The 72,089-nt window shown below is 42.6% G+C and overlaps 1 protein-coding gene across 5 annotated transcripts; it reads left to right on the top strand.

The window, feature by feature from the left end:
• Positions 1-24,686: 24,686 nt before the first annotated feature.
• Positions 24,687-60,263, top strand: LOC107383080 (enhancer of polycomb homolog 1). 5 transcript variants are annotated; one of them, XM_015955505.3, is made up of 15 exons: positions 24,687-24,915; positions 25,851-25,956; positions 38,686-38,845; positions 39,212-39,357; positions 39,699-39,905; positions 40,010-40,158; positions 42,049-42,202; positions 43,419-43,577; positions 43,655-43,744; positions 43,898-44,046; positions 49,010-49,407; positions 57,768-57,886; positions 58,126-58,267; positions 59,017-59,407; positions 59,976-60,263. In XM_015955505.3, exons 3-15 carry the CDS (start codon positions 38,746-38,748, stop codon positions 60,046-60,048), a joined length of 2,277 nt encoding a protein of 758 aa, XP_015810991.3. In that variant the 5' UTR covers positions 24,687-24,915; positions 25,851-25,956; positions 38,686-38,745; the 3' UTR covers positions 60,049-60,263. The 5 variants fall into 5 exon arrangements, with proteins under 5 accessions (XP_015810991.3, XP_054606992.2, XP_070409493.1 ...); XM_054751017.2 differs by lacking the exons at positions 24,687-24,915; positions 25,851-25,956 and adding an exon at positions 27,834-27,853; XM_070553392.1 differs by lacking the exons at positions 24,687-24,915; positions 25,851-25,956 and adding an exon at positions 27,875-27,974.
• Positions 60,264-72,089: the final 11,826 nt, after the last annotated feature.

Raw genomic sequence — 72,089 nt, 5'->3', positions numbered from 1 at the left:
ATACAGGCCATTAATTAAATCTGAGAAAGGTTTTCATCAATAACCATCCATCCAGCAGGACCACATTATCTGCGAAAAGCAGAGACCCAATCCTCAGGCCACCAAAATGGATCCCCTCAACACCATGGCTCCACCCAGAAATCCCTTCCATAAACGTCATGAACCGAATCGGAGCAACCTTGGCGGAGTCCAACTCTCACCGGGAACGAGCTTGACGTACTTATGACTTACAATGAAACTTTGTAATAATTCTAAACAACTAGTCTGAAAATATTCCTGTTAAAAAGCCACAGAATGTTAATTTTTACATTTAAACGTTTTTGCATTTTTATGTAAATACCATAGATTAAGTGATATTTGTTTTAGAAACCTTTGATCATCTTTTCGTCCGGTTCTTGGCGGGTGCAGACGCTTTTCTTCTCCTCTCCTCCATATCTTATCCTCAAGGCCCTTTGTCTGTCTGTGTGTGCTGGGTGCACGGCTGCTTTTGTATTTTTTCTGGAAACTGAAATTCACTAAAATGGACCTCGTCAGTTGGTCTCTCAACGCAGTTGATAAAAAAAATGTCAGCGATGAGAACGGGAGAAGGGGCTCCCGGATGCCCCTCCGGGACAGACCAGCTGTCTGTGGAGGACTCTGAAGACGTGTGGATATTTGTGGTGTTGGTGTCAGGTTTCCGGCTCATTAGTCTTGGAGGCTACCTGGCTTACCGGAAAATTAACGAGCTGTCGAGGAATATTGGCCTGATCCCTGAGCTCAGAGATGGATTGCACCGCGCTGTGAATTCACAGACTCACATAATTGTCGAGATGAATCGTAAGCTTGGATCTTTGGTCGAGATTCATTCATTGGCACAGAAGATAGATGCCATCAAGGAGAGAGTGGACGAATCAGCACGGATTGGGATAGTTTAATGTCCATTATTGGGATTTTGAGAGGTTGAGGACCAACAAACTGTAAGACAAGAGAGGAAAGTATTTCTGTCTGGCCCCAAAACAATTTCTAATCGGAATCTGGCGTCCTTGAGCCTGCAAGGCTACAACGAAAACTCCCCCCTCAGAAGATATGTGGAATGTGTCGTCGCTATGGCAACTCAACTCTGTCTCCTATCCCAGCCTGGGCGGGACTGCGGGAAGGCCGCTGAAGCGTCCAGGGTCACTGCAACCCTCCAAACCTCAATGCTCCTCCCCCTATCCACACTGAGGTTACATGCGCTGCTTATCGTGGCTGCAGGAACTGAAGTGGGGATAGTCCCAACCCACCACCCCACCTAGTGGACACTTGTGTTGTGTTGTCTGAAGTCTGTTGCATTTCTGTCTGAGGTGTTTTTTTTTGTTTTGTTTTTTTTGCATAGCAAAGCTGCCCTCCCGGTGGAGGGTAACTCTGAAGTGCCTTTTTTTTTCCCTCCACCTGAACCAATCCTCATCTCTATTAAGGTAGCGCAACTCAGGGTTGCGAATGACCACAGTCAGTGCTGGACTGACCATAGGGCATAGCGGGCAACTGCCCGCTGGGCCGACCCTTTCATCTTTTATGGGCCGGTGTCTGTTTTTTTTTTTAATTTATTTATTTTTTCCTGGCCTCTAGTTGTTGCGGACAACTTGTCCGCGCCGCCCCACGCGATGCCTCGTAAAAGTTGGTGGATTGACCAATTGGTAATAATACACTCTGGGCTGGACCAATAGCCAGAGGTCTGATGCACCCGCCAGTTGTTTGTGAATCTCAGTAAACAGACAGACGAGCTTAACAAAATGGAGAACAAAAAACGGAAAGGAGGAGCGGAGAAAATTCGACTAAAAAAGAAACTGGCCCTTCAGGCTGATGCTGGCACATGTGTTAAAATCTCACAGTTGTTTGGTAGTGAAGGTTCAAGTAAAATCAATTTAGGAAGTGATGGAGCCTCAGCCCAGCGACAGGTTGGAGAAGAAAAGAGGGAGGAGGAGGAGAAACCCGAGCCGGTGTTGTGCCATAAATTGACTCGCTGCCAAAAAATGATTAGCCACCGCGGGATCGCGCACGGTTAGGTAATTGCATTTCTAGACAAAATTCCCCAGGATTTCGCCCTAAAACTCAGCATATCTAAATATGGACATTCAGAAAGCAAAGATAACCTCTTCCGGTACTTAAATAGATGTTTATCGCGGATATTAGTGTGGCAGTGTTTGTGGCAGCCTGCGCGGGCGCTCGAGGACGTGCTTGTGGAAAGAGGGAGGAAGATGTGGCAGTGTGAGCATCCACAATATCCCGATTGATGATGCGCCCTGGCTACTTGGCCAAAAAGATGTCCTTTTGGCTGACTGGTTAGAGCGTATGACTCTCACTCGGGAGTCTGGGGATCGAATCCCGCCCGGGCACTCCTTTCTGCACCTTGCCACATTAGTTTTTCCAGTTCGGAAGTTGTTTTAAGTGTTGCTATTTATCTTAAACGTTCACAATGAGGATATATTAATCCTTTTTGCAATATTTGCGATTGAAAGATGGTTTGTGCCACAAACTTTGTGGTAAGAACTGGCTTTCTTTATGTTACAGCCTTGATACTAAAAAAATAAATAAACAATGTAAAATGGTACCCTGTATTGAATGTAAACGTTGTATAAATGGAAATAAACAATTCTCCAGCGATTTAATTTTTTCCCCTTCCTTTCTTTAGTCCACTTGACATGGAGCCACGGTTAACTAGTTTGGGGCACATTTTTACTTGAAAAAAAGTATTTAAAATGATCAAGCTTTGGCTTTAATGACACTGTGTAGGTTGCTATCTATACATTACGTTGCTCTATTTAAAAGTAACAAGATAAAAGCACTTCAGCACATAAAATTAAGATTGTCACTTGCCAAATAGACTACACCCTCCCGTTTACCTATAAGAAATGCCTCAAAATATCTTTAAATTCTTTATTGATGATTTAATTGTAGACAACTAAAATGGCATTTTACTTGCCAAAAAGTGATTGAATCACTAAGATTTTCATGGAGGCTAAAATTGACCAAATAAGGGTTTTATGTATTATCTGTTGATGTTACTGTACTCATACTGCCTATTGTGTCATCAAAAACACCCCAAAAATGGAACACAAAAAAAAAAAAAGAAAGAAAAGAAGATAATTTCCCTTGCCAAAAATTGATTACAGTGTCCTGGTCACCTGTAAAGGGTTACATTTACCTAAATATTACTTTATTTATTATTTCTTGATGTTATTAGTGCCATCACAGGATGCTGGGTGTCTTCCACATTCATAAACACAGAGTCCTGGTCACCCATAAAGGCTTAAATTGGCATAAATATTACTTCATTTATTATGATGCTGGGTGTGTTCCACAATCATATTCGAATAAACGTGAAAATATTCTGTCCGAATATCTGTTTCTTGTTATAAATATAACAGCTAGAAGGATTTACAGTTAAAATAGGAGAAACACGTGACTCCCCAGGAAGGGTCGTAACACCACTTGCCTCATGCACAAAAGTGAACAAAACAAAGCAGCATGGAGACACGCCATCTCCAACCACCTCTCAGGCAGCAGCCTGCACTCCCAAGTTCTACACGTCACCAGAACATAACCAACCGCAACACAATAAAAGCAGTGTTATACAAAATGGAAGGCCTGTAGTGTTTATTCTCTTACAGTAACGACTTATCAATTTTTTGGAGGAATTTATTTGAGAATTTTTTGGTTTTTATTAATTGTGCAATAGAAAAGTAATCGCTAGATTAATCATCTAAATAGTCATTAGAATAGTCGACTATTCGATAAAATAATCGTCAGAATAATCATTTTAAAAATAATCAGTTACCCCCAACCCTACTTTTTAGAATACCAGGATAGGAAGGATGGTGTAGGTTTACGTTTATTAGATTGATACATAAATATTACCAATAAGAAAGTGTACGTTGGTGTGTGTCAGAAACAGCGTAAGGCTTAATGTCTTTTCCAAAAAAAAACAGGTGATGGGCCGGTCTCCAGTCAAAATGCCCGGGCTGAATTTTTGTCCCAGTCCAGCCCTGACCACAGTCACCAGTTCTTGTTGTGTCTTGCCCATGTATGTCTGATCACTGAATTGTGTGTACTGAAACTCTAATTTCCCTCTGGGATTAATAAAGTATCTTTGATTTGATTTGATTTGATGACTTTGTTCATTTTACATCATTTCAGACATTTTTTTTCTCTAAAGCACATTTCTGTACTTTCAATCACCAAAAGGAGCTAAATAAATAAACGCTCCTTACTTCAGCTATCAGTCATCGCTGTCTGCACCACTTCTCATTGGTGTCAGTGACCTGTTGTGGGATATTTACACAAAAGGAATTTTCCAAAATTTATTTAAGCCTCAGACGTAGACGAACTGCTGACATTAATTTACTTCCAAATGCCAGTGCTAAAAATGTAGCTGATTTTTGGGATGGAGCTCTTAAATTTGAAGTCTGGGTGTGCCGAAGTGTGGAGCTGTGAGTAATCAGAGAGAAAAGAGTAAAGACTCAGGGGATAAACTTTAACAAATAAAATTACTCCCACACATTCTGCAAAGGGTCTTTATTGTTTTGGACAGGGTCTTTTGTCTAGAAAAGGTGCATTGGAGTGGGATTTCTTCCTCTGTTTGCCTGCTTGGATGATCACCCCAATCAAAGTATTCACCACGAGCAGAATGGTCTGCAATAAGCTGCAGTGCACAAACAGGAATCCCTACTTTTTTTTTTTTGTAGCCCAATTTTAGCACGTTCCCAACCCCCAACAGTGTTCTCATGAAATTATATCTGAAGATGTTTTGCAACCATCTGGAGAAGGGGGATAAAAAGCACAAACAGAAAACAGTGCTTGTTTGGATCGCGGTACATTTTGTACTGTGAGTCTGTAACATCCCTCCACGCCGCTCTGCTGCTGCTCACGTGTGCTGGTGTATTGCAGCAACTCACACACCATGACATCTCAGCACATGTCTTCTCCGTCAGTCGGGTTTGTCACGCTTCAAAATCTAAGTCTGCCAGTTGCACTTGCAAGCACTTTGAGTCTTTCCCTGTTTTGTTCTTTGCCTGTAACATCTTATTATAAACATTCGGCGTGATCCGGTCGTGCTGTTTGCACTCAGCGATTTAAGATATGTTTGTCAAGTTTCGGTGTTGGTAGGACCCAAAATGCAGGAACCCAAGATGACACGAGGCAGGAGATGATATAAAGTAAAATCCTTTTATTAGGATGAATGAAACAAAAATAAATCCAAGTGGGCTGGAGCCAAAAAACCAATATTTATCCAAAAAGGGCTGAGCAGGAGATCAAAAACACTCGAGACTAAGAGACACTGGAAGCCAGGAAAACACTAGAGACAACACAAGAAGACTGACAGAATTACCACAATGGACCAACGCCAAACAGAGACAAGACAGGACTTAAATGCACAGGGAGAACAATTAAGGAAACAGGAAGCAGGTGTGTGGAGTGAGGGCTGGAGGAAAGGCAGGTGACACAGATGATCTAAATGGGGGAAACAGAACCAATAGAGGGCAGATAAACCTAAACATAAAATTAAACCTAAGACTGAGGGAAGGACTCACACAAATACATACACAAACTCATACACACATACAATGAACTGGGGCAGGACATGCACACACACACTGACACAAATAAACTCACACACATATACACTAAGCTGGGGAACAAGAGGCTGGAGCTACAACTGGAGGGGCAGAGGATAACTAAATGAACACCGGTCCTGAGGGAATGATAAGAAGGCCTACAAACAGAAGACACATAATAGAGACGCAGACAAAAGACACATGAGGGCGCTATGAGACACAGAAGGGAATCTAGAGAGGGATGGAGAACACCAGGAGGCACATGAAGGAAGGGGCAGACGAAGACCATGACAATGTTTGTATTTCCCTATAAAAATACAGGATCAGAGGGAATCTCAATGGTTTGATTTTACTCATAAGTGGCATGAACTAAAATCATGCTCGGAAGGTTTACAACTTAGACTTAATTAAATGGTTATTTGTAAAGAAATTTCCAGTTTGAAACATAAAACAAATACAAATAAATGTCACTAATTAGAAAAATGTATTTTGGATCCCTTCGTTGTTGACTGACTATCCAAACGGCCACACATTTTCCAAACCATCTCTTAACTGTCATTATGTACTGTGAATACTGTCAGCTTTCAATACATTTAATTTTATTGAGTTCTAATTAAATTATAGACATTTTTTATGTTTACCAATGTTAATTAGTTAATTACTGGTCTTGATTCGGAAAAGGGTAGAATGCCTTCTCTGGGTCAGGGATGAGGTCCTGCCCCAAGTGGAGGAGTTTAAGTATCTCGGGGTCATGTTCACGAGTGCGGGGAAACTGGAGCATGAGATTGATAGACAGATTGGTGCTGCGTCTGCAGTGATGCGGGTGTTGTACCGGTCTGTCGTGGTGAAGAGAGAGCTGATGCAGAAGTCGAAGCTCTCAATTTATCGGTCGGTCTACGTTCCTACCCTCACCTATGGTCGTGAGCTTTGGGTAGAGACCGAAAGAACGAGATCGCGGATACAAGTGGCTGAAATGAGTTTTCTCCGCAGAGTGGCTGGGCTCTCCCTTAGAGATAGGGTGAGAAGCTCTGTCATTCGGGAGGGACTCGGAGTAGACCTGCTGCTCCTTCACATCGAGAGGAGCCAGTTGAGGTGGCTCGGGCATATGGTCAGGATGCCTCCTGGATGCCTCCCTGGTGAGGTTTTCCGGGCACGTCCAGCCAGGAGGAGACCTAAAGGTAGACCCAGGACACGGTGGGGGGGCTATGTCTCTCACCTGGCCAGGGAACGCCTTGGGATTTCCCTGGAAGAGCTGGCCCAAGTAGCTGGGGGAGGGATGTCTGGGCCTCTTGACTTAGGCTACTGCCCCCGCGACCTGACTCTGGATAAGCGAAAGAAAATGGATGGATGGATGGATGGATGGATGGATGGATGGATGGATGGATGGATGGATGGATGGATGGATGGATGGATGGATGGATGGATGGAATTAGTTCAGGTGGCCATCTTGAATTTTGTTATCTCCAACAGCTAATACCATTTATTTTGCAAAACTCTTGCAAAGTGTGCAGAACTTGGCGAGTGTGTTGTGGGAAAAAAGCTAATTATAACTCTACATCTGTGCAATTGACTGAATTACAACCATTTTGTTGTTTGCTAAAATATTTGGCAGCCATCTTGGATTGGATTAACTCCAAAAGCTAATAAGATGGATATGCATCCAAAGTAGGGGCAGATTTAGCAATTTGGGGGCCCAAGGCAAACACAGACAATAGGGATTCCAAAGAAGTCTTTGGGAGTATTTCAGGAAAATCCATTTTATGGTTTGTGGGACATTTTGCTAACAGGGGGCCAGGATTGACATTTGGAGGATTTTACAAGAACATATTTTGTGCTATCATTTGGGATTTAGCATATGTACGGGAGACGACACTCAACTACTAACACACCAAAGTATGGCAGAAAATATAAGAAATTAGCTGAGTTGCAGCCATTTTTTGTGTTTGCTAACGTGTTAACATCTTCAATCAGTTTTAAATGCATATCCAATCGTTAATGCTGTTCGTTTTAAACAAAGGCATACATTCTGCTAGTGCTTGGAGAATGTTTTTTGAATTACTCTCAGCTACCACAACACCAAATTTTAGCACACTATCTGTGACTTTGGCTCAGTTATTTGTGTTTTTTAATGCTGATTAGATGCGATGGCCATCTTAAATTTGGCTCATTTGACTCCCAAAGTTAATTACTTGCACATGAATAATGATTATATTCTAATAATTCATGTTATAATCAGCTGAAAAGCCTTGCCCACCTTCAATCTGTTATAGTTTCTGGTTTCCATACAGAAACAGCTCTTCTTAGGGTCTCTAATGACGTTCTGACTCACAGTGATGCAGGGGACTGTTCTGTTCTGGTCCTGCTGGACCTGACTGCAGCCTTTGACACTGTTGACCATCACCTGCTACTGGAGAGGCTGGGAGACTGGGTAGGCCTATGAGGAACTGCTCTGGAGTGGTTCAATTCAATTCAATTCAATTTAAGTTTATTTATAAAGCGCAAATCACAACAAGAGTCGTCTCAAGGTACTTCACACAGCAAACATTCCAATACAGTTCAGTTCATTAAGCCAATCAGTAAAAGGTTTCCTATAAAAGGAACCCAGCAGGTCGCATCGAGTCACTGACTAGTGTCAGAGTCTTTACAGCAATCCTCATAGAGGAAAACTCCCTTTTAACAGGAAGAAACCTCCAGAGGATCCAGGCTCAGTATAAGCAGCCATTAGATTGCTCTCCTCTCATCTGTCTGAGTGTTCCTCCTCTGTGGCCGTCTCCAAGTTTAGGTCCTCCACCACCTCCCTCATCCATGGTGTCCCACAAGGTTCTGTTTTGGGGCCTCTACTCTTCCTCCTCTATCTGCGTCCTCTGCAGCACATCCTGAGCCCCTTTAAAGGAATCTCCTACCATCTTTATGCAGATGACATCCAACTGTACATCTCTTTTAAGCCCCATGAGATGTCTAAGCTGCAGCTGTTACACACCTGCTTAGACTCTATCAAAACCTGGATGGCTGGGAGTTTTCTTCAGCTGAATGAAGATAAGACTGAGATCCTCATCTGTGCCCCAGGCAAGCTGGTTCCTAAAGTCAGAGACTCTCTTGGTCAGCTTGCTTCTCACACCAAACCTTCTGTCAGGAATCTTGGTGTGACCTTTGACCCAGCTCTCACCCTGGATTCTCATGTCAGTTCTCTTGTTCGCTCTTCCTTCTTCCATCTCAGGAACGTTGCTAAGCTGAGTCCCATTCTGTCCCGCTCTGAACTTGAGACAGTTCTCCACACCTTCATCTCCTCACACTTAGACTACTGTAACTCTCTTTTCACGTGTCTGAGCAGAACCTCCCTGAACCGTCTACAGGTGGTTCAGAATGCCTGTGCTCGGCTTCTGACCAAGTCCTCCAAACACACCCACATCACCCCGCTTCTCCTCCAGCTTCACTGGCTGCCAGTCAACTTCAGGGTTCATTTCAAGATCCTGGTTCTGGTCTATAGGGCCTTACATGGCCAAGCACCATCTTACATTGGTGATCTTCTCAGTCCCTACACCCCCAGCAGATCCTTTTCAGGTTTATCTCTTGTTCTTCTTTCTCATTTTTGAGTTTATTTTTTTTTTACTTTTGTTTTTCAATTATGACTTCCTTTTTTTTTTTTGTTCTTGTGAAGTTCCTTGTGATTTTTATCTTGAGAGGCACTGTATAAAAAAATATTTCTCACAGTGATTGGCTTTTTTTCGTTTTATCCTTCGAAGAATTTTATGCCGTTTAACAAACAACGTCAAGGTGCATGACCGCCACCTAGGGGAGACCAGGGATGGTCGGATCACTTTTTGTTTGAGCAAATGTAACTCAGTGGTTCTTTATGGTAGAGAGCTTGAGTTTTAGCATGAGGTACCCATGTTTGTCTGCTACAGATTACATGCATTTGGACTTCTACCACATGATCACAGATTAGTTCAATTACTGTTAAATACAAAAAGGTATGTTGTTACAACCTACCCCAGTACCGGGGTAAGTTGTAACACTGCCTGGGGATTGATGTAGCAGTTAAAATATAAAAGATCCACACTAATAATGTACAGAAACACTTTGATTCATGGGCTTCATGAGCCCAAAATGTACAGTGCTGACATCTGATCCACTCTTCCCTTGACCGGAGTTATCAAAGTTCTCCAAACACACAATGCAGACGTATCATCATCTGATGAGTCTGCATTTTTTGTGTCATCAGACTTAGGCCTTTTGATTGTTGTTTTCTTCTTCTGCAGGGATACCGCTGGCAGTTTTATGCGTCCACTGCCTAGGCACGATGTAAAACTGAGACCAGTTTAAAATTACAGCATGGTAGGGGAAGGTTGTGACACCTTTTCAGATCTGTTACAACCCACCCCATGCCAGGTTACCATTAAACAGCTAACCATTTTTAGCTAGCACTTGTGCTCGATATCTAATCAAAGAAGATAAACTACTGCTTGAGTTTATATAAGTCAAACAATTGTATGTATGACATAGTGGACACTTAGAAAAAAATATTTGTGATGAACATTTTTACTTTCTGACCTGAAAATTTGTTTTATTTTTCCAGAACAGACTGTTTTCAACTTAGAGACACGTGGCTTTGCCAGTGTGGCCAAGTGCAGGTGGGCATAAACTGAAATGATGACATCAACGTAACTCATTTCTGACTGGTTAAACGGAGAGTGCTAGAACCATCCCCGGTCTCCCTACTGGAGTGGAGTGTGGACCGGGAAACCAAACACCACCAAGTATGAAATCCACAAAGATTTAAAGAAGTAAACAACATACTTTTTATTAATACCAACAGCTACAACATCTACATTACAAAACAACAATAATAATAGTAATAATCATGATCATAATTGGCTTCTTTTTGGTTCAATTTTGAATTTTTTTAACTGCTCCAGTCAGTGATGGTGCACACCAGTTTTCATCAGTACTCAGCTCACCTGTTTCTCATTGGTAATCACCTTCTGCAGTTTAAGAGTTCCCTTGGTTCGTGCACAACTTGTTAGATTATCCTGTTGCAAACCTGTTTAGTCCTGCTTTGTTCCTCTTTTAGGTCTCTTGAGCATTCTTGGTTTTTAGATCATAAAAATATTTTATGCAGTGGCGGCACCAGGGGGGCACTAGGGGGGAGCTATGGCTACCCCTGGATTAGTCATTGCACCCCCATAGCACCCCCAAGTAAATATTAGATTGTTTTTTTTTTTTACAATTTAATTTTAATGTGTGGATGTGATAATATTTAACATACAAAACAAAAATAATCAGTAAATTATCATATACATAGTAAAAACTTAAACCAAAACAGGAAATTGATGTTAACCTTTGACCTCATTTTCCACCTGCGAACGAGTGAAAGGTAGAGCTAGTGGTAAAATGGATCGGTTTGTTACCCAAACTTCCACAGGTTCAGTCAGAAACGAATGAATCTTTGGAAGTGATCTCAGACCCACAAAAACCTACGGATCTGGATGAAGAGAGTCAAACCTCAACCGCCACAGCAGTCGAGGGTTTTGCCGCTGGAAATGCTAACGCTAACGTTAGCTAACCTTGCAACACTATAGACGGTTTTCTGTGTGGCTGTATGTGTTTATGATTTCATGGAAAATCAGCGATTGTTCATATGTTTATGATGTATATTAACTCATTCACTGCCAGCCATTTCCTGATCACTAACGGCCTTCGTTGCCAGCGTTTCTCACCGTTTTTACTGTTTTTTTTTTTTGGAGTCACAGAACGTTGCACGCAAGGATGATGTCGACGCCAAAACAACCAAAACAAAGAGGAGACTCACCTCTTACATCAGGAAGAAGCCGCGTGTTTCGAGCGTTATCCGTTCTTTCATAATCCGTTGTCGAATTGTGATCGGCAGACGCTTTTCCGGTACCCGCCTCACTTTTTTTACAGGAACGGCCCAAAATGATCTCCAAACACATGGATGTGTTGCTTCCTGATCATGTGATCTGTGACGTATGCGGATGAAGATCGGCTTCAGGGCTGAGATGTTTGTTCTCTCAGCGCGGGGGCTCGTTCCGACGCCCACACAGTAAAAAAATGCAAATGACGACTTTAGTCGTCATTGGCAGTGAATGAGTTAATGATTGTTTCCGGTGTTGTTGAGGTTTTGAGCACGCATGTGTATCTGCTAGTGTTGAAGGTGTTTTAGAGAACAATAGGTACGCATGACCACTTCCTTCATAGCATCCTCAATAAAAAGACTAGCTCCTTCATAGCACCTGCAGAAAACATTTCTGGAGCCGCCACTGGTTTCACATGTGTTAAACTGTATAATGGTACATGAGGTAAACTGGGTAAAGACACACTGGTTGTATGAGTTCAGCTCTTTGTGTCCTGGGTTTTCACCTGCACCTTGGATCCTGTGAAAACCAAAACAATGACATCATCTTTTAGTTGCAGGCAGTTTTTACTAAACTGATGGCATATTCATCATTAGGAATTTGGTTAATAAAACTACAAAACTGGTTTTAACCAGCTTTCAAGCCTTTCCCTAGTGAGGAGGCAGGGAAAAAACTCAAACGCAGTGTTGCTGTTTGTTTGGTCATATCTACACAGGCAAAGGGCAAAGCTTTAGCTAAATGGAACAAGCTATCACAGTGATGTGTGTTTTTCCTGTTTGTTGCCAGCTTTGGGTAGCTGTGGTCCCGTGGAGAGTACCGTGTTTATGGACCAGATGTTACAACCCATATTAAATTGATCCCTGCCTCCAATTCTGGCAGTGAAATAGAGGTTTGAGTTGCTTCAGAAAAAAAAAGTCCAAAACAGAGATTTAAAGGTCAGAATCAACAGCACAGCACCCAGAGTCAAGAAGATGCAGACACACACACCTTTTGTGGTAACCAGCTAGAGCGTTTGTGCAGTAATTCAAACCACAGCTTTCGGTCTCAGTACGAGTAAACCAAGTGGACGGTTATTCTGTAGGCCTTTAATCTTGTGTGTTAAACATCCAATCACAGGACTGTGATGTGTCCTGACCTCGTTTCAGTCCATGCAGTTTGTTGAGGAGACTTGGGGCAGACTCGCTGATAACATGATTCGAGCCTGAGCCAAGCTCTTCCCTACTGACCCCCCACCCCCACATACACACACACACACACACACACACACACACCCGCACCCAGTTCTGTGGAAAGGAGCAAGCTGACTGGGTTTATCGGAAACTAGACTGCACGCCTGACGTCTCAGAAACCAGAGCAAGGAATCTAAAAAGAACTGCATGTGTGAAAAGGAAGGACAGAAGAGGGTTTGAAGTGATGCAGAAGCGTTAAACCACAAAGATTGCACTTGGAGAAAAGGGGCCTGCAAGGTGGAGAATGTGAGTCTTCCTGTTAAGAAGTTGGTCTTTTATTCGAGAAAGTAATAAAAAAAAAGAAACAGCCCGGAAGAGTGAGAAAAAATTATGATGCATGAAGGTGGGAGGGGTAGAATAAAAAGTGATTGTTGGTTCTGATCGGGGTGGTTGTTGCTGCTGGGTCTGAAAGTGTGTTTGTGTGTAAACACAGAGAGAGCTTGTTCTCCTCGGATCTGCCAGAATCTCGGGTGTTTTGACAAAGACTTGTCCTAAACAAACGCTAAATAAGTTTGATATATTATTATTATTATTATTATTATTATTATTATTATTATTATTATTATTATTATTATTATTATTAAGAACTATTTCTATTTGGCCTAAGCTGTTCTTCCCTCTGTTGGATTACATTTTTTCCTTTTTGGGTGTGGAATAAACTTTTCCCTCCTTCGGGAAGGAATTAAAAGTAATTTGTGGGGGCCTCCTTTCCTTCTCTGGCACAGCAAAACGTGAGTTTGCTGGTCGCTTCATTCCACAGGTTGTCACATCATCGTTCACCTGATCAGAGGGGAAGCTGACAAGGGTCTGTTCTGAGCGTGACGAGCTCATGCGGTGTGTTCTGACACAGCAAGAGTCTTCCTACAGCAAAATAAAGGTGATTTGACAAGAATTAGAAGCCTAGATTGCACAAGGTAAAATATTTCTCCACAGAAAAAGGGTGTCTGTCAGGAGGGGTCAAAGGTCAAGCCCACCACACTGTATCGTGAGCCAGGGCCTTGAGATTTAACAGCTAGAGTTAGCCCGGTGGCTTGGCTCACGACACAGTTGACATGCAGAGGGAATATAGATGCATTATTAATCCATTTCTGTCTGGGCAAATGCCCACCCAAGACTAAAAATGGATGAGTGAGATGCGGGTGTCGCTTCTCTCTGAATGGTACTTATTTATCTATTTGGAGGGAATGGAAGGCCTATCAGGAAGATTGAATCAAATGAGCAACAGAAAGAGTTGTTAGATGGGAAGAAAAGAGCAAAGAGGGGAAAGGGGACGACGTGTTTAACCACTGATTACTCAAATAAATTCATCCCTGGCTGTTTTCTGCTGGTTTCCCATCTGAGCCATCCCTCTGTGGTTTACACAGACAACAGATGGAGATTCAAATGATCTGAACTGCCACCAAAGAAGTCAGAGATTTGAATAAAGTCAAGCAGGTGCTAAAGTATAAAGATTATGCTGAGATTTCATGGCAAAACCAAAAATTACATCGAATACTTGTCCTCAATTGCCTGAAAAACTTTGAAACATCAAGTAAAAATTGAAAAGTGAAGCCAAAATATCACGTTGTGTTTTTGGAAAAGGAAAATATTCATTCTGGATCACCCCTCCCGGATGACCGAGCTTCTCACCCTATCTCTAACGGAGAACCCAGTCACCCTGGGAAGAAAGTTATTTCAATCAATCAATCAAAGCTTTATTTATAAAGCGCCTTCCGCAACCCTGTCAGGAAGCCCAAGGCGCTGAACATGGTACAGTAGAAGGTAAATATATTGAATAAATCAAAAATAAAAGCAATTCAAATTACAAAAAAAGGTGAAACATTCTGGTACAGGACAACTGTGTAAAACAATGGATAGAGTGAACCAATGAAAACTGTGAAATAAATTCAACATAAAACATTTCAGCCGCTTGTATCTGAGATCTCATTGTTTCGGTCACTACCCAAAGCTTGTGACCATAGGTGAGGGTAGGAACGTAGATCGACCGGTAAATCAAGAGCTTCTCCTTCCAGCTCAGCTCTCTCTTCACCATGACAGACCGGTACAACGCCCACATCACTGCAGACGCAGCACCCCAGACCCCCAAGAAGGCCTTCTACCCTTTTCTGATTCAAGATCATCTATTTTACTAAATCTAATCTATACAGAACCACAAAATCTTGAAATACTCTTCATCTCTTTCAAATCTCCAGAAAACATGCTGTAACAGAAATGTACTCACCTATGGTGTTTGTTTACTGTAAAGTAGGGAAATAACTGTTGCACTTTTGGCCACAGCGGGAGTCAAATTACCTCAAGGCCATTCTACCTTAAGAAAAACTTCACAGGAATCTTTTGGTCATGGAATGAAGTAAGAAACCCCATGTTGTACACTACAATTATAATTTATAATAGAAAACAAAGCAGGTCTGATCTGTTAGCTCAATACATAATTTTGTTTTGGGGGACCCTTTTTATTTTCTGATTTGGTACTAAAGTGGTTATTTACAAGAGCCGAGTAATGCAGCATACTGAGGAGAAAGGAAACACTACTTGAGAGCATAACGGCGTATGAAGCTGAAGTATTGAAATGAGTCATCAAGATTCATTTTGGAATACAGTGAAGCTTTGTGTAGCAGTAGAATGAGGATTTTGGCTAACTGTGTTTAAGAGACTGCTGTTCCTTTTTTTTATTATGTTTTAGGGAATTCTTGGCATTTCAAACTTCAGAATGATTACTGAAATCTTCTTAGATGTTCATAATATACAAACTGCATTGTACGGAGGTTGAAAACTAGCCACGTGTGCTGTTTCAATAATGACTCATTTAAAGGTACGATAAGTGAGAAATTTACACTGAAATAATCACGACAACAGTCTCATGTCAGAATCACGTTGGAGGGATGTTTACGTTGAAACAGAATTCCTTCTCAGTCGGCCGGGTGGTTACAAAGTTTTCTCTTAAAAAGGCAAAAGGACATAGTTATTGGCCTTGTTCGAGGAGAGCAGCGCCTCGCCTGGAAAACAGACGAGAGCAGACGGACGCAGCAGGGGGAGTGGCTGAAAGCCGGCGTTTAAGTCGAACAGATTTCCCTACATGTGTAGCTCGCGGGTGACGACGGATGAAGATATCGCGTTAGAGTTCATACTTGTTTTATGTTTTATTTTAATTCTGGTGCCTGTTAGCAGCTGAAAGACATCCTCACGTGCTTGTGGATATCATATATTGTATATGGAGACATGACTGTAATAATAAGTAAAGGTTATCAGCTGTAGCTTTAGTGTGTTCATAGGAAACGTGACAAAAGAACACAAATCACATTCCTCTTCATGGCCTATATAGTTGTCATGATTTACAGAATACATGTGACCTACTAACATTTCATGTTCTACCACCAGATGTTTGGATCAGAATGTGACCCAATCAGATCTTAGATCAGGTGAGAGCCAGGCGTTTCCCGTCATGCTCTAGGTTTTGCAGCTGGTGGAGAGCAACTGCAGCACCTTGCTCCAAAATCTGCGTCCGCCTTGATCTCACGAGGTTATCGTTGCCTACGTATGCATGACGTCAGAGCAAGTCGGACACAAATCTAACCGGCATGCACTGCTCGCCGATCACCGCTGGTCTAATCTGCGCAGAACTGGCTCATCTCGAACACGGCCATTGTTTACCATCTCTGAGCAGGAGAGGTTGCCAAGTCTCAATCAGCAAACGCTGCTGCATCAGCATCTGTAATTCAACACTGGCTAACAAAAAAGCAGCAGCAGTTTGGAAAGAATCAAAGCCAGGAACAGGAGCGACCCAGAAGTTATTTCTTGTACCGCCAAGAAGCCACGCCTTTTTTGTTTTACTCTTGTATCTGGTAAAGAAGGCAAGAGGCTAAGATTGTGCTAGCAATGCTAACGGTGATTTAAAAGCAAATAATCAGCTCTAAAAATATCTACTATTTAAATTACCAACAACTGGACTCCAGTGAAATGTATCTATTTATCAACTTACTGTGTGTGACCATCCATCTTTAATCTTATGGCACTGAGCCGTAACAGCCAACAGTTGCTCAGGGCGGATTTGTTTTTTGCTGCATGGACCGCAGTACCTACATCTCACCACCGGATGTCACTCCTACTTTGAGCACCTTCTACTGTTCAGGCTAATTAGAAATGTTCTCAAAATCAAAAGTGATCAATTCTGTCATTTTAAAAATTATAGTATTACTTTATCATCTTTATTGGACAACACTTTTTTCTTGATATACCTAAATACATATATAACTATAACTTTTTAGCAAAAATGTGCATTATTGCAGCAAAAATTGGAAAAATTATTTAATTAAAGACTCGAGCATCGTTGTCATTATTGTCTTGTCTGACAAATAACTAGTCATGTGTTCAAAACAAGATTTTGCCTCAGAAAACTGGCCAAAAAATTAATTTTCCAGACACTGAGATGAAACTTAATAAAACTTTAGACAAATTACCAGCTTTCTTATGGATAAAAAGCTGTTCTTTCAAAACAATTGATTAAATAATGTATATTGAGAAAAAGCTTGTCTCAGAATAAAAAGAGGAAATCTCAAGAAAATTATCAGTAATCTCAAAATAATGTGTGAGCTGCTGTTTTGAGAAAAAATATTCTTTAAACTAAAATATTGAGATGAATAACTCTCATTCCATCTTTACAACAGCTCTTTGCACATCCTTTTTCAGCTTCCACTTTAGCTAAATGCAAAATTTAGAAAAATATCTTGCAAAATTATTTGAAACAATAATAAAAGATTTTCTTATATTCGCTAGGAACATGTTCAACAGTCACTTAAAGGCCAATGAGTCATCTTTACATAATTTTCAGCTAATGGAAAAAACTGATTTAATCTTTTTGCACTGCCCTCAATTTTCACAAGCCAAGGCTCAAACCTTAATTTATATCTATTCATCGGCACCCATGCTTTAAAATTACATCCAGTTCATTTCTGCTGCTGCCACGGTAAATATGTTGGCAGTAAGAGGAGAATATAAATCAGCTGGAAGAGTAGCCTACTTAATTTGTTGGAGTATATTGTTGCTTTGCCACAGGGCCAAAAAAATAGGTCTTTCAAAAATGTTTTAAAATTTTATCACTAACTCCCACCACATCCTGCAGATATAACCCTACGTGCCGTAAGTGATGCAGAAGCGCTCGTCCTACCGGTCATTAGCCACATGTGTGCCGCCTGCTGACACCTCCTCATATCTAAGAGGTTAACTGTTTTATTGACTGCAGGCACTGACCGCTGAGATAGCTATGGGGAGCGCCAACCTGCCGCGAGGCAATCACATCTACAATACCTCATGCTGTATGGGCCAAAGGCCAGAGCACAACGAGGGGAAGGGGGTGGGGGGTGTGCAGGTGCTCCAGCAGAGCAGGTGACGAGCTGAATGGCAGCATAACAAGCTCTCAGTGTGGTAAATAGTGTAAGCGCCGATGTTAGCATGTGCCCATTTGCAGTAAAGACGTTGGTAATGCTAATTGTGATTAGCTCGTTAGTGGAGCATAATTTTTGTGTTCAACAATTCCTCGCCTCCAGTCTAGGTGAGCCTACGGCATCACAGCGAGGGACTGCTCTTCAAAGACTGTTTCATTTCCATATTAGGCGCCAGAGTTGCAGAGACCAGGACTTACTGAGCCCTGCATGCAAGAGCTCATGTCAAAAGGACGTGGTCCCATACAACCTGTCGTGTAGCTATGGCAACAGCCCTCTGGCGTGTGATGCATGCAGTCAGGTGGAATGGCTTTGGATTTGCTAACAAGTGTAATTTGGGGTTATTAGTGGAGGAAGTGGGTGAAAGGTTTGTGTTGCTGAGCTTAATGAAGAGGGCAAAGAAGTTGATAGGGATAATGCACGCGCTGCTCGCAGGTGAGGTGCAGATTTTCTGTTGTGATTCAGAAAGCAGAAGAAAAGAAGCCCGGCTCACTGAGGACAGGTGTTTGAGCGGTGATGAGTGCTGTATTGTAGAGCTGCAGGTAAACACAAGCACTGTTGTCACACCATCCCAAGGCGCGCGTGTTTGTGTGAGAGTCGAGGTTTCGAGGCTGATCAAATGCGAGAGCCTTCGCAGCTTGGAGCCATGTCAGTTTCAGGATGGACAAGTTTGTGAGGGGCAAAAGGAAAAGGGAGGGTGCTTTTGTAGCACCTGCACTTGCAATAACAACTGCTTTGAGGACTCAGCTTGAAAACAGCCTCCTTCCTGTCTCAGCATCTCCACTACACATCCGATCTAGAATTCCTGTCTATTTACTGTCTGGTGCACAGGCTTCTCTTGGAGTGCAATTAAAACTTTTTTTTAATTTCCTGCCGCCAAAAGGTGAAAGGCAGGTGATAATAAATGTATTCGTATGAATGTGGACGTGATTATTCATTCGTTTTTACTGTTAGCAAAATATCATCAACCACGGTATTTATGGAACATTTATTAGGAAATCATTGGATGTATAACGGCAACTGATTAACTTTTGGAGTCACCCAAATGCAAGATGGCCACCAAAGCCAACTGACCTTACAAATCACTAAAATGGCTATAGCAGTTATACAGATGTTGAGTTGAACTTTGGTGTTGTAGAAGTGGAGTGTCATGCCCATCACATGCTCCGAGTCATCAAGTCAACTATTTGCCATTGGAGTAAACATTTTCAGTCCGAACATTTGGATGTCCATCCACAACTGAATTTAAGATGGCCAACAACCCAAAAACGGTGATGAAACCAATCCATTCTGTAGATTATGAAGAGGACCTAGAATTTAGAACTGTGTTTACCTTGCTCTTGTTGAAGAAATGCAGCTCGGGGTGTCTAATGTAGCACGCCAAAAAGACCTGTGCCATCTCCGACCTGCTTTCGTTTGCAAATTAGTGATGTTGCACTGGCCTCAGAGAAACGGTGGTCTGACATAACACTTGAAAAGCTTAGACACACACCTTACATTCGCATGTTCCAACCTATTTTGATGATGGTCATGGTAATGCTAGCCACAGAACTAGCCCTACTGCCAATGCTAGCCTGATCTGCTGCTAACATCTTTGCTGGATGAAATGAAAACAACAAAGACAAATGTTGGATCCCCACTCACGTTCCGGAATGTGGCAATATCCAGACTATGAATGACTGCCAGACAGGTCCACAGCTCGCGGTCCTTGTCTTCGTCACTTTCTTCCTCGTTCCTCCATACTCCCACACCGCGCAGAATTTCACTTTAATTTTAAGGCCTAGTCCACACGTAGCCGGGTTTTTTTTTTAAAAACGAATATCCGCCCCTCCGAAAACTTGCATCCACACCACCTCGTTTAAAAAAAAAAACTCTGTCCACACGTACCCGGATAAATACGTTGTTAAGGACATGCCAGACCTGTAGGCGGCAGTACTTCCCCCGTTCTTAACCTCGTCCTTCGTCTGTGGTCTTCCGCAAGGAGCAGTAATTCCACTTGCAAAAAAAACAAGCAGAAAGCGCTTGGACAATTGATGAAGCGAGCACAGCTCTGAGGGCATCCATGCTGTCGGCTAGTGTAAACACAGGTCGCACACGTGATGTCAGCAGTTTTTTGTCATGGAAAGTGACGTTGCGGACCTTAAAACTCCGGTTTTGTCCGTCCACACGCAGACACCCAAAACGGAGAAAACGCAGATCTTCACTTTGGCCGGAGTTTTTAAAAAGACCCGTTTTCGTGTGAAAAAACTCCGTTTTCGTGTGGATGACAGGCCAAAACATAGAAAAATATCTACGTTTTGGCAGATCCCCGGCTACGTGTGGACAGGGCCTATATCTAGATCATCAGTTTGCTGAAGCTTAGGTTAGCGGTCTACCACATTCCAAGATGGAAACAATCTTTACCCAATTTAATAAAAGTTATAACTTGGTCAACTTCACAAATATTGGGCTAAAACCTTATAGCAAAGATTACTTTACAACATGTACTCTTTTTTTCAAGATTTGATCAAAACAGCTACTTCTCAAAAACGGATGACCTTGATTTAAATCTCTGGCTGAACGGTGGGGGACTTGTATTATTTTGAGGAGTCCTTTGATTTCCAAGAATAGTCTCTTAAAGTGTCCCTATCACTTTATAAGCACGGACTATTTTACAAAGTAAAGAGAGCTGATCTCTTGAAATAGTTTGTATATCCTTTAACCTTTAAACAATCTTTGTACGTGTGTTGCTGGTAAATTTCAAGACTGAAAAGGAGCATTAAATCCACCTTAAAACAAAAGTGTCTGATAAAGAGCTTATGTCTGTCAGCCATGCCCATCATCTTTAATGCAATTTAGATTACCTTGCTGCTATCAGGGTGTGTTTGTGGTCCTGTATTTGGCTTCCTCGCTACTATGGAAACTGCTCAACAGCAAGATATGAGCAGAGGGAGTTTGCCAGATTCTAGATGGAGCTGGAGCAGAGACACAGGAGCAGGGTGAGCCCAAACAAATCCATCTGTCAGTGTCTGTCTGTCAGACAGGGTGCAATATGTAGGAATTTGTCTTGGTGACACTTCAGCATGAGCATACTGACAACTACCACATTAAAAACGGTGCACTTAGTACAGAAACAGCAGAAAAACTGAGTAATTCCATCTTTTGGTCCTTTTTAAAACACAGAAAGTTTTTATTTACCTGCAAACTTCGTCAGGCTGACGCTGATGGTGGCGTCGCTTCCTTCTCCGTTTATCCGCGGGCAGCAAGAATTTATGGAACACCAAAAATACATAAACAAAACATCCCCCTTAGACCAATAGTAGACAGCATAGGTACACCAACATACAACATGGCAAGAGAAATCAGCAAAATCATTAGCCCGTTATTAGGAAACACAGATCAACACTGCAAAAATAGTATAGAACTGGCAAAAGAACTAAAAAAGATTACAATAGAAGATAACGACACGCTCATCTCACATGACGTCACATCTCTGTTCACAAAAACACCAACCCAAAAAACCGTAGACATAGTAGTTAACAGAATCAGACAAGACAAAACTTTACATAAAAGAACAAACCTCACAGCAGATGACATAGCACAACTGATAGGACTGGTAGCTAACTCCACTTACTTCACATACAATGGCATAAAATACAAACAACTGGAAGGCTTCGCCATGGGTAACCCGTTATCAGCCACCCTGTGCCAGTTTTTCATGGAAGACCTAGAACAAAAAGCCATAGCCACCGCCCCCCCAGACTGCAAAATAAAACTATGGAAACGCTACGTAGACGACACATTGGAAATCATACCAAAAGGTCAAACAGGAACACTAACACAACACTTGAATAACATGGACGACACAGGCAGCATAAAATTCACTTATGAGTTAGAAACAGAAGGCAGCATAGCATTTATGGACATGAAAATCACCAGGCAGACCGACGGGACCCTAAACATAAACACATACAGGAAACCAACACACACAGACCAATATCTATTATGGACATCAGAACACCCCACCATACACAAAATGTCAGTAATCAGAACATTATATCACCGAGCAAACATGATAACAGAAGAAAGAGACCATAAACAAGAGGACAAACACATACAACATGCTTTAAAGACCTGCGGATACCCGACATGGGCAATAAACAAAGGAAAACAACAACAGAAAGAAAAGAACAACCTAAGCAAAGAACCAGAAACCCAGAAAGACAAGAACCAAAACCAGTGATAACCCTACCATACATCAGAGGCATAACAGAAAAAATAAGAGCAACAATGAAAAAACAACATAAACACACCAACAAAACCATACACAACAGTTAGAAACAGACTAGTGCACCCAAAAGACAAGATACCAGCTGGGCATAAATGTGGAGTCGTTTAGGAAATCCCACGCAAACTCTGCAATAAAACACACATAGGAGAAACCGGACGCCAACTCAACACACGAACAATAGAACATAGAAAGGAGTGCGAGAAAGAAACAAGTCGAAAACACACAAGAGCAGCAAAAGAAGAAGCAGAAAGCACAATAAAGAAGTCAGCCGTAACAGATCACTGCACAAGAGAAAACCGTATAATGGACTGGGACAACACAAGGATCATAAACACCGAACAACAGAAATACAAAAGATGGATAAAAGAAGCTATAGAGATAAGGAGACGTGGATGTGGGACCATGAACAGAGACGATGGAGTTTACACGCTGGATCGCGCATGGGACTGCATCATCGGAGAGGGGAGAGCGGGCAGCAGAGGGCGACAACGTCCTCTGCTGCCCGCGGATAAACGGAGAAGGAAGTGACGCCACCATCAGCATCAGCCTGACGAAGTTTGCAGCCGCAAACGAAACGTAGCGGGTAAATGAAACCTTTCTGTGTTTTAAAAAGAACTAAAAGATGGAATTAGAATTTCAACACAGCAAGAACACACCAAAGATGTTTAAAACTGAGAAATGATAAAGAAATGATCATCTTTGCTAAAAAGCATAATACATATTGTATCTTTCTCTTGATATATGCATCAGAAGATGGCACCTGTTTCTAGTCTTACAGAAAAACATCTCTGTCATCAAAACTTCTATCGAAGTTGTCAACTCCAAATATAAAGACCATTCATAGCAGACATGAACGAGACCTGCGTTTCAATCAGGAATCCTGTTGTGATGCACAAGGAAACAACATCCATCATCCCAACTGCTGTCAGCAGATGGTCCAAACTGTTTGGTGGGAGGGTGGGGTGGGCCAAGCGGCGGATGTTGATGTCTGACTTACTCTCCTTTGATCTCAGCTGAGAATGACAGTTCTGACCTCTTCTCTTCGCTGCACACACACCTCATCCACACAAATTGCTGCTCCTCCAATAAAAGGTTACTTGTCTGTGGGACACATCCGGAGTTAATGTCCTGACAGTAAAAAAAAATAAAAATCCACGGAGACTAATTAAATATTGTGTGATATTCCAGAAGGCATATGTAAGAAAAATCTCACATGAATGCTGACGAGTGGACAAGCTGTGTAACTTCAGTCTCAAAGGGCGAGAGAAAGTGAGGTGAACAGTTTGCTTCATGCATTATAATTCAAGCCTTTACGTGGGACTCCACTGCCCTCTAGATGATCACAGAGGAAGGTGTCCTCCTGGAAGGATGAAGTCATTTACTATTCATTTACAGTTCTCTGCAGTCAAGGAAGATATTTTTACACGGATATGAAAACCAAGCTGGTTCTAGTAGACACCTGTGAATTTAGGTAACAAATATATTAAATGGGTAAAAGTTAAACAACCAAACCTCTTTACAAGTGCACTGATATGAAATGTGTAAACACACAGGATCAAATGACTCCTCAAATCAAAATAGACGTTAAGGTTGTCCACAACCCAGATTGGACTGTTGATGACCTCACTCAGAGGGATGAGTAAAGCTGTATTGATCATAGCAGAGCTTCCTCCACTCCCAGAGTCTTTGGGGAGAGGCATGCATGCAGCTTTAACAGCAAGCGGATGGTGGGAGGCGGCGGCTGCGAGGCTTCGCAGACTCCATATGCTTCCACTATGCAGCACTCCCTTTCAACTGTGTCTGATCATAAAAAATGTGTGGTGCAGGCAGCCCAGCATCAGAGGAGGAAGCAGCAGAGGCAGCCCTGGCCTGCAACAAGACTCGTGAGAAGGTGCAGTGATGTGAGATTCAGGGGTTGGCGCTTACATAAGAGATCACAGTCCAGACATAAATGTCACATTCGTCTGTGGCTAATAAAAGACTTTTTTCTGCAAAGTCTTTGCTGTTCTTCTTATTGGCATTTCATAAATGAATTAATTTGAATAAAATTTTAAATAATTGTAATACTGTTATTATTTTATTATTATAATTATTATTATATTTTATTATTATTATTATTATTATTATTATTGATTTATGTATTTATTTATTTATTTATTTCTGTTTAGGAGGGAAGGGAGGACCAATGAGCTCATCGTTTCAGAGCTCCTCGCACGTCATTGGTTGCGCCATCCTCCAATCGCAAAGTAGCTTGGTGGTCGGTTTGGATCTTTTTTTCTCTCTCTTTGCTCGAAATCCTCCCCTAAGAACTATTCAGTTATACTTTCAGCAACTCGACCTCACTTACTTTACCCAATATTTTTGCTTTCGGTGACCTCTCTAACTAAGTTCGAGGTAGTTTTTCATGAAAAGACTGATCATGATTTTCCTTTTGGCGTTCATAAAAGAGCTAACCAGTGTTAGCACTGAAGCTAGCGTGACAACCAGAGGAACTACCATCACAATTCTCCTTCGTGGCGTTGCTATTTGCAGGTAAGTTGGAGTTGTCACTCGATGGGGGTTTTATTTTGACTCGACTTATCGTGACGAGGGTTCCAACGGTAGACATGTTGGTCTTGAGTAAAATAAAACAGCTGTTTGTCTGTTAGCGAACTGCTAGCTGGCTTGTAAATGGCGCAGGGTCAGGGTAACTGGGCTAAGCTAGCTGCAGTGTTGCTGTTCGTTGTGCAAACACAGCTGTTCCTTGTTTTGGGGCTCGAAACGACTGGCAAATCCGTTTTAAATGTTTTTGTGCCGGTGCATTTTTGACACCCACACGTCAAAACGAATATTAGCTCCCATTTAGCTGTCGAGTTCCTCAGTTATTTAACGCAACTAATAACATAATGAGATATTTTGTAATGTGTTTAGCGTCATACCTTATTGGGCGCTTTAAGATGCAATTACATTAATTAAAATTTCGTCTAGGTTACCCATTATTGAAGTCCAATTGGAAAGCAAAAAGTTACCATTGCTTTTATTTATTTCCCTATATGGCAAGCTGATATAACATTTAACGAATACACACACACACACACACACTCGCTCTCTCTCTCTCTCTCTCTCTCTCTCTCTCTCTCTCTCTCGAATGTGTACATACACACAGAACTTTTGTATGTTTTTTGTATTTTGTACATAAATGAAAACATACAAAAGTTAAGTTTTTTTATATGAAAAATACAAATAAATAAACCATTACTGACCTCTAACTGTATTCTTGTTGGGATGATGTTTGTAGATTTTGCTGAGTACATTGTTTTATGTCTTCAAAACCTTTATGTCCAAAGTGAATTATTGTTTGATATGTTTCGATTTAAAGGATGTATATTGTAAGTTTTGACTAGTATTTGTTTTTGCACAAGTTTTACTCGTAATATTGTGATTTTTTTACCGTTGTAGTTTTTCTCTTGGTGCAATCTGTTTCACAGGCCTTCAGATCTGAGCATGTTGCTCCCAAACGGATGACTATCATGCCTGCCTCCCACTTCTGGATCATTCACGGGAATCTGAAGGAGTACTCGTTCATCCTTGCAGGTTGTTATTTACTTTTTTTTTTTTTTTTTTTTACTTTAGTCGTCAATGGCAGCGAACGGTTGGATTTAAAATGACGACTTTTGCCATCAATGGCAGTGAATGAGTTAAAGTATACTATAGCAGTAACTTAGGATGTAAGATTGTTTCTCTTTTGATGCTTTAGGGTAGGGCTCAGCGACATGGCCTAAAATCTATATCACGATATATTGAGGATTTCACCTCTTAACGATAAATGGGCGATAACTACAGGTATTCGCAGAAACAAAAGTTGTCCACTAGCTGGGGCTGTCACATGTATTACGTTGAGTTACATTTTTACGTTACTCAAGGTGGTCCAGCTTCTTAAACGGACATAAATGTTGCCAACCTACACATCTTTTAATTTTTTTAGTATCAAATTTATTGACATTAAAAAGTTATCACGATAAGAGTGACACATTTCGATAACGATAAATTTTCGATCTATTGCCCAGCCCTACTTTAGTGCCAGCCTTCCTCAAAAAGACACGACTGACTCAGCTGTCTCGATGAAAACAGTCTCAACAGTTATTCCATTATAAAGTCATGGTTTTTATATTCGTAAATTCAACAACAACAAAAAGAATCACTGTATTGATATTGTTTAAACAGAACTCTGGTTTTTCTCAGTTGAAGTACCTTGACAAACTATTTATGGGTGATTGTGAAGTGGGCCGGTGAAAAATACTTTCCTTTGAAACTGGTCCAATAAACAGTCTTAAAATGAGTTAGAAAAAAGCTGCAACTGAAGTTCTTAAGGAACGTTTTTGGTAGGGATGCACCGATACCTCTCTTTTTCCAAACCGATACGATACTGATACTTGGATCTGAGTACTCGCCGATGCCGATTACCAATACTTATACTTCCACCACACAAAAAAAATGCAATGATTTGGAATACAGATTTTATTTTCTTCTCTGCTTTCAACAGGAAAAGACTGTGAGGTAGATAAAAAGTAAAATATATGAATGGAAATCATTACAAAACTAAAATATTAGGTGAACAGAAATGACAAGTTACAGTGAAGCCATTTTCAAGCAACTGCATTGGTATCGGTTCCTGTTATCAGTTAACTTATACCGATACTGGTGTTGGTATTGGTTTCGATACCGATACTGGTATCGGTGCATCTCTAGTTTTTGGTAAATTACTCAGAATTTTAGAAACACACAAAGCTTCTCCTTGATCATTAACAGATACAGGTTCTTGTTATGAGTAGATTTTCTTTGAAAAAATACGTTTAGTTGTATTTGTTGTTTCCATATTCCGGTATTAGGACTTTTACATTTACTTGATGACTTTTGTCCTCCTTTTAGATTAGCAGAATGTTTGTTTTTCTTTACCTGATATTCTGTCGTTTCTGGGAATTAGTCCAAATGTCCACGCTTGAAAACATTTCAATGTAAAACCTGCTGCATAATTTAACTGACTTAGAATATAAAGTGATGACATTATAGAAATACTCTGAATAGATATGCTGTCACTTTGAGTACAGATGGAGTTCTTGGTGTAAAATGACGTGTGTGTGTGTGTGTGTGTGTGTGTGTGTGTGTGTGTGTGTGTGTGTGTGTGTGTGTGTGTGTGTGTGTGTGTGTGTGTGTTTTAGGACGGTTAACTGACCTGTTGGCCACTTTATTAAATACACCTTTCTGGTTCCATGGTAGACCTCCTTTTGCTTTCAGATCTTCCTTAATTCTGCATGCCGTGGATCCAAAAGGGTGTTGGAAACATTCCTCAGAGATTCTGGTCCATATTAACACAACGGTATCAACTCCATCAGTGACGAGAACCACATCCCAAAGGGTCTAGACTGGACTGAGATCTTGTGACGGTTGACGTTGTTGGAGTCCAGTATCATGTTCTAGAAACCACTTACAGGTGATCTGGGCTGTTTCTCAGTACACATACTCGTCTGAATTTGTGTTCTCACTTCCTCGTGAATCGTCATCAACGATGGACCAGGTACGGTTCCCAGCCCAAGTACGCTCAAAGTTCCCAGGTGTGTTTTTGCTCCGCCCACAGGGTGCATCAAGGCAGCAAAGTATCCCATAATGCATTGTGTAGCAAACCATTATACTCTGAATGTCGGAGGAGAAAGCTAATAACTAGTTTAAAATAAGAAACAACAGTAAAGAAATAAAATGACCTGTTATTGTAAATATTCATGTTTAACCTGTAAAATTTGCTGTTTATTTGGGTTTTTCCTTTTTCAGACTTCACAATCCCTCAAAATGCTAAATAGCCAACCCACTATCAAAATAAAAGCACTGCTGCCTTAAATAGCTCTGCTTTGATGGAAAAATAAACATTTTCTTCATTTAGCTGCGGGAAATGCTGGTATTTCCTCGGTAACAATTATGCAAACAATTTGTGTTCACTATTTAGTTATTTAAGGGACAAAATATACTTTTTCTTTTACCGTTGCAGCAAGCAGTGCTTGTCATGACAGAACTGAGTATGGTTCTGTTCCAAATGCATCCTCATCCTCCCATACATGGTAGAATGGACTTTCTGCTATACGTAAACAGAACATACTCAAAGAGCAAGTCACCCCCTACCAGAGTATTACTCCACTCCCACTTCCTGTTTGAAAAGTGCAACAAATGCTGTTGCCTAGCAGACCGAGAGGGCAGAGCCGCTAACAAATTACACACACAGCCACACAACAACATTGTGACATCATTTGGTACCAGCTAATGTTCTAGGGTACCTCTTAGCCAATAGCGATGGCAGATTTAAATTCAAATGCAGTGCAGAGTTTTTACCTGACAACGGCACAACACTGACAGTTTTAGGCAGAAAATTACAATTTTAACAAAAATTCACTAAAGTGCAAAACTATTGACGACACGTGTCTGCAGCACGATTAGACACGCATTTATATAGTTTATCAGAAAAAAGTTTATTTGGGGGTGACTTGCTCTCTAAGTGCACCTTCTAGCACACTTTGCTATTGAGAAACGGCCCTGAGCTTGGACATGGTGCATTATCTGCTTCACCATTCTGATGTTCAGATTACACTTTCACTAATTATCTTCACCACATCTAGATGTCTAAATGCTCGGAGTTGCTGCCATCTGATTGGCCGATTAGATACTTGTGTACTTAATGAAGTGGCCTGTGAGTCTGTAACTGTTATCTTGATGTGTTCACTTTAATAACAGGCCTCTTAGAGACAGGCGTGTGTGTGTGTGTGTGTGTGTGTGTGTGTGTGTGTGTGTGTGTGTGTGTGTGTGTGTGTGTGTGTGTGTGTGTGTGTGTGTGTGTGTGTGTGTGTGTGTGTGTGTGTGTGTGTGTGTGTGTGTGTGTGTGTGTGTGTGTGTGTGTGTGTGTGTGTGTGTGTGTGTGTGAGAGAGAGAGAGAGAGAGTAATCATTGAAATTATTTTTTGGTGTTTTTAAGCATATTTTCTGCCATTTTTTACCATTTATGAGAGAAATTCAATTAATTTATAGAAATTCCCACGGTAATTATTTGCATGTCTAAAGTTAAATCTACTCACAATCATTGTTATTTTTAAATGCATTTTAAAGTAATTTGAAGGAAAAAACACCATTACTTTAACAGAATGGTCCTGTCTAGATTTGACCATTTTCCTTGTTAGTACACTGATGATAGTGGCAAATAAGTACTTGCTCCATATAGTGGTGATGTAGATTGGTTTATATCTGTAAATATTAAACGTGTGAACATTTGCGTTATATGGTGAAATTTGTTTTTTAAAAATCTTCTCATTATTTCTTTAAAAATGTCATTAAAATGAGCAGGTGGTTTACTGTGATTTCTTTTTTTTTTTTTTTTTAAACGTCCCAGGCATCAGTTTAACGCACAAGCAGCAGGAGAACATCCCGAGCCTGGAAGTTTTTCATCCTTTCATCAGCATCCAGGTCCCCGTGCCCCTCCCCTCCTCGCGCTCCGAGGGTTTCGCGAGCGCGCACGCGTGCGAAACTGCGTGGGAATGGCTGTTTGCGTGATCGAGGGGGCTGGGCCGCTCGGAGCAAGCGGTGAGCTGCATGAGTTTGTAATGTCCGCCATGTTGGCCATGGCGTATTGAACCGGGCAGGAACAGCGGAGCGCAGGAGCAAAAGAGACCGATAGAGAGCGACCGAGACCCGGGCCCGCCCGGCTCTGTTCGCGCTGCCACAGACCTCAAACGATCGGCTGACTTTCAGAGACCGTCACAGATTCATCCATGAGAACTCGAAGCAGATCTGCTGTTAATCCAGGCAGATCGAGTAGATATATGCTGCATCCTTTATTATAAAAATGAGTAAATTGTCGTTTCGGGCACGGGCGTTGGATGCTTGTAAGCCCCTGCCCGTCTTCCGCTGCGAGGATTTGCCGGACCTGCACGAGTATGTCTCTATCAACCGGGCAGTGCCGCAGATGCCAACTGGGATGGAAAAAGATGAGGAATCGGTATGTTGTTTCATACTGCTGGTGGATTACTTAGACTGTAAATTCATATCAAGGAGCGCCACTGTGTTGCCTGCGCAAGCTTGTGCAAAATGGCCGCCATGTCTGCTGTTTTTCGTTCACACGACAGATCTCGAAGAATACAGTTTTTAGCTAAACTGTACCAGCACTAGTGGCGTTATAAGGGCGTTACGCGGGTAAATCTTATCACTGAGCCGTGTTCTATGCAGTCATTTTCATTTAAACGGCACCCGAATGCACAAAGAAGTCACGTGACTTTTATCGGCGCCACCATTTTGTTGACTTTCCCCTTTGCTAAAGGCGGGGAAAGGCCTTGAACGTGGTGTACGTACGCTGAGTCGCCGCCAGGGGGTGCGCTGGACCTCCAGCTCGGTTTGACAGCTAGCGTGAGCGTGTTGACAGTTGCAGCCCCGCCATGTGTGCGCTTGGCTTGCATGTCTGTTCTTGCATGCATATAAATAAACGTTATTGATCTCTAAAGGAGATTTTATTTTTACTGTAAATGTTTTAAGTTTTAATGCACAGGATATGACGCAGAAAGTAACAAACGTTACATAAGTTTTTGATTATGCTTATGTTATGAACGCAAATGGGGGTAGTTTGAAGTAGCTTGTTATGTTGTGTGCACATCTGTTCTTTCATGCATGTAAATACAATACTTTATTGATCTCCAAAGAATATTAAATGTTTTTAATATTTGGAGTGATACTGCAGAAGATATGGTGCAGAAAGTTGCAGATTCCAACAAATAACACACAGTGTGCTTTTATATTATGACAGCTAGTGGTAGTTTGAAGTAACTTTTTATTTTGTGTGCATGGGATCCTGCAAAAAGCAATTAATTTAGAGGTATATGCATTTACTTGGTTTAACAGTTTAATGTAAATCAAACCTTTTGCATTATTTCTATTGATAAGTTGTGTAAAATATCATATGCTGTATGTTTTTGTGCATTATAATCTAGTCAAGTTGAAACCAAAAATCAGATTCTGGTTATTTCCACTGTCTGATAAGTCCCAGCTGACAGAAAAGCACAGACACTGTTCAGAGCCAGCAGAAATCCCCCCCCCCCCCTTTGCTGGTCTTCTCCGACATACTGTACACACACAAACACACACACTGTGAAATTACATAACCGTGTGACAGAAGAGATAAAGAGGCCATTTTTACTACAAGGCAGCGGATGGCTTAGCTCCCTGACCCACATCCTCCCCGGCAGCTGCACGCAGCAGGAATAGTCACCACAGTCAGCCGTTTGTCACGTTAATGACAAGAGCTGCAGAGCAGCTTAGTGAGTCATGAATTCAGCATTTCACAGGTTTGTGTTGACTTTAAAACATCTGCCTCATCAGCTTTCATGGTCGCAGACCTGCAGACTTTTTGTTTCATCGGTTTCTGCAACACAACAGGACACGCATTACTGTTTGCATCGGATATCTTTTAATCAGATTTTCTACAACAAGTTTTTGGTCTTTGTTTTTGCAGACGCAGGGTTAGACGCGCGCGCCACAAATCGACTAAAGATTTTAAATGTTTTACTTGGTGTGAACTTGAAACGACTTTCGAGAAGCTGCCTTTTGTTGCCATGGCAACTTGAATTTGGTCTCATCTATTTCTTTTAGTAGAAAGAACAAGTGGTGCGGCAGAAAATAGGTTTTCGCTTCTCTTATCATCTGTGTGATATTCAGGAGGTTAAAGCTGGGCGGACACTGTGCAACTTTTTCACTCGTAGCACTCAGCTTCAGCTCAAACTGTACGACTTCCTCGCAGGGCAGATCTCACGAGTCATGTGCTCACACTGCACGACCCAGTTCTCGGATGCGACCTGACTGCTCACACTGCACGTCTGGTAGCAACACGTCGGCCCTAAAAATATGCTAAAAATAGCAGTTTTTACTCAACACGTCAGACTTTTTTGTCTTGTTTTGCCTGTTGTCCTTCGGGAGTGCTGCAGGAGGACACACAGGGAGTTATGGGGGTTGGATGAGGAAAACGAAATAAAGAAAGTAAATCTGTGTTTTGTGATCAGTTTAATTTGACATGAACACGATAAACACGCTTTCTTGACAATCTTTGTGAGTAACAACGTGTGGAAATAAAAACGAACAACTTGTGTTAGGGTTTGGGTTAGGGAAATAACGGGCGAGCGGTGTTGATGCATGGTTGCGCATTCGCTGTGAGCGGGTCTGGTACTTTTTGGGTCGCAGCCACTTGCTGCGCCGGTTCAACCCTCACGAGGTGATCAGTAGCTGGTCACAGGGTGTTAATCACCTCTCGTAACCCCCTGTACACGACGCTCAGCGCAAAACTCGCCCCGATCTTGTGGATTCTCGCACGAGTGGGAAATCGGCTCAAACAAGTGAAAGTTGCACAGTGCACGCCCGGCTTTACAGTGTGAGGCCATGGAGTTGGGATAAACGAAGGTCCAAATGTGACTCTGAGGAGCCACGTGTGGCCCCAGAGCTGCAGGTTGAAAACCCCTGTCAGTTGTCATTACAAGAGACGTTATATTTAGCACCGGCAGCAAAGACCTCAGATTTAAACCAGTTTGTTAAGGCGGTGCCGACTCCTTTTATGTCAAGGTTGCAAATATTGACAAAGGTGTTTTTTTTTTTTTTTTGTTTTTTAACTCAGAGTTGGGAAGCTGCAAGAGGAACGTCAGTTTAATGTGATTTAACCAACCAGGCGTTTATGTTCTAGTTTAAATATTTAGGTTTGTTGTAGATTTAAATCACAATAAGAGCAGGATGGGGTGTTTAATTCTGATGGTAGTAGGGCTTCTAGAATAACCTAGTTATGTCCATGTGCCTTGCACAAAAGCCCTTAATCTGCACTCGCCCGGCTCCTCGGCAGAGGAAATCCCAGACTGGGAAGCGTGGCTGTGAGGATCAAAGCTGTAGCAGATCAGGAGAACTCCAAGAGGGTTGAGGCAGCAGGCTGCTGAGGTCTGAGCCCGACTCCACTTTTATCCCGGGCTCTAGTTATTCACCAACCCCAGGGTTCGTTCTGGTGTCAGACCGGGGTCGCACAGGCCTCTCATCTTCTTAATGACTCGGTAAAATCAGAGATGTTTGTTTAGAGTTCAGGTAGCAGGAACAGAGCTGCTGAAATTTTACCTCCTCTATAATTTGTGTCACATTAATAAAAGTTTCACCAAAGAAAAAATCTCATGAGTTCCCTGGAGGCCTGATGGGTCTGCGTGTGTCAGGTGGGCCGTTCAAACCTCGTAACTTTGGAATAGTTTGGTTATAATGAGCCCGTTTCCACTTTTGGAATGCTGCTTTTCCGCTCTCCCCCGAACAGATTTACTTATAGCGTACTTAGACCAAACTTCTAATGTTAAGTTCTTGTAAGGGACTCTAGGGTTGGGCATCGAGCATCGATTGGAACCGGTTCCAACTGTTCATTCTTCCCGGAATTGTTCAAAGTTTTTTATTTCGATTCCTAGAATGCCGACGGAAGAGGAATCCGCGGCCGGTCTCCGTGAAAAATAAACGTGATCTGCAAATTGTGATCAACGCTTTTCAGAGCTGATCACACCAGCTGTCTGTGTGCAGCACGAGTCCCCCCTCCCCCCACCCGGATATAAACAAACGCGTCTGCCGAACTTTTACTCTGTAATGTAAAATTTGTCTCCTGCAGCGTAGAGGAAACGTGTTAAAATACGTCAACACGGTGGATTTAATAGAAGCTTTAAAGAACAAACGCTGGACGGCATGAGGTAGGGCTGCACAATATTAGGAAACCCTGCGATATTCGATAACAGTGCTTAATATTGTGATATCGATATTACTCACGATAAATTAACAAATACTAAAGTATGCAGTGTTGATGTCGTCGTGTGACGTCTGCTCTGGGTTCAAAGCAAACAAAAACTAATGCATGAATTCCATTACAACAACATTTTTATTGATAAAATATGCAGCTGCACCTGCTACTGTATTAGCAGCTGCACCTGCTACTGTATTAGCAGCCGCACCTGCTACTGTATTAGCAGCCGCACCTGCTACTGTATTAGCAGCCGCACCTGCTACTGTATTAGCAGCTGCACCTGCTACTGTATTAGCAGCCGCACCTGCTACTGTATTAGCAGCTGCACCTGCTACTGTATTAGCAGCTGCACCTGCTACTGTATTAGCAGCCGCACCTGCTACTGTATTAGCAGCCGCACCTGCTACTGTATTAGCAGCCGCACCTGCTACTGTATTAGCAGCCGCACCTGCTACTGTATTAGCAGCCGCACCTGCTACTGTATTAGCAGCCGCACCTGCTACTGTATTAGCAGCCGCACCTGCTACTGTATTAGCAGCCGCACCTGCTACTGTATTAGCAGCCGCACCTGCTACTGTATTAGCAGCAACACAACAAACTGCATGCATGTGACTTTAAAACATCACCTCCACCATAAAACTTTCTGATGCTCCAAATACAGAAAAACATCCCTTACCAGGGTTTCTGAATAAATAAAAAAATCAGAAAATAAGTTTAAATGTTAAATAATAGTTAACATCAATTAAATGCAACAGCAAATTCTCTCATTGCTACTGAGCATTTTCTCCACTTTTGTGGTTATGATATAAGGCTGTTGCTGTAATTGGGAAGTGAACTGTGCTGGGCCAAACTAGGAGAATATTAAGATTTTCTGAGGGAAAGAGAAAAACAATTGTCTACCTTTCAGAAGAGGAACTGGCAAAAAACTACATGGAAAATATGTGAAAACGTTTGTTTTTAACCCCAAATTGAACAAGTTTACCTAGATCTTAAAAAGCAGCTCAGATGATGAAACTGCAACTATGATTCTGATAACAAGCTAACTAATTGAACTAGCTCCTCTTAGGATAACCGGCTAGCAGAGCTTCTGACTGACAGTTTATGTGCAGCAGCAAATCAACTATCCTGATTAACAAGGTTATAAAAGCTCATAAATGAAAAATCACTTTGATGTGTGGGGGAACTTTTCCAGGCCCTCTTTAGCAGGGTGGGACTGGGAGGAGAGTGCTGTAGCCTTTTAGCTGGAAGCTAACCGGAGCCTGGGGCTAACTTCACCACCTGGTGGAACACTAGCAACATGTAGGTAGGTGAGTTGGTTCACCGGCACGTGTCGGAGTCAGCCCGGTTATTATCAGCTGCTTAACGACACCGAGCGGACTCACGTTCACGTTTGAAAGCAGCGCTGATTCCAGAAACCTCAGCACAAAGTGCGTTCGTTGCTCTGAGCCAGCATGACGAACAAGGGAACGGCGCCGCTAACTCAGTTCGGGTGTTGCGTTCTACCCATCCTAACGGTCTATGAAGGGGGCGGGCGTATTACGTGAACGGACCCATCTGATTGGCCGCATATCAGAAGGGCTACATTTGATTGGTCAAATAATACTTCCGCGTAAAAAACAGAGCTGGTTTACAAATAGTTGATGTATGACACGGATGGAAATGTTGAACCAAACATTTATCGCCGTTTTTGACGTGCTTTGCGATGGGCCTATCGCACGCCCTGTTTTCCCGATGACGATAATTTTTCGATATATTGTGCAGCCCTAGTGTGAGGTGAGTTTGTCTCACTGCAGAAATAAAAACACACACGGTCAGCAGTCAGACGCAGCAAGCTTCATTTAAGTTTCACTCTCTGTTCTGACTGAATGCTGCTGCTGCATGGAGGTGTGGTTCTCAGTCATCCTGGACATGATCATCCTGAGAGTTTTAGCTGAAAACAGCTGGACGTTTCTGGATATGTTGGAGACATTTATCCTCTCAGCCCAGAGGCTTCTTCCAGACTTTGGTTGTGGTCAGAAACAAACACACTGGTGGTGCTGCAAGTCTGTTTCTTTTTTTCTCCAAAATATGTTTTTGTCTAAATGAAGGTGATGTTGTTGTTCACAGAATTAGATTATTTCATCAAGTAGGACCTGTGGTTAGCTGGCTCATGTAAAACACGTCATGTCTTGAAAGATTCAGGAATCGATAGGAACCGGAATCGAAACATGGAAATGTTTGTTTATGTATTTAGCAGACGCTTTTGTCCAAAGCGACTTACAAGTGATAATCGGTATGTTGCCCTTGAGGCTAACAACAACAACTTGACATCAATCATGGAGAGGAGGGAACAAGGAGTGGACAGTAGAGAGGGGGGACGGGTGCAAGGAGGGTGCTAGTTTAGAAGATGCTCTCTGAAGAGCAGGGTCTTCAGGAGTTTCTTGAAAATTAAAAAGGAAGCCCCTGTTCTGGTAGTTCTTGGAAGGTCATTCCACATTTGTGGAACGATGCATGAGAAGAGTCTGGATTGTCCTGAACGTGGTGTAGGCACTGCTAGCCGACGATCCTGTGATGACCGGAGCGGCCGGGCCGAGACGTAAGCCTTTGCAAGAGGATTCGGGTAGATGGGAGCCGTACCATCTCGGACTTTGTATGCTAGTGTTAGCAATTTGAATTTGATGCATGCTGCTAGCGGTAGCTAATGGAGCTCAATGAACAGAGGGGTGACGTGTGCTCTTTTTTTCTGATTGAAGACCAGACGCGCTGCTGCGTTCTGGACCATTTGAAGAGGTCTCACAGTACAGGCTGGAAGACCAGTTAGAAGGGCATTACAGTAATCGAGGCGGGAGATGACAGTAGATTGCACCAGGAGCTGGGTGGCATGTTGTATTAGGAATGGTCTGATCTTTCGTATGTTATACAGCGCAAAGCGGCATGAACGAGCAACAGAGGCAACATGATCTTTAAAGGTCAGGTGTTCATCAATCACAACACCCAGATTTCGAACTGCCTTTGAAGGAGCCAGAGATAGGAAGTCATTTTGGATTGAGATATTGTGCTGTATGGATGGTTTTGCTGGGATTTAGAGAGGTTGAGTTGGAGATGGTGGGATTTCATCCATTTTGATATGTCAGAGAGACAGTTTGGTATTTGTGCAGAGACAGTGTGGTCGTCCGGTGGAAATGACAGATAGAGCTGGGTGTCGTCTGCATAGCAGTGGTGGGAAAAGCCATGTGATCGAATTATCTCACCCAGTGAGGGTGTATATGACAGAGAAGAGGTCCTAGTACAGAGCCCTGGGGGACTCCTGTGGCAAGATGGTGCACGGTAGAGGATTGTCCAAGCCAAGATACACTGAATGATCGTCCTGTGAGGTACGATTCAAACCAGGCGTGTGCTTTCTCTGTGATGCCCATGCTAGAGAGTGTGGACAAAAGGAGGCCATGGTTGACAGTGTCAAATACAGCCGATAAGTTCGAGCAGGATAAGCACTGAGGATTTGGCAGTCGCCAAATTGGAATTGGAATCGGAATCGTTCAAAATCAAACAATGCCCAACCCTGATAAAGACACAACGGCTAAGCTGACCAAGCCACGCGGCTACTGTAACATAATAGAAAAAAGTGGCACTTTTTCTTTCTAAATCTGTGATTGACTCATGAATCAATATTTTTACTCCAGTTAAAACCTCACTCTTGCATTCAGGTGTTTAATTGAGTTACTGGTGTAGAGCCACTGTGATTGGACCTCACTGGTTGTAGAGAAGACAAAAACACTCAGCATCATGGCGTGGGCCACTGGTTTGGACCTGGAGGTGTTCTGGGCCCTTTGCTCCTCGCTCACAGCAGGGTGGTGGTTTCATCGCTCCACACTAAACTCCTGGTGACTTTTTACCCGACTCTAATTCACTTAAAGCTCTCTCACTAGTGATGCACAGTTGTTATGTAACTGTGTCATATAGCGAACCCGCATTAGAGCCAAGAAACCAGTGCTGTGTAAAGCCTGTAAGAGCTCTGTTGAAATACTTGTTGGAGCTGAAGTCAGTTTGAGTGCATTAGCCATGTGTTGCATCGACCACAGAAAAGGCCTAAAACGCTCCATTAGAGCACCAGTGTGGCTTTAAACTCAGCTACTGAAGACCCTTCTCATCACTGGGGTGATTTGTGACATCTAAGCTAATCATGACTGACGAGTACTCTCCAGTTTAGGGTCAAAGGTTCAAAAGGAATGATGGCAAATGTCGAGGATGATGTAAGTTTGGTGGTGTTCTCTTGGTGGAAAGGGTCGGTTTTTGTTTTCCAAGTGTTCTGATTTGTGTCGGCTGGTGGTCTGGTAGCAGATTCTGCTGCAGGTTTAAAGATTTAAGCGGCTAGGCTTGTTGAACCAAACCTCTGAGGTGTTTATAACTCTATTGGACACAGAAATCCATCAGATTTATCAATGCAACTCCATCAGGATACTTCTGGAAAAACGCATCAGGATCAGAAAGTTTTTTTCATTACGTGTGTATATTTCTCTCTTCCAGGAACACCATCTCCAGAGGGCTATTTCAGCCCAGCAGGTCTACGGCGAGAAACGGGACAACATGGTTATCCCCGTCCCCGAGGCAGAGTGCAACATCACGCACTACGAGTCGCTCTACCCCGGGGAGTTCAGAATGCCAAAGCAGCTCATTCACATACAGCGTGAGTAGCAGGCAACTGGCTTGTGATTAGACTCGGCTACGCACGTGTGTGTGTGTGTGTGTGTGGGGGGGCTTTCATTAGACAGATGTTTACAGTGTAGCTCCATTCACAAATTAGTTTGTTTTTCTGGTTCCTGCTTCATGTGCAGGAACAACAGTACTCTGAATAGTACTGTAATTAATACTACTATAATTACTACTACTACTAATGATAATAAACAGGTTGAAGGGATTTGTTTAAATTAGAGGAAGTCAAAGTGTGATTCTGTCAGACTTTCTGACTCATCCAGTTGGGCCACAAATCTTTAACAATGATTAATATTTTACATATTTTAATAAAGCAGGATTCTTTCTTTTTGTCTTCCAGCTTTCAGTTTGGATACAGAGCAGCCAGACTACGACTTAGACTCCGAGGACGACACGTTTGTGAATAAGCTGAAGAAGAAAATGGAAATCACCCACCTGCAGTTTGAAGAAATGATCGATCGGCTGGAGAAAGGCAGTGGGCAGCAGGTATATGACCACCTTTGGAGGCGCCGTGCACCAGTGGAGTTGCTGCCGCTGGTCTGTAGGGAGTAACACTGGTTTCACACCTGTGAATCAGATGGTGGCTGGGTTCAGATGTAAGGGTTGGCGTCAGAGCTAACGTGTGTCATCATCTGTTTCACCGCGGGGTTCACGGTGGAATCAGATCATGGTCTAATTTACATTTAATATGAAAACATAAATGGGAAATAAATGGGATCTCAGCAAAAAAAAGGGTGAGCTGGTGAATTGAGTTTGTTTAGTTCTATAACCCATCCCTCCAGAAGCAGCTGTTTAACTCACTTTGACTCCCAACTCTGCCCCTGCAGCCTGTGAATCTCCAGGAAGCCAAGCTGCTGCTGAAGGAGGACGATGAGCTGATAAAGGAGGTGTTTGACTACTGGAACCGAAAAAGGAAAACTTGTAAAAGTGGCTCCCTCATCCCCAGCGTCAAGCAGGAGAAGAGAGACGGTTCCAGCACCAGCGACCCTTACGTGGCCTTTCGCCGTCGGACGGAAAAGATGCAGACCAGGAAGGTAAACGATCGGCGGTCGTGCGTTTGTCCTCCGAGTCCTTTTGAAATAAACGTATAAATAACTTTAAAAGCAGGCAAACTAATTCATCCCTGTTTTGATTTTAGAATCGAAAGAACGATGAGGCGTCGTACGAGAAGATGCTGAAGCTGCGCAGAGACCTTAGCCGCACCGTCACCATCTTGGAGATGATTAAAAAAAGGGAGAAAGTCAAGAGGGAACTGCTGCACCTCACCCTGGAAGTAGTGGAGAAACGGTACGTGTGAGATGAGCTGCTGTCAGAAAAGCTTTTGGGGGGGGGGTCATGACTGCATACCTCGCACGTCTGTTCGGATAAAAATCCCAAAACAGAGTTGTTTTGGGGAAACCTTGGTTACCGACTCTGGGTTTGTTTAGATATTTGAGGAATGTAAAAATTAGAGCCCGACCGAAATTATCGGTCACAGCAAACATGCAGCGGAGCCTCAGGGGCAATTCAGTCAAGCAGAGACGACGGTGATGAGGAGATGAGTCTTCAGTTTTAAGCATATTTGTTGTGTCAGTGGAAAGTTGAACGGTAAAATAAGCAATGACCAAAGTATATTTCCCCTCAACATGCTTCCTAAGTTTATTGTCTGCCTCGTGGCCTCGTATTGAAAAGTTATCCTGAAAAAAAAAAACTGCTGCAGCATTACGCTCTATGCAGAGCTCACGCTGCTTCCCCTTTAGTCATGCAGGGCAGTAAGTCAGTAACGATGGCCTTTTTCTGGTAGACATTCTGGAATATTCTCAGATTATTGCATCCGCTCTTCTTCAGTAGTCTTTTCAAACTCACACGACCGCTGTCGCTGCTGGGGGGGGGGTAATATGACGAGAAAATAAACATTCCTTTCTACAATAGAATAAATCTATTGTGTGTTTTCAGCCTTATATTTTGTATAAGGCTTATATATTGCCACATACTAGTCATTTAATGTATCTTAGTTTTTATTTTTCTAATACTGTTGGCTTTGGGAAGGGTCCAAAACACAAAAGTGTAAAACTCAAAAGTATTTTAATGTCAAAAATCAGGTGACAGAAATAAAAACAGGTAGCTAGGACGCTGAAGCCAGCAGAGTATGACTGAACCTGAACCGTATACGCTGAGGAGTGAGAGATGACAGAGGACTAGTTATGAGGAGGAGCTGTGAGTGGGAGCAGAGTACAGCAGAGGAACATGGGAGGAACTATAAATGCAAATAATTTAAAAGAAGAAGAAGAAAGAAACCTAAAAGGGAAAGAAGAATAACTAGAAAAAAACCTGACAACAAAAGGAGTAGAAAATTCAGTGGAAGGAAAAAAAATTCGACTTGAATACTAAATGAGAAAATTAAGAAAATTTTTATTTTCGTTTCTTTTTTATTGTGAGGGAGATTGATCGGCTGTCAGCCTTTGTTAAAAGTTTTATATCGGTATCGGTCCCAAACAAGCATTTCGGTCGGGCCCTAGTAAAAATCCTCACAGGTTGGAACAACGTCGGGTTTTTCTGCAGGCTCCTTTGAATCAAACTGAATCGTAATTCTGTGAAATTCGGCTTCGCTTCTCCTGCTAATTGGTTCGTTTCATGCCTGTTATCAATATTTGTTCAGGAATATTCCATCGGGAGTGTGTTGGCTTGTTTACCTCCTTTTGCCAGGGGGTCTGTTGGGTAGCTCTCAACAATATGCTTGTATTATGCAACACGTTGTTGTTTGTTTAGAAACTTTTCTCCCTTTTCTACTTTAGATTGTTATATTTCTTCCTCTCTGTGGAGCGTTTGCCATCCATCCAGACCTGACACCCAAATGGAGTGAATTTCCTCCGAAACTAGCTGTCACTGTGAGCTTAAATTGGACCCTTCTCCTTGAAGTGCTTTTGATTTGTAGTGACATTTCAATTTCCTCTCGTTATCCTGGCCTGGTTTGTGTCTGCGCATCACAGCCAGCGTTGACTCCCAGACCGGACCACTCTGTTCCCAGGAGATGGTTTCTGTGGAGCACTTCACCGTGTTATGACCCAGACAAACCCTCTAGTTTCCTGCTGAGTGTTATTCACCCTAAGAAAACATCATTAGTAACGAGGAGGATAATTGGTATTTTATAGATTTGATCACATTTATCCGACTCTAGTACTCGTTTTCCTCCCTCAGGAATGTAATGCCAGATTTTGGCAGTGAGGTGATGGCAGAGGCCCTGGCACAGCGGGCTCTGGTGAAGCCCGTTTACACCATCCCCATCATCCCCCTGTCCAACAGCAACCAGTACCGACACCAGGACCACATGGACATGAAGGACTACAAGAAGGTAAGAGCGTGTCCTCAAGTGTTTGTGGGCTTCATCTGTTTTTGATTCATGTGAAAAGAGCCCGTAAGTGGAAGAGCTCTCGCTTTATTAAGGGTGAAAAACTACGAATGAGTGTAAATGTAAAAAAATAATTAGTTTGATAGCAGGAATACATTTTATTCTGAAAGGACCTGAATCACCCGTTTAAATTTGAATGAATGATTATTTTGAATATTTTACTTTCATTCCAGTTAAAGGAAAGTTTGGTTTCCACAGACAGAACTGTAGGCTCAGTTACCACATCACAAAGCACCATTCAGTACAATCTAAAATACTTCAAATGGCTCATTTATCAGCAGACTGCACAATGCTTAACCTGGCTGTTACTATGGTAACCTTTCATCGCCACAACGCTGGTTTCCTACACCCAACCAGAGGATTAATAACCGTTAAGAGGTTTTTAAACCTTAGTCATTTTCTCTCTGGGGGATGGATCTATGGCGTTTCCTCACATTTTTCCATTTCTACCAAAGTGGTGGTTTGGCCCAAGCGTCTCAGCACCTGTGTTTTTATTTCTGAGCCATCTGATTCGATGGAAGAAGACGGGAGATGAAGTCGTTATGTTCCAAGTCATTTCCTGCCGTAATGAGCTTTTGCTTCCAGCATCAGACACCCTGATGACATCACAGTGTTGCGTAGGAGACCCAGTAGTGAGTAAATAGGGTTGTGTAATGCTAAATAACTCCTCTGAAACTCTTTCCACCGGTGGTTTATGTCCTCGTCTCTGGCCTCGATCACACCTTGTTTGTGTTTTTGGCCTACCGTACGTTTACCTGCAGACGTTTTAATGACCCCCTCCTCCTTCCATGTGACTGCGATTCGTCCTGCTAGTTTCTCCGTCTCTTGTCTTCTCTGTCCCTGAGCACTCGGGGCTGAAAAGACTCCCGACTAATTCTGGCAGAGTTGGAGTGTGTTCACACAGGGAGGGGTCCACCCACTGGGGAAGTTGGGGTGAAAGGTGGCATGTGGGTGAACAACCGCCATCTGGCTCAGCAGTGGCATCTGGCACGTGCCTTCATCTGCACATCAATGCCTGTTTTAGCCCGCTGTTGTTCCTGCAGACTCCTCAGAATCAGTGCTGTTAACTCCAAATGACTCAGCCGTGTTCTTGTTCTAGTTGGGAAGTTATTTTTAGCATACCAAACGTAAACGTGCTCTTTTCTTGATTTCTTTAAAGCCCGAGAAGGCGGAGGTTGTACGAACCAAAAGGAAATACGAAAAGAAACCCAAAATCTCTCCGCTGTCTGCACCTCAGCATTCAGGACCCTCTGTGTTCAGTCCCAAGGACCTCAACCAGTACGATTTTCCCAGCTCGGACGAAGAACCATATTCACAGGTGCTTTATTCCAGGCCAAGTGTGTCTGTTTGGTTTAGAAGAAGAGATCATGAGCTGAAGTTTGTGTTTCTGTTTAGATCCATTCAGGTTCCTCAGAGGCGGAGGAGGAGAGCGACCCAGATGGCTGCTATGCGTTCAGGAGGAAGGCGGGCTGTCAGTATTACTCTGTAAGCGGCCTCCTGTGACTCCCGTGTTTCTATTTTTAGCGCCGACTGCAGGCTACCCGTTAGCTTCAGACACTCTGCCTGACCAAACAAAACACAATTGGCCGTGCCTTCTCTCCCATTTTAGTGATTAATCTCGTCTTCCTCTTTCTTCAGCCTCGTCCGGATAAGAGTGGCAGCTGGCCATGGGTGAGCCCATCCGAGGGCGGGATCGGGGACCTGCGCTTCCGCTACTGTCCGACCTCGCTTAGCACGCCGCGGCACTGCGTTGGTTTGGCACGGCGCCGTGTGGGCAGAGGCGGAAGGTGAGTCGGGGTTTCCCGTTTGACTCATGAAAACCAGAACATTTAAATGTTTCCAGGATTTTATTATTTAGTCAGATCAAATCTATTCCAGTCTGCTTTGGTCTGTTGTTTGTTACATGAAGAACACTGGTGGAAAAATGACACATTCTGATCTAAAAAGTAGAAATGTGAAATATCCGCCAGCTTGTGTCCCGGACAGCAGAGATTCAGGACTTGGCTCCAGCTGCTGGAGTTGTTTAGCATACCAGCTCTCTGGCTGCCTCCCGGCACCTGTTTGGCACCCACACTCTACTGTAAATATCAGTCTGGCTGCTGAAACGATGACAATCCTAATGTGGGAAATAACCTGTCGCCATAGCCTGGAGGCAGTAAAAAAAAAAAAACATGGCTTCTTCTGAGTCTCAGTTGCGTCGTGCCCCCCCCCCCCCCCCCGAGTAAAACCTACGACCCGTCGGGAGTCTTTGAGTGTTCGTGGTGCCAGCTGTTAAAAAAACATCTGGGTTATTTATGGGCTGCCTCAGAGAGACACGATGTTCTGTTTCTGTGTACAGCGGCCTTTTATCAGCCGGCCCTAGGGAGACGAGAACGTCCTCGTCACTCTAATCTGGTCGTTGCTCCTGATTTACTTAGGAAATAATGAGCTTGTAGCGTCTGACAGTACACTCCAAGCAGTCGGTCCATTTATTGATGTTTCTGATTTCACAGTTGAGTGTTCCGACGTGTGTGTGTGTGTGTGTGTGTGTGTGTGTGTGTGTGTGTGTGTGTGTGGTTCTTTGCTGGCATTTATATAAATGTTATAAATTATTTTTGGAATTGCTTCTTTATAACAGAAACTTTTTCCCACTGAAAGAGTTCTGGGAAATTTCTGGGATAAGGAAAAGAGACTGGGAGTCATGAGCCGCTGTGTCTCCATGCAAAATCATCCCTTTCAGGACTCCGGAGTGAATGATGTCACTGATCAGCGCCAAAAGGCGCCTGCGGACATAAAGTTTAACCCAATCTCAATACTCGCACTTGCACCCTTGCGCCTTTCAGTTGCACGTTCCTGGCCAGAGGTGCGAGTGCGTAGGGTGTCTCGATTCTCAAGTGCGGAAGTTGACAACTCTTAACTCATTCGCTGCCAGCCGTTTCCTGATCAGTAAGGCCCATTCGCTGCCATCGTTTCTCGACATTTTTACAGTTTTTTTTTTTTTTAAGAGTGAGAGAACGTTGCACGCTAGGATGATGTCGACGCCAAAACAAAGAGGAGACTCACCTCTTACATCAGGAAGAATCTGTGCATTTCGAGCGTTATCCGTTCTTTCATAATCCGTTGTTGAATTGTGATCGGCAGAAGCTTTTACGGTTCGTGCCTCAGTTTCTTTTACAGGAACGGCCCAAAACGATCTAACACGTGGATTTTCTGCTTCCTGATCACGTGACATGTGACGTATGTGGATGAAGATCGGCTTCAGAGCTGAGATGTTTGTTCTCTCGGCGCGGGGGCTCGTTCTGACGCCCACACAGTAAAAAAAAAAGCATTGGCAGTGAATGAGTTAATCTGCACTTCACCCAAGTCCGCAGCGATGCGGACCTCGGGCAAGGGAATTACCCACAATTCATTGCTGCGGGAGAAAAGGTTCCTTTTCTGAAAATATGTATTTTCTAATAAAATTAGTTAATTTTAGGACGATTGTTTGATACTCTGAATGTTTTAGACAAAGCAGCAATAATTCAAATTTATTTCAAATAATTGCTTTAATTGTTTGTTTAAAAGTTGTTAATAAAGGTTTTTGACAAGTTTCACAGCGACCAGCATCCCGGCACGCGTTGCGATCGATGACGTAATGCTCCCCGTCTCAATTCCGCAATTATTTGCACACTTGTGCACTACGCACTCGAACACTACTTCGCAGTTTCTCCAAGTGCACTTTGCTGAAGTCCGCAGGGCGCAGTGCGAGTATTGAGATTGGGCCTTAAACTACCATTAGTCGTCACTAGGGCTGTCGCGGTAACCGCAAAAATGAAATATCGCGATATGAAGAAGCCCACCGCGCTGCATCATGCGCCACCGCGATTACTGAACTTGGTTCAACTCAATGATGCATGTTGAGAAGGATGGCTGCACTGGTATCAAAACGAAACGTTACTTCGCTCCTTTGGGAGCACTTTGGTTTTCAGTACGTCAGCTGCTGCGCAGCCAGAGTCCTTGGCCGAGACAGAGCTGCCACCAGCGGCAAAAATAAATAAATAAATAAACGCTCGGAGACCTGCTGAAGTCCCGGACAAGCACTGCTTCTGCAACCGTCCCGAAGAGAGTTTGAGCCGAGCTGGAGCTCACTCGCTACCTGCAGGAGGAATGCATCCACCCTAAGCCGGGCGTACACTGTGCGACTTTTTCACTTTTTTGAGCCGATTTTCCAGTCGTGCGAGAAGCCACGACATCGGGGCGAGTTTTGCGCCGAGCGGTCGTGTAGTGTACAGGGGGTTACGAGAGGCGATTAACAGCACGTGACCAGCCGCCGATCAGCAGTCGTGAGGTCGCAGGGACTTCTGGTGTGTTTAATATTTTGCTCGTCCCTCGTGAGGGTATCGCACTGTTGAAGCGGCGCTGCGAGCAGCTACGATCCAAAAAGTATCAGAACCGCTCACGGCGCATGCGCAATCCTGCATCAACGCCGGCCGGTCGCTCGCTATTTCCCTAATAACACACGCTGTTCGTTTTTGTTTCTACACGTTTTTTTACTCACAAAGATTGTCAAGAAAGCGTGTTTGTCGTGTTCGTGTCAAATTAAACTGGTCACAAAACACAGATTTACTTTATTTCGTTTTCCTCATCCAACCCCCATAAATCCCCGTGTGTCCTCCTGCAGCACTCCCGAAGGACAACAGGCAAGACAAAAAAGTCTGACGTGTTGAGTAAAAACTGCTATTTTTAGCACATTTTTAGGGCCGACGTGTTGCTACCAGACGTACAGTGTGAGCAGTCAGGTCGCATTCGAGAACTGGGTCGTGCAGTGTGAGCGCATGACTCGTGAGATCTGCTCTGCGAGGAAGTCGTACAGTTTGAGCTGAAGCTGAACGCTGCGAGTGAAAAAGTCGCACAGTGTCCGCCCGGCTTAAAGAAAACCCCCGTGACATGGTGGAGCAACAACCGGGAGAGATTCCCTTTGCTTGTCAGAGTCGCACGCAGGTACGTGTGCGTTAGTGCAACAAGCGCACCATCTGAGAGGGTTTTCAGTGTTGCTGCAAATGTTGCCACCCCTCTCAGATCCTCTCTCAAACCGTAGTTAACATGCTGGTTTTCCTTGTAGGTAACAAGGACGTGACCGAGCTATAAATCACCGTCATTCGTGTGTGTGAAAGTGAAATGATAGTGCGCCCGCCCGGTACATGTAATTTTTTATGCTTGATTTTAAACAACTAAACAAAATGGGGACTTGTTTCTTATTTGTTAGATGCTGCAGCCAAATTTGCATTTAAAAGTTTAACCTTCTCCTGAATTTTGTTGTTTTTAAGTTCAGTCGGACTCTGACTGTCGGAGAAACAAACGTTACTGCGATTTGTGTTGTTACTGCCCTTTGATCTGCATTCAGTAAAGTGTTATTTAAGAAGGCACGTCAATTTTTAACCTTTTTTAAATGTGTAAACATTATGTTTAGATAGTACTGCAATAAAAAAGGGCTGCAATAATATCGCACACCGCAATATTAAGCCACCCTGAATCACCGCAGGGGGAATTCCTCAACCGCGACAGCCCTAGTCGTCACGCACTCTGGTGATATTCATCTCCGCATGTGACCCATCCCCGTGGAGAGCAGTGAGCTGCAGCTGTGGCCGCGCTCTGGGACCATATGTTGGTAACCCCCCCCCCCCCATCCATCCAACCCCTTAAAGCCGAGTGTCAAGCAGGGAGGCATTGGGTCCCATTGTTAGTCTTTGGTATGACTCGACCAGGATTTTAACCCCGATCTCTCCATCCCAGGGCCGACATGAATAACATTAAGTTTTATTCTGTCATTGTAATTCAATCTGTTCAGAGATCAGGAGTGCGTCTAAAGCAGCGTCCCGATTATAACTAAACTATTTAAGTTACAATGAGATTTGAACGGCCCAGCAGACACAGGCAGACCATCAGGCGTCCAAGTTTGTGTTTGAAAATCCTAAAATATGTTTTAAGCTCGTCTCCCTCTTTGAAAAACATTATCAAAGAAAGTGGTTGTTTTACTACAACTACTGTAGTTTTTAGCGCTCTCGTGTTTTGATTGACAGTTAAGCGGACCAATGGTTCAGATGATCCAGAAGAAAAAGATCCTTTGCTATACCTTTACCTTTTGTGTCCTAAGTTTGAGTCTTAGCTTCATTTTATGTTTTTAGTAGCATCCTATATATTTAATTTATCCTATTTTTATCTTTTTGCTGTTCGGCCCTGTGTGTAAAAGCGCTTTATAAATAAATTTAGTAGCCCTAGCACATGTTTACTTCATCTTTTTATTCACAATGTCAGAGATTTAACTTCCTTTTTTTTAAAAACTTTCACAGTAAAAGCCCCTAGGAAAAGAACATTCAATTCAATTCAAAAAATACTTTATTAATCCCAGAGGGAAATTGATTAAATGAAGTTAAAAGAAAAATATGAACATTTATTTATTTTTCCCTGCAGAAGCTGGTTAAATGTTTGTTTTTAGCACCAAGTGCACATTGTTGTAGAGATTTAATGCTTCCTGTCGTTAAGTTCAAACTAAGGGATTTTTGCCTCATCAGCAAAGAGGTGATCAGCTGTTCTGGTGTTTTTGCTTGCCTGTGGTACGAGGTCGTTGTGTGACAGTAAAATCCAGTGTTCTGGTTTAAGACCATTTTAGCACATTTTTACCTAAACCACGCGCCAGGAATAACCAGATGTTGTAATTCTCTCTGAAGCACATTTTCATGATGTGACATCACGTTCTTCAGCTGCTCTCTTGTTGTTTCTGCTTGGTTCCAGAATCTTGTTGGACCGCGCATACGCAGGTGAAGACGGCACCCAGAGCCTGGACTCGGACCAAGAGCCAGAACCACTCGCCTCACCACTTCTAAGCTCTTCACTCTGCAACTCCAGTACCTCAGAAAACATTACCTCAGACTCTACCAGCTCCTCCAACCTTTTCACATCGCCATCGCCCCGGTCTTCGACAACGCCCGTGGACCTCAGTCGAATTCTTTTGAACATTAAGTCTTGCCGCTGGAGGCATTTCAGACCCCGGACGCTATCCCATCACCCTTTGGGTGGAGGAGCATTATCTGGAGGAGGATTTAGGGACAGTAGGCGGACTACATCGGGACTAACTCAGATCGTGTCTGCTGGACAGAACCGAAGGGGTCCGGCCACCGCTCCTATCAATGGTGAGTTGGTTATTTCTTATATCTCGCTGGCATCACAGCAAGCTGATTTAATATCATTCAGGAACTATTTATTGTGTCTGATTGTCTTCTGGTGTGATTAAAAGGATGATTTGAGCTCATTTCATTTGGAAATTGGTTTATTTCAAATTCATATAAAAAATACTTTATTAATCCCAGAGGGAAATTGATTAGAACCGTTTTTCTTGAGAAACTAGAAGAAAAAATGTCAACTTGCATATAGTCAACAGAGCTACTCCAACATGCAGCCACCCAGAGCAGCGCGGTTCCGGAATTTGAATCTTCAGTAGCATTGGGGCTTGTTGTGGGATGGATTAGCTTATATCTCCTGGTTTGCAGATGTTTCTCTGCCTTTACACACTCTCTCTCTCTCTCTGTCCTGTTTACATTTGTATCTAAATTTGAGTAACTGCTATGATTAGGGATGTACGTAGTTAACCGGTTAATTGCTGTTAATGTTGTAACCGGGTAAAATAGTTTAGTCCAGTTGACTGCTTCAAGTCCTTCTGCTGTGCTGGGTGCAATGTATATTTGTGCACTAGAGGGTGCAAGAGTGCCGTTATCAAATATGTTTACTGGGCGACCGCAGAAGAAGAAACGAGCTGTTACATTACTAAACGAATGTGATCAAACACTAAGCGGTTAGCAAAGAGCCAGCGTTGGAGCGGTTTGTTCTTAGTTATTTCATTTTTGGAACACAATAAGTGTCACATCATAGCGCTGAGCCTGGCAGAATAACCAAACTGATCTGAGACCAGCAACAGGTCTGTGTGCCGTGACGTTTGTCTGACTCCTGATTTGTCTAGTAAAATATAGAAATTAGGGCTGCAACAAATGATTATTTGGATAATCGATTAATCGGATGGGGTCTCGACACGATTAATCGATTAATCGGATTACATGGGGAAATTTTTAAAAACTGCTAGGGAAACGTTATTTCTCTCCTTCCTTCACTTTATTCAACACAACATTATTAGAAAACAGTTCAATAGCAGAAAAACAACATGCCATCACCTAAATTGTCTTATAAGGTGTATAGACAGATACCCTAAGCTACATCTATCTGTGACCTAAAATGCTTGGTCCAAGTTAAACAGCTTAAGGGCAATTCTCATCTGTTTTGTTTGATCTCATCAGTTGACATTTATTTTAAATGTAATTAAACATAGGCTGTGAATTAATCAAAATTGATCACTATTTCCAAAAATGACTGAAAAAATACCAAATAAAACAAAAGTAAATGAATGCCATCCTCCTTGCGATGATGCCCTGGGCAACTGCCATAAAGTCACATCAAGAAATGCTGCTGATCATTCCAATGATCCCAAATAGACTCACATTAGGCCACATGAAAGCAACTGAACCCAAAAATATATTAACCAGTATATAACTGCACTCTCACACAACTCGCCTGCAGCAACAGTTAGGACTCCTCCCTCCCTTTTAAAAGCGTTTTTGCTTCCGAGGACATTGTGGTTGTAAAACCACACGCTAGTAGTCTGGCCCCGGTGTGATCAACCAGTTTCTGCGGGAATGTGACGGCGGAACCAGGGCCAGATTAACACTTTGTTGTACCCTGGGCAACAATATTCAAGGGCTCCATCATCACGACCCGAGGATCACCATAATGTGGTCACATACAGAATATTTTACTGTAATATGCAGTAAATATACTCAATACTTGAATGCCTGACAACACGTAACCCGCCCAGAGTAACCTTTGACCCACCTCGTGTGGACTGACCAATGAGGAGAGGGTCTTAACTTGAGGCCCTCTCTTCATTGGTCAGTCTGCATGAGACTGACTCTCAACTGACATTCGAAGTCATAGGCAGCGAAGCGTCTCTGCAGCGCAAAAGCCCGGGTGGACAGTTTGTTTAATGTAGGGTGATCATATTTCCATTTCCAAACAAGAGGACAGGGGATCTGTGCCTATGACATCACACTATGGCAACGCCACACAAACCATGTTGGGACCCATTTTTTGTAAGAACTAAATTAATATCAGATTCTGCCAATAAAAGGGCTCTAAAACAATTCATATGTAAATATTTTGCATATTTAATGCAAAATCTCATTTTTATGCTTTAGTGCTGCAACAAGGTTTTATTAATAATAAATTATTATACCTTTTGTTTTACTACAGCATCGGTAAGCTTCCTGTGCACAGATTATTAAGGATGCTTGTTTCAGCTGTGAGATTAGACGATAGGATCAATGAAAAAATAAGTTGTCACACACTCCATGGAAACTTTCAGATAATCCACAAATAGTGGCTTTCAAATGGTTTTGTTACTTTTTGCAAGTTTATAAAAGAAGCTGATGAGACAGCATGTCTGATAATTTAGTTTTTCATCTGATAATATTAGAACATGTCAGTAATGTCTGAGGGGCTTTTACAAACACTGTATAACTAATACTCCTGGAGAGGGCATGAATTACACTGAGGCTTCTGGGGAGCCCAGTTATGGGGTGGGGGGGGGGGGGACATTTTGCCTTGGCCCCCAAAATGTCTTGAAACGGCCCTGGGTGTGTGACTGAGTTTTGAAGGTGATCTGAATTGTATCAGATGTATAAATATGACATGTGTATAACTTATTGTTTTTTACTGGTAAAAACGTGTAGTGGAGATAAATCTACCTACATTTTACTTTTCAACACTTTGTTTTGTTTTCTTGTTTTTATTGAACTATTTTCCTGTCCTGTCTGTCTCTCATCTTCCTGCATCTCCTCATAATTCTCCAGAAAATCTGTTGCCTGGATTCTTACTTTTTCACCTCATCAGTTACTTTTGAGCAGATCAAAGGGATCTCCTGACCGCAAAGCGGAGAGCGCGTTTTCGATGCTGCGTGAGGTGACATCACCACAGCACAGGTGATGAGCTCCGCAGCAGAGCGCTTCAGGCACAAATAAGACAGAAAATAGAGAACATGTGCAGACAAGAACGATCGTGTGCTAATTATAGTTTTTTGGTTGCGCCACTTTGAGAATGGACCGTGCGCTGGAAGCAGCTGCCTGGATCGCTGTGCAACAATGCGGAACCGGTTCGCAGCAGCGCAAGTCTGCAGGCTCTCCCTCGCGCTGATCTGACTTGCTCTGGTCTGCGCGCAACGGTGGGCGGGAAGGGGTGGGGGGGCGCTTTTGGAAGAGTTGTGCGACACAACGAATCGATGACGCAATTCGTTGCCAACGCTTTTAGTAATCGATTTTCATCGAATTTATCGATTCGTTGTTGCAGCCCTAATAGAAATGTCAGTGTAGTTATTTAGTTCAGTGTAACAAAGCTTTTATAGGATCATTTAAACCTGGGTTTGTTCAGTTTAAGTAAAGAACTTCAGATTCATTTATTTGAAACAAACCAGCAGTTGTTTGATCCAGAGGGTAATTGCTTTATTGTGCTGATGAGGATTTTGCTTGAAGACTAAGGGAACTAACTATAGAGGGACCTTTTAATAATTAAATAAAGATTTTCTACAAAATGAGATTAAAGTTTAATTTATTCAGTTATGAAGTTTCTCACCTCACCCTCCTCTGTTATGAAGTTTCTGGACAAACAAATTAAAAGTACGAAATAAAAAACTTGGCTTAAAAGTGCTGCAGAACCAATAAATAAGATTGCTTTATTTTATTTTGTAAATTGCTGTAAAGAATTTTTGTTTGTTTTGCATTTTAGTGTGAGACTGGTATATGTTTGTGTGTGTGGGAGGGGCTAGTGCCAGCTAGGTGCGTTAGCCACTTTAGTTAGTGTATCCATGGGTAGAGCTGAGTACCTCTTAGGTACAGACTGAAAACATTGGGTAGGTTCTGGTACCGGTAGGAATGTCCCGATATTACTTTTTCACTTCCGATACAATACGCATCCTTCAGTATTGACCGATACAGATACCAGCACAAATCCTACATACTTTAACCTATTTCGTAGTGTGGAATGTATGAAAGGCTTGATCAATTGGAATTATTTATCAGAGAACAAGAGCCAATAACAGGAAGTATGAAAAAAATGGTATTTTTTTACCATTGGTTGCAGCAATGTGCAACTGAACGGATTTGCTTATATCAGAGATTTTTGATGCCGTCCGATATAATCTGATGCACTGTTTTTGGGCCGATATCGAATTACTTCCGATATTGATATCGCATTGGAACATCCCTGGGTATCGATGCTACTATCAGTGTTCCTTTCCCAATAAAATGTCCCTGTTGTGCCTCAAAGATCCATTCTTGCACCTCAGCGTGTCAGATGATTTGCATCTCAGTCACATGACTGAGTAGGGTGTTAAATTTGATCAAAGTGGCCTTTATAAGGTCTAGGAATGACTTTTATTGCAGCACAGACCGGAACTGCAACAGTTAGAACAAATTGGCCCTCGGAGGATTCAGATTATTAAAGAAATAACATTTAGCAGTATTTGTTGTCTGTTTTTACCAAATTAAGTTAATGAATTCAAGCCTCGTTGGCCTGCTTGTTCTGACTGGAACCATCGGCTATGATTTATACTTTTAAAAGGTTTTTACTCTGGTCCGGCCAATATGCTTTTTATTGGGGGGTGGGGGGTCCGATACCGATATAAAACTCTTAACAAAGGCCGATAGCCGATATAATGGCCGATAAATCTCCCTCACAAAAAAGAAATAAAATTTTCTTAAGCTTAAACCCTTCATTCTCTGCCTTTTTGATGCAAACTTATTTCTCTATTACACACCAAAGAACTGTCTCCATAACTCACTCGGGTTTCCAAATAAGATTTATTTAGCAGATCTCAAAAACAACAGAGCACAAAGTCAGTCACAGCATAAATCTAACATTCACGTTTTTTCTTGTAAACTGTGGTTTCCACAAATGCATTTTAACTTAAAGGAATATTCCACCACTCAGTAAAACTGTCTTGTTAAGATTCCCCAGAGTTAGACAAGCATTTTATAACCAGCCCGACATGATCTGGCAGCAGTTGGTTTTCTTAGTTTAGCACAAAACAATGTAAGTGAATTCACAAACACTGTAGTGTTTTTATGTAGGCGAATGCTAGCCTTCCCTTCCATTGCTTTATGCTAAACAACTGGTTACAACATGTTTTTTCTGACTTGGCTAACTCTGGTGAATCTAATGGGCCATTCCCATCTGTACCGGGTCGGGCCGGGTAGCGTAGGTTGTTTAAGCCCCATTCCCACCTGTACCGGGTCGGCCCGGGCCGGGTAGCGTAGGTTGTTTACATATCTGGGTGGCCTGGAATTTTCCCGGGCCAACCAAGGCTCATTCTCGGCCCTCTTCCCGAGGGGTACTGCTTCAGGCCGACCAGGGCCAACACGCCCACTGCTGACAGCAAATTCACACCTTCCATTAGAGCAAGCCTCTGATTGGTGGGTAGAATCAGCCCACATGGGCTTAAGGCAAGGATGTGTGGAATCAACCGGGCCAGGCTGGGGCCGACTGGGGCTACCCGGCCCGGGCCGACCCGGTACAGATGGGAATGGCCCATTACATATCTGGGTGGCCTGGTATTTTTCTGGGCCAACCAAGGCTCATTCTCAGCCCTCTTTTCGAGGGGGTCTGCTTCAGGCCGACCAGGGCCAACACGCCCACTGCTGACAGCAAATTCACACCTTCCATTAGAGCAAGCCTCTGATTGGTGGGTAGAATCAGCCCACATGGGCTTAAGACAAGGATGTGTGGAATCAACCGGGCCACGCTGGGGCCGACTGGGGCTACCCGGCCTGGGCCGACCCGGTACAGGTGGGAATGGCCCAAAACAACACACACAAGTTTAGGGACAGAAGATCCCTGTAAGAATAATGAAATAATAAAAATGCAGCAATAAATAAACCGTAATACTTGTGCTTTGTAACAAAGTAACACTCTGTGGAAGTTAACTTGGTGAACGTATTCACCCTAGACAGGAAATAATTGCACATAAGAAATATAAATACGAATAAATTAAAAAAAAGTTCCAAAACAATAATTTGTTAATTACAGCTGTTATGCGTGTTTTTAACTATGAAGTCCTTCATGTAGAACGTTATTTCACAATAACTTGGGCAAAAACAAAATCAAACCAAACAAAGTCCTAGTCTTGACTCTTGGCAGCAGTTCCATTCTCTAATAATATGCTGCGGCAGTTATTTTTTAATTTAATTTAATTTTAATTTTTTCCTTCTTTCAGGATAACTTTTCAATACGAGGCACACAATAAACTTAGGAAGCATGTTGCGGGGAAATTTACTTTAGTCATTGCTTATTTTACTGTTCAACTTATCACTGACTCAACAAATATGCTTAAAACTGAAGACTCATCTCCTACTTCCTCATCACCGTCGTCTCTGCTTGACTGCGTTGCTCCTGCTGCTCCGCTGCATGTGTGCTGTGACGGCTGCTGCGGAGTGGAGCCACACAACAGGAGTTCATAAAACACAATATCGGCCGTCTTTTTGTTCGATGTTGTTAGGGATGAGTACCGAATGCGGTACTTTTTAAGGTACCGACCGAATTCCATAGTACCGACCGAACACCGATTCACGTCATTTCAAACGGTGCCTCGTTTCGGTACTGCCAAGACAGTTGCGCATGCGCAAGAGCGTTATGTCGCCGGTCCCTGCGAGCCCGTTGTAAACAGAGCAAGCATGGTAGAAAGAACGCACGCTAAAGCTTGGGTCCACTTCACTAAATGTGATGGGTAACTGGGTGATGAAACTAGAGACAGACAACGATCTAAGTGAGACATCCTCATCTTAATCTGCTCCAGTAGGTAAATAAAATGTTTAAGATGACGTTACCTTGATTTGTTAGCTTCTGTTTCGCTAATGGTGCGTTCGCTTTCTCCTCGGAACTCCGAATTTCTGACTAGAAGAACATGAACGCGCTCTAAAGTTTGGCTTTACTTTACTAAATGCGACGGGTGATTGGGTGAAGGTAAAACCAGTGACAACGATCTAAGTTTGAGGCATCATCGTTTTAATCTGCTCCAGCAGCTAAATAAACCGTTAAAGATAACGTTAGCTTGATATGTTAGCTTCCATTGCCACCGTTGTTATCAGCTAATGGTGCGTTCGCTTTCTCCTCGGAAATTCTATCTTCCCAGTAGGAAAAATCAAATGAAAAAGGACGGCAAAAGGAATGAAGATACACAGTAAATTTAGTTCACAGTAAAGATGTTTGCTTCAGTTTAATTATCAGCTTATAAAACTACAAGGACGATGTTAAAATACAAACTTGTATGTTATTTATTGTGATATTTACCAAATATGGTTATATATTGAGAAAAAATATATATTTAATTATAAAAGAGAATTAAAATAATAAACACTCAAAAGTATCGAAAATTGGTACCGTTAAGTACCGGTATCGACTCGTAGGTACCGGGAATTAGTACCGGATCGATTCAAATGTCAAAGGTACCCATCCCTAGATGTTGTTAATCACCCCAGTATCGGGCCCTAGTTTTTACCAACCATTTCCTCCAGCAGCACCACATCAGAAGCCTGTGTTCATTCATTTTTTGTTCCACCTCTTGCAGCTTGCTGCTAATTCTGCTAGTAAATCTTTGGTGTTGTGATTGAAACATTTGCTCTTGAACTTCTAACGTAAACAGAGTTGATTTTTCTGCCGCTTTGGTGCAGCTGAACTCCAGAGAGTGACTGTTGGTTTTGAGCATGTCAGGATGTGGTTTATTTAGCGAAGTCACTACGAGTCGGTTGTTGGACACGACCACCGTGGACGCTGCAGAAAAGCTTTTAGGTCAGTTCTGATTCAGCAGCGATCGCTCCTGCTCTCACTGTAACAGACGTGTTTGAATAAAGACAACCCGATGCTCCACTTGTATATTAAATCTTTAGTCTAAATCTAAGTTCATCTTTTGTCTCTAAAGTCTTTGATAAGAGTTTTGTTTTTGTGTCAAATGTTTTAGAACTTGTTCTGTTTTATTAGTTTAACTTGCATCAGTCGTAGATACTGGAACCTAAAGGCCTAGAACGTCCTAAATGGAGTAAATATTTGACAGAGCTGGACATTCAACACTAGGAATGTAAGAAAATATTGATATGGCAATATATCGTGATATATTGCATCGTCTCCCCTGTATTGATACGTATCGTATCACCAGAATTTCACCAGTACACTTCCCTAGTCAGCACTTCAGCCACATCTCAGTAGTAGAACCAGCTGTTGTAATGCTAGCCCGTCATCGGCAGGTTAGTGGACACATAAATGAGGATTGATCTGGTTTTGATTTAGTTTTCAAGTCTTCAGTTTTAAGCTGCTAAAGCGAGTGAAGTCCTCTAAAAGTGGTTCTGGGTTACTCAGCCCAACGTGTCGTGCGGCTCTGACCCGTGTGACTCGTCTGTTTCTGCAGTGTTCACAGCTGAGCAGTACCAGCAGCATCGGGAGCAGCTGGCTCTCATGCAGAAACAGCAGCTGGAGCAAAGTCAGCAACAACAGACCAACAGCTCCACGACGGCTCCAAACACGCAGGTCAGTCTGAGAAACTTTTACGACCTCACTTGGTTCTTTTGACTCTTTCTGACCGAGGTAAAGAAAACGTGTCACCCATCATCAGGAATCGGAACTCATCCTCCTCACATCTAGTGTTCATCTCTGGATCTGTTCCTGTTTGGCAGCAGATGTGCTGAGCTCAGATCTTTAAGGAGCTTACTGATTTTTAACCAGAATAGAAAAGTTCTGACTTAGACCCGCTTGTTTCCTCCATTAAGGCCCTCGTGTCCAAGACGCTGGACCAGGCCAGTGCCCAGTTTGCTGCTTCAGCCCTCATCACCACGGATCAGCTGCTTGGTTTCAAATCCAAAGAGGAGTTGGTGCTGGCGAGCGGAGTCAACGGGGTTCTGACGAGTGCCGGTGAGTTTGGTAGATGACGGCTTTTACTTGTTGGAGGGAAAAAAAAAATCAAATTTAAATTACTGGTTAAAATCATGAATGAGAGGTTTTGATGCTTTTATTTTTATTCCTGCGAGGAGTTGAGTCATTAGATCACTTTCTTGTATTCATTGTTTATTTTTGCTGTTTTAGTTTTTAACATTCATGTCTCTTGTTTGAAAATAGATTTCATGCTACGTCCTTTTATCAACACCTGAAGTTCAGCAGTTTGCTGCTGTTGATGATGTTTATGCTTGTGCACAAACAGGAAACACTAAAAGGGCCTACGGGCCGTCTTAGCCTAAAGCCATTTCTCCAAGCTGAGGCCGTTCAGGAAGCCGTAGAAAGGTGCCTGAAAAATCACGGGGACACCCGTGAGGGTTTGAGAAGATGAAAACATGAAAGTTTGCTGATTTTTCATTTAAATGCGTGCGTCCCCTCGGCCCTCGCTCACTTGGTGTGTGAGCGGAACACGAAACAAACCCGAGTGAATTCGTCGACGTCTCCCAGCAGCGCTGCAGTTACAGTAGTGATGCTTCATCGCTTACGGAGTCGGCAAGAGCCAGATCGGCCTCCAGGCGCGATGCTTTGCAGTCTTGGTGGTCCGGATTGCGTAGACATGCCTCATCTGCAGTTAGTCTGACACGAGTCTTGAGTTTGGAAAACAAATATAGGAAATAAAGCCTTCCTGTTTCCGTTTGCATTTCCAACAGCTGCTCTTTGTTCACCAGGTGTTTTCAAAAACCTGCACCTCACCAGCACCATGGCGACGCTCCACCAGACCAACCAGTCCACACACACTTCCGCTGTCACCGCCCAGACGTTCCTGCAGCCCTCCAACTCCAACATCCTGGCACCTGCCGCCGTCATTCCCACCGCCCCCGGCGCTAACACCGCTGCTGCTCTGGGCCTCCTGGGATGCAGCGCCACCGCCCCTGCCACCACTCAGGTCCTCATCGGGAACAACATCTGTCTGAGCATGCAGTCGGCCGCCAGCCTCGCCGGGCGCCACATCCCCCGGACCCTCGGCAATATGCCAGCCTCTGCCTTAAAGCTGTCCACCTCCACCAACCTGCAGATGCCCAAAGTCTCCGGAGCGTCGTCCATGGACATGGGCTCCAGGTGAGGTTCAACATCCGGATCCTTTCGGTCAGTTTAGATGATATTGTGTTTGTTTGTTTGGTTTGATGTTCCAGGACAAAGGGAAATCTGGAATATTCACCTCAGTCTGGACCCGTTTAAGGACATAGTTGAAATAAAACATCTGTGAAGTCGGGTTTTCTGTTTGTAGCGTTTAAGATATCATGAAAACCAACTTATCTGCAAGAAATACCAGAAGGAACAGACGAATCTGGTTTATTTCAGAGTCCTGGACTAGTTTTTGCAGAAATCCTTTTTAAAAAAATCTCCTGCGTCAGCACAAACTTCAGCAGAGACGCCACATTGACAGATTTAGTGTGAAGCAGCACAAGTTCACTTTGTCCTCTCCTCCTTTGAGGCTGTAGGATTTACAGTCGTGATGCGTGTGTGTGTGTGTGTGTTTGTGTGTGTGTGTGTGTTCCATTCATCCGAACATCACAGAACTGCACCAAAACCACAGACCAGGCAAATTGAGCTTTATTATAGCAGCGAGTATGAATGAGACATTTCACAACTAAATATTCATAAATGTGGCGCTCTTGTCCCACAGAGATAATCATGACGAAGACAAGCCAGCACTGAACAGTTTAGCAGACAACACAGTGGCCATGGAGGTGACGTAGCATCAGGAATGCGACCGGAACGGCAGGACTCGGATGCAGACTGGCAGCCTCTCGCTCGCAATTCTCATCTCTCATACTTTTTTACATCTTTTTCTTTGTTTTGTTACTGTTGAAAGTGAAATATTGACTCATGTAAACTATAAATATCACAAAATGACTTATGTGTACAGTAACTACATATTTGTAATATTCCCCATGTGTATATATTACTTGAATACAGAATTGTCCATTGTGATGTTTTGCACTTGGGAGTCAAACCTAAAGGATAAAAAACGGAGTAAGCCAAGTAGAGTCGTGAGTGTGAGATGTGAGAGTTGTATAGAGACGAGTTTTATCATGTGCATGGTGCGGAGCCTGCTGTTTTTATCTATTTATTGTGCCGTGTTTACATTTTTATTTTTTGTAATTTTTTTGGTTGGGTTTATTTTGATTTGTACACTGTACCTTTGTTGGTTCCTGTGCTGTAGTCAATGTTCGGTAGCTACGGACTCCTAGGTATTTTTGTGAACACAAGGCAGGTTCCACCCCCCACCCGTTTATTTCAGGTCCCCGTGCTTTTTTCTCTCTGTGGATGGCGTGAAGGTCGGTGACATCCCGGAGGAGGAGGAGGAGGAGGAGGAGTCCCAACACGATCCCAAACACAAGTAACAAAACAGGGATGAAGTCTCTTCCCAGAAGCCCACTGCTTCTGATTCAAGCACTAAATTTTGTGATTTTTTCTTTCTTTTTCAATGCGGCTTTTGTATTTTTTTAAAGGGGTCGTCCTTCATTTTCATGCAAGCAGAGTCTATTTGTTTTCTCAGATGTTTTTGTAAAACAGAAAAATATATATATATTTTTGTATTTTTGTTTTTCCTCGTGGTTACCTTGATTGTAAACGTTTTGATTTACTGAAAGACTTCATTCTTTTGCTCATGTGTTACTTGTTGGTGCATAGGCGATAAGGGAGCTGAACGGGCAGTTATCACTGTGCATCTTTCATCATTCCAGTTTTTAAAAATACAAGAAAGAGAAAAAATATATTGAGGGGCTGAAGAAAATTTTATTTTCCTCACTCCCTTTCTTTTTTTTTTTTTTCTTTGTAAAAATAATCTCCAGATGGCTGCAGGGCCAAAAAAAAAACAAAAAAAAGAACGACAATACCACAAGCATTTGGGTGCCTTCCTTTGGGGAAATGTATATACTCTCTTCTGTGAAGAGTTAGGCACAAAGGCAGCATTACTTAGTAGTGCCACGCATCTTTGTCAGAATCTGAATGCCCAGTCCAATGGCAGAGTATATCCTTGAAGTTTACTTGTCCCACCTGGAGGCTGAAATAACTTTAAAAAAATGTGACCGAACTCACTAAAACAAGACAATAAAGCCCAGGGCATTAAATGTGAAACTGTTCAGTCTCCGTGTCTGCTTTGTTTGCATCTCTCAGGGTATCCGCAGGTCCTTAAAAAGGCTTAAATTAGCATTTCCATATTTAAGGCCTTTAAAATCCTTAAAAATGACAAATAATCTTTAAATACAGTTTCCAAAGGTCTTAAATTACCAAAGACCCAATAAATATGATTATTTTATTTCTATAACATTTTTGTAATTTTCTAGTTGGTATTAAGCATTTTTTGTGTATGATATTGATATTAGTGGAACCGTACACATTCAGTTGGTTGTGATAGGGGGCTATTTTTAGATGAGCTTAGTAAGCTAGTGGGAGCTTGCGCCATGGGTAAATGCAAGTTTAATAGTAACTGGATGGTTAATCCCACGTAGCTGGAAATTATATCAAATTTAATTTAAAAAAAGCTTAAATTTGGACCTGGAAAACAGGTCTCCCACAAGCCGATAGTGGGAACCCAGCTCCACCAACATGTTATATTTCAACCCATTTTCTAAAGTGCAGCATTGTTAAAACAGTACATGTTAAAATCTAAGCTCAGCTTGACAGTGACCTAAAATAAATAAATATAATTTTACCGAAAAAAATGAAGTGGAGACTCCTTGGATGCTCTATTAGTGCAATTAATACCACAGCAAGTCATTTTGTCCAACAATTGTACAAAAAATATCCAAAACAGAATACACAAACACAGAGACTTAAAGTCCCGGAGCAGTTTCCAAGCCAGACCGAGGCTCTACTGAGGCCTTTCCACGGAGCTAGCTCTGTGGTCACGTGGGTCTGATGCTCATTAATTTATACAGAATTTTAGATTTTTAATACACTTAAACAGAAGAGTGAGAAAAAAATTCACCCCCCTCAGAGTTGTCATGAGTGTAAACTAGATCATTTAAACCAAAAACATGTTTTGGAACCAGGCTGTAAACATGTTTATTTCTGCTGTGAAATTGGTATTTTTAACATGGGAGTCAATGAGGATTTGCTCGCTTCTGACACCAGCCCCTAGTGGATGAGGGTGGAACTACAATTTTTGTCACTTTCGCGTTGGCCTCAATTTTTCACCCGCATTGTGGGGGCTTGGTTGAACAGCAGCGCGAAAGGAAGGCTGCAAGTTTGTCCCAAATTTTCTTTTAAAAGTCACTCTCAGAATTTCAAAATGAGCCGAAATAATGTTCTGAAGCCGGATAAACTCCTTTTACCTGGTGGGAAGAAGGATGCGAGCAAATCTCCAGGTGATATCACTCAAGTTGTTATTGTTATTGTTGTTAGCCTCAAGGGCAACATGCCGATTATCACTTGTAAGTCGCTTTGGACAAAAGCGTCTGCTAAATACACAAACATAAATACATAAACATAATGTCGACTGAAGAGGAACCACCGCTGGCGAAGCAGGCCTATGACCACGACTATGCTATGGTGGATAGCATGGCTATGCTAACCAAGCGCAAGGAAACTGGATCTGCCCCGCTGACGCCAAAAAAGCCTCCCGCCGGCAACAAAAGCAAAGGAGAAATGGAGATCTCTAACCAGACCATCCTAGAAGCTATTCAAGGTATGGGTAAAAATTTTGACGAATTAAAGGAACATTCCAAACAAAAGACTAGCATGTTAGCATCTCTGTCAAATTTAACACTGACGAAGTGAAGAACTGTAAGAAGAAAATTCTGGAATTAGAGAAACAGAATCAAGTTATGAAAAAGGAAAACAAAGAACTCAAAGAGTCAGAACAAGAAAGATACAAGATGCGGTGGTGCCTGAAGCTGAAAGGCATGGAGGAGAAAGCTGATGAAAACTTTCGTGCCGACACCATTCAGCTCTTCAAACAGATTGCTCCAAACCTAGAGCTACACCAGCTGTAAGACACTGCGGACGTCGTTCATAGAGTCGGAAAAAAGAGCAACCGCAACAGACCACTGGTTGTGCTGTTTGTACGGAGAGGGATCAAGGAGAAGATTTTGTGAAAAAGCAAGGATTCTTCGGTACGCAAAGAAAGAAGGGTTCGCTTCGCAGAGATGATGCCACTGGAGGATAGAGAGGCAAGGAAGAAGCTATGAGCGCAGATTGAACAAGCTTGTCGCGAAGGAAAGCGTGCTTCCTACCGTGGACCACATGGATTCATAGAAGGCCGGAAAATTGGCTAACTCCAAAAGGCTCTATTTTAAAAATGGACTTTTTGAGTGAACTAAGGTACCAGGGCTTGCTGGGCAATTAAGAAGAAAAGTTTGTTTTATCTTCTAAGCACTCAAGTTGTATTGTTAGTTTTGTTTTATTGTTTATTGTTAAACTCTTTAAGATTTGAAAATCCTCACTGATCTACGTCACACACTTGAGTTAGTGTTCATGGCCTCACCCATCTTAACTCACAGCGAAAAAGGCTGTTGTTTTAACTTCTGGGAAACTGTAGAGAACATCAGGTTATTTAAGCTAACCATTAGCATTAGCAACTTCACCACAAGGCAGAACTCCTCTAGGCTTGTGGTATTTGTGGAAATAAAACATCGACATTGCAAGTCAGTGGTAGAGTCGCATTGCAAATGTCTAGATTTCTTACAGCTCGGCTGTGATGTGGGCATATTTTAGTTCAGAGAAGTGGTGCACTAGCATATCACCCCCACCCCCCCAAAAGTGACTTACAAGGATTCATTCCTACTAGAGACCACTCCAAATGCAATGATTAAACTCATCAACCACTCCTAAATCAGCACTACTAACGCGTTTCTTGTGCAGATAAATTAGAAAAGGTAAATATCGACCAATATATCGGTCTGTCCTCATCCAAACCTTTCAAGACAAGGGCCAAAATCACCAACTCAAGACTCCATGTAATGCAGATGTTTGATTTTTTTTCTTTGCCTAAAAATGGGCCTAATTTACAAAAATCTGAGCAAAAGTGTAAATAGGGAATAAACAACCTGCTGGAGACTCTAATCCTAGAAAGGCTGGAAAAGGGTGGAGTACAAAGCGGGTTGCAGGAGTAAGTACTCGGGTAAGTATTGGCCAGGGAACCCAGTACTTACTCAAGTAAGTACTTACCGTATGTATGTTGATGGTACTTACACAAGTGCTTACTTCTCCAACTACTTCAGCTAGAGGAGTAAGTCAGGATCTTGTTCTTGAGTAAAGTGGGAGATTCGGTCATGATCAAAAACATCTATTAGTGAGTGGGAACACTAAACATCAGAGCTAAAAGAACCGATGGTGGTCATTGGGGAAAGGTTCTGAGTAACATGGAAACACCTTTAGAGGTACGTCCTGGACTGGATCTGGATCCTGGACTGGATCATTCAAAGTTTAGGATGCCTCTTCTGAGGTTTCCTAGCACATTCAACTGGGACACACAAATCCCTTGGATGAGCTGGAGCGTGGTCACTGGGAGAAAAGGGGTGATGGATATCTCATTTCTGTATTTAAACTGTCGTTGTTTCATTCCTAAGATTTGACTTTGAGAGCTCGCTGAACAACTTTCCACTTCCTGACTTAGCTCTGCGTGTTTGAAGTTAAATAAAAATGCATAAATTCATGAAAAACTCAGCAGAATCACTTCACAGCAGTAATTACTCCACAGTTTTCTGTTCCACCCCTCTGGAACGCTTCCAGACAGATTATTTATGCTGCAGAAGAGAAATCGCCCATCAGTGAGACAACCGGCCCGTCTCATATCTGAAATCAGCCGGTTCCTTTCATGAACCCTCTTGGAACAGAATAACTAAAACACTGATGCCTTCTGGGACGGATAGCTGCAGATGTCCCTCATGTCTTGTTTTTACTCGCTAATTGTTTTCACGCTCTCACACTGACCTTTATGTGAAAACTTCTTCCTCGTCTATAATTCAGTCTTTAGGCACTAAAACCACGAGTCGACTAAGTTTTACTGCTTTTATTTTCTTTCACTGGTGCGTAATCCATCCTCCTGAGCCACGTTCTCTGATGAAAACTTGAACTTTTGAACATTAAGAATTTTCTTTTGCCATTTTTATCCTTATTTTAAAATAATTTCCTCTTTCCTCACAAATACAGAGAGAGGACCTAGCACTACCACATTAGCTCTGTGTGACCTGTGCACATGATATTTTATTTGTTTTGTGTTATAGTTTGTTTTTGTTGCTATAAACATTTTTTTAGACTCTAAAATATTTTTGAAAGTTCCCGGGCTTGAGTATCATTTACTCCGAGGATTACAGGTATGCTCAGCCAGCTTCATCTTTCTCTTCAGGCGTCGACACAGTTAATCATGTGTCTCCATGTCTTGTGTCCTCTACCCTCCCTAGGGATGGGTACCGAATTCGGTACTTTTTAAGGTACCGACCGAATTCCATAGTACCGACTGAGCACTGATTCACGTCGTTTCAAACGGTGCCTCGTTTCGGTACCCGTCCTTCATAACGAGAACTTGCCTGCGCAAGAGCGTTATGTCGTCGGTCCCTGCGAGCCAGTTGTAAACAGAGCAGCATGGTAGAAAGAGCGCACGCTAAAGCTTGGGTCCACTTCACTAAATGTGATGGGTAACTGGGTGATGATGAAACCAGCGACAACGATCTAAGTGAGACATCCTCATCTTAATCTGCTCCGGTAGGTAAATAAAATGTTTAAGATAACATTAGCTTGATATGTTAGCTTCCGTTTCGCTAATGGTGCGTTCGCTTTCTCCTCGGAACTCAGAATTTCCGACTAGAACATGAACGCGCTCTAAAGTTTGGCTTCACTTTACTAAATGCGACGGGTGATTGGGTGAAGATGAAACCAGCGACAACGATCTAAGTGTGAGGCATCATTGTTTAAATCTGCTCCAGCAGCTAAATAAACTGTTTAAGATAACGTTAGCTTGGTATGTTAGCTTCCATTGCCACCGTTGTTATCAGCTAATGGTGCGTTTGCTTTCTCCTCGGAAATTCTAACTTCCCAGTAGGAAAAATCAAATGAAAAAAGACGGCAAAAGGAATGAAGATACACAGTAAATTTAGTTCACAGTAAAGATGTTTGCTTCAGTTTAATTATCAGCTTATAAAACTACAAGGACGATGTTAATACAAACAGCTGTTTGTTATTTATCGTGATATTTATCAAATATTGTTATATATTGAGAAAAATATATATTTAATTATGCTCAAAAGTATCGAAAATTGGTACCGTTAAGTACCGGCATCGATTCGTAGTTACCGGGAATTAGTACCGAATCGATTCAAATGTCAAAGGTACCCATCCCTAAGTCCTCCCACTAATCTACTTTTTGATCCTCCCTCAGCCTCCTACCTGGTGGCTCCAACCTCATTATCCTTCTACCTATGTAATCATTAGCTGCTTTTTACAGGACCATAGCGTTTGCAAAACGGGATTTGCCGCGGGGAGGATAAAGGTCCTTTATAAGATCAAACTGTGGCGGTAATGTGGCGCAATCGTGGCAATTTTATAAAAGATTAGGTGATGGCGGCATAAAGAGGGTATGGGGACGGCCTCAGACATCCGTTTATCTTGGACATAACTTGCTTTTTATTACGATTGAAGCCATGATTGTTAAGTTTTTTTAACAAGCAGCTCCTAAAGGTGTCTGTCCCCATCAGTCCCTGTGCAGTCTCTGGTGATCTGAGCTCCAGCTCTAACAGAGAGGCTCATGGAGCACTGCGGCGCTCCAGTTTGCCATGTCAGCTGATTTTGTTCAAAAAGCAAACCTTATTGCCTGTGTTTACTTTCCTTTTCAATAAATTTGCCAGCCGGAGCTCAGCAATAACTCCCCACGTCATCATAACATCTGCCTCTGTTGCGCCAGGGCGCATACGACAGACCATTACCACAATATTACTACCAAGCGAGGCGGAACGAATGCCGCAAAATTTGCGCAATGCCATGCCGGCATGGCGCATTTATAGACATACCATTGCGGTAATATTCACCGATTTTCCGGCATGGTGTGTCTTGTAAAAAGCGCTATTGTATCCTCTGGACATGTCCAAACCATCTCAGTCTGTCCTCATTGACTTTATCTCCAAAACATCTCACATGAACTGTTCCTCAGATGTCCTCATTCCTGATCCTATCCATCCTCGTCACTCCCAAAGAAAACATCACCTTGAACTCTGCAGCCTCCAGTTCTGTCTCCTGTCTTATCCTAATGGACACTGTCTCTAAACCAGACAGCGTGACTGGTCTCACTACTGTCTTCTACACCTTTCTTTTCATTCTTGCCGAAACCGTCTTATTACACACAGCACCCGACACTTTTCTCCCTCCATTCCAACTTGCTTTGCCTCTTTTACACCCTCTCTGTTACTTTGGACCGTAGACCCTAAGTACTAACCGTCCCATTGGTGTCCCTCTCATTCACACACATTGATTCTGTCCTGCTGCAACTAATCTTAATTTCTCTCTTCAAGTACACATCTTCACTTCTCTGGATTTTCCTCCTCTCTGTAGATCACTATGTCATCTGCAAACATCATAATCCATGCAGACTCCCATCTAACATCATCTGTCAGTGTCCATCACCAAAGCCAACTACAATGGGCTTAAAGCCGATCCATGATGCAACCTCCATCGTGAAATCATCTGTCACTCCTACAGCTGTAGTGTCTCACACCTCACTGCTGTCTTATGGGCTCGATACACAGGAGGCGACATCGCCTCTCCGCCATTCATTTGCAATTAGACCTGTCTGACAAAGCCTTAATCGCGGGTCTCCCTCCTACTAAGCGAAACGCGAAAAATGTGCGTGTGAAATTTTGCGCTCGTGCACGTGTCGTGCACAGGTGACCCAGCGATGCAATCCCAGAAAGTTGAAATATTTTCGCTCGGACGAGGACCAATCAACGGAGGTTTCATTCACTGACCAATGAGCGGGCAGGATGCCCCGTACATCTCCGAGCAAACATGGAGGAGAAGTTGATACTTGCTGTGACAGATTTCCCAGAACTGTACAATATTTCTACCAAAGAATATAGAGATATTCACAAAAAGGCCACGGCATGGGAAATTGTTTGTGCCAGAATTAACACATCAGGTATATATAGTAAAATCAGAAGTAAGATTTCACATAACTCTAGCAGCACCTTGTGAAACATCATATCTACTGCTTTTTAACTCTGAACCGCTCAAATAACCTTAATTCCCTCCAACCTGACACAGCCAATCAAAACAACGGAAGATTCGATTTCGCCATGGAACAGAACTCGTCGACGGTTTTGTCGCTGGCCGCTGCCGCGGGTCACCTCCCGTGTGTCAGGTAATAAAAGCGACAGCGACGAATTTCGCTGATCGCGGTCGTTTGTCGCCTCCCGTGTGTCGAGCCCATTACACCTCACTGCTGTCTCCAGGCACACAGCTCCTCTTTTGACTCCCTGTTATACTCTTTCTTTCGTTTGTTGACGTTTCCTGATATAAGACAAAATAAAAATACTTTAATATTTTCAGGTAAGTTGTTTGTTCTGAGGATTACAGGCCTGTTAAGATATTGTGGACACAACTAGCTTAGCATTTTAGCACCTGTTTGAATACAAGAAAGGAAGCCACCCTGTGTGATATTCATTTAAACACACACTGTGTGTCTCCACAGCCGGTGCTGTAATGTTTATTTGATTTCACTGGCACAAAGGTCCACTATAGAGCTCCGGGAGTTGACATCACTTCTCCCGGCATGCAACAGTTCAAATCGAAACGGAGCCATCTTGGCAGGCACAAGCCCGCAGCTGGGCTATTTGTTATTGTCAGAAAACTCAATCAAACGGGAAATACGGTAGATTCCTGTTGTGCCCCAGGATGCAGAACAGACGCAGACAAGATAAGGGAAGAGCCATCTACAGGATTCCCCAAGATCCGGAACGCCGCAAACGTTGGATCATTGTAATAAAACGCGCTAGTGACCGGGCTAAAATGAAGCTGTGGGATCCCGAGAGTAAAGGTTTTCACTTATGCAGCGACCGCTTCATATCAGGTACTTAAACCAATGTTTCCTCAACTGTGTATGGTATTTATTTTAAATGCTTTTATTACGATTCTTAGTGGGCGTCCTAAACTTATTTTGGCGTGGCTTTTTCTGTCTTATTACTCATAGCAGCAAGTAAACATCACGTCAAACGTTGCCTCGTGAGTTCTGGTGGCTGCCGTTTACGTGTTTTATGATCACAGCAATTAACTGGCTAAGCTGTATTTCATTTTTAAGCAATGGTTGATCAATTGTCAGATCACACATAAAAAGCACTTTGGATTGCTATTATCTGTCTCACCGAGACGGATCTCAGACAGATCCTGAGATGCTCCTGCCTGACATATTTATTTTATTCACGGAAAAAAATCAAACTAGTGATTTCTCTTGGCGTTCAGTTTATACATTCAAACAGCACATCACTCTATTTAAACTTCTTACATGTAAATCTATGTTATTTGTCCATCCATCCATCCATTTTCATCCGCTTATCCGGAGTCGGGTCACGGGGGCAGTAGCCTAAGTCAAGAGGCCCAGACTTCCCTCTCCCCAGCCACTTGGGCCAGCTCCTCCTGGGAAATCCCAAGGCGCTCCCTGGTCAGGTCCGCTCCAACAGCTTCTGGCATTTTTAAAAAGTATCCCAGGGGCACGGTAAGGGTCGGAGATGTTTAATCTATTTAATTTCTGACTATATAAATCAATTTCTTCGGTTTTAAAGTGTGAAGTAAACTCCGACGGGGTAAAACCCAAGCCGATCCCGTTCATTTTGTTTACCTTTGTTGCCTGCCAACATGGCGTCTACTCTCTGAGAGTCACGTGACGTCCGGAGCTCTATACCTGCACCATTCAGGCAGCCACAGCATCAATGACGTGTTGCCTGAGTTGGTTCAAACCACTTTTATCAAACCACAGAGGCAGTATGCTAATAATATCCCCCAGACAGACGTCTTGTTCCCGTGTTTGGCTCAGGCTTAATGCTTCGCTGTGCCAGAAATGAGCTGCCACTTTGATTATGTAACCGGATTACAGGATACAATAAGATAATTAAAAGAAAAAATAAACAAATGGGCCAATAATTAGGTTCGGGGAGAATTGGAGGTTGTTTAAGAATGACTGGAGTCACGGGTATAGCATGAAACGGTTTATATACTAAATCTTAATAATAATGGGAAATATAACACATAAAGATAACACACAAAAACAGATGAAAACAATCGACAATAGTAAAATGCTCGGTATGAGATTTGATCATATGAGTCACAAGTCAGCCGGCGTCAAGTCAAATCCCCACGCTTGGGGTGAAAGTCAGAGTCCGGTGGTGCGATTTTTTCCTACCGCACCGTTGAGATTGTTCACAGAAGAGAGCAGTCTGCTCTTCAGTTACTTGAGATGTCCTGGTTCGTTCAGTGGTTAAGGCTCGCCATCTCCCTCGTCAGGAAGAAATCCAGTTCTCGTTCCAAGTGAGTGATCATAGGAGTCGGGATCAAACCCAAGGAAAAAAAAAAACCCAGCCTGTAAACAACAGGACTGTTAGCGAGTTGGCATCGACCCTTCTCGTCACATCACAGCATAAAGTCTTACAGACTTAAACAAATGCTTCACTCTATTGGCATAGCCAATCATGTTTGGGTTCACAGTTCAACTAACATAACATCAATTTGATTGTCTATTAAAATAATTCTCAGTAGCTCTGGAAATATAATTACATATGACAACAATTGTTCAGCTCAATAGGCTCAGTTAGATTCTATTACTCTACACTATTCAACAAGAAATACATTCATGACAACAAGGATACATTTAGTTGTGTTTCTATACAGCATTGTGACACCTTGTATATCTGTAACACAATAAATAAATAAATAAATAAATAAATAAATAAATAAATAAATAAATAAAATGTTCTATAACAAAATTCAACAAAATATAAATTCTGGTCCTTTGGTCCACCTTTGTAAAATAATTCCTCCCTAATCAGTTAGCTTTTATTTATTTTTATTTATCTATTTTTTTTTTATTATTAAATGTTTGGTTAAGGGACGCATTGCTAATTCTATGGCGTTAGCTATAACGCCCCTGAGGACCTTGTACATCTAGGCCGTACCACCATTAACTGGCGGTTTGAGCCGTTAACTCCTGGGAATCCCATATGCCCTACCGCCGTTAACTGGCGGTTTGAGCCGTTAACTCCTATATGCCCTACCACCGTTAACTGGTAGTTTGAGATGTTAACTCCTGGGATCTAACGTCTAGCAGCCCACTGCTGTCACCTCGGTTGCTGTAATTAGCTTTTTGAATTTAATAATTTACTGAATTTAATCTCATTCACTCACCAACGCGCTCCAACGGTTCCCTCCTACAGAGGATTGGTTCACTCTGTCGTCTCCACACAAATCTATAAGAATGGAATTAATTTGATAAGCTATTTAAGTTTCCTTTTTTTTTTTAAGTTGCATCGTTAGCTTTTTCTCTTCTTTTTTCTTTACTCACCGCGTTGGTTCCAAGTTCCTAGCTCTTATTAGAAGGAGTCAAGTCCGCCTCTCCCTCTATCTATGCGGCACCCAAATCAGGGTTCTTCACGGCCTCGACCGTTGTTTTTTTCTCTCTCTCTCTCTCTCTCTAACCGCTCAGTCTTTGCTTTCTGTATCTGCGTGCTGCACAGCCGTTTGTCTCTCCTCTCGCTCAGCTGCGTCGCACGGTTTTATTTCGCGGAGGCGGGACTTATTTCTCTCAGCCAATGAAATT

The sequence above is a fragment of the Nothobranchius furzeri genome, chromosome 7 (assembly GCF_043380555.1).
Source record: "Nothobranchius furzeri strain GRZ-AD chromosome 7, NfurGRZ-RIMD1, whole genome shotgun sequence".
Lineage (NCBI taxonomy): Eukaryota > Metazoa > Chordata > Actinopteri > Cyprinodontiformes > Nothobranchiidae > Nothobranchius > Nothobranchius furzeri.
Note: the sequence above shows the minus strand (reverse complement) of the source record. Positions and strands in the feature narration are given on the sequence as shown.

Coding starts and splice junctions, on each gene's coding strand:
- LOC107383080 (XM_015955504.3), top strand. CDS start 30,241: ATGAGTAAATTGTCGTTTCGGGCACGGGCGTTGGATGCTTGTAAGCCC. Junction 42,203..43,418: donor ACATGAAGGACTACAAGAAG/GTAAGAGCGTGT, acceptor ATTTCTTTAAAG/CCCGAGAAGGCGGAGGTTGT. Junction 58,268..59,016: donor CGGGGTTCTGACGAGTGCCG/GTGAGTTTGGTA, acceptor TTTGTTCACCAG/GTGTTTTCAAAAACCTGCAC.